The sequence below is a fragment of the Chiloscyllium plagiosum genome, unplaced genomic scaffold (assembly GCF_037043375.1).
Source record: "Chiloscyllium plagiosum isolate Xiang-an unplaced genomic scaffold, Cpla_swu_hap1 HiC_scaffold_15, whole genome shotgun sequence".
In the NCBI taxonomy this organism is placed as follows: domain Eukaryota; kingdom Metazoa; phylum Chordata; class Chondrichthyes; order Orectolobiformes; family Hemiscylliidae; genus Chiloscyllium; species Chiloscyllium plagiosum.
In genome coordinates this window covers 31,843,835-31,915,923 of record NW_028270153.1, presented here as the reverse complement: position 1 = coordinate 31,915,923, position 72,089 = coordinate 31,843,835, and the positions used below count along the sequence as shown (strand labels likewise).

The window sequence follows — 72,089 nt, the reverse complement described above, 5'->3', positions numbered from 1 at the left end:
GATGAGTTGGACTGAAGGGTCTGCTTCCGTGCTGTACATCTCTCTGACTCTGTGACTCTATGACATGCTATTCACATTGTTTTAGCCTATGCATCTGGGGTTTTGAGGTCCTGAGAACCCACTAACACTGGTGCTGGGGCAGGCACAGACATCATGAAATGGGCCATTGGGCACTGGGTGATAGATAGCTGATGGCAAAGTGAGAAAGTGGATAGTATGTAAATGGACCTCTCTTTGACCAGTGCCATGTCACTACCACTATTTGCGACAAGCCAGTTTTGTGTAGATCAATAACATAACATATGACAAAGAATATGTAAACCTGTTTAAGGCAGCAGACAACATGTGTAACTGTGGTCATTGGTTGTATGGAAATATTTGAGAGACTTGCTGGAAAATCCATGAAGGTGGTTGCCACTCTTTCTATATCAGACTCTTAGTTCCTTGCATCATCAAGTCACTAGAAAGTGAATTGAACTTGTCCATCCTCTATGTAATTGCAGAGAGTTGTTTTAATCCATTCATTGGATGTGAGTGTCATTAACAAAGCCAGCATTTCTTGCCCATTCCTAATTGCAAATAAGAAATTGATGCTGAGCTGCCTTCTTGAACGACAGGAGTACTTGTGGTGTAGGAACATCCACAATACTGTTAAGGAGCAAGTTTCAGGAGCTTGACCCAATGACAGTGAAGTCAAAGTGGATACTTCCACAGACCCTGATGAGATGTATCCCAGGCTGTTGCAGGAGGCAAGGGAGGATACTCAATACCGTACAGTAATTTTCAATTCATTTCTAGCCTGACGACTAGAGATTTGTTAACATTGTCCTTCTATGTATTAGAGAGTGGGTTTAGAAGATGCTGTCAAAGGAGACTTGCTGAGTTATTGTAATGTATCTTGTAGATGGATTGCCACTGTGTGTTAGTGAAGGAAGTGAATATTGAAGGTGGTGAATGGGGTGTCAGTCATGTGGAATACTTAATCCTGAATAGTGTTAACCTTTCAAATTAGAGTGGCACTTGCCCAGCCATGTGGAGAGTATTCCATCACTTGTAAATGGACAGGCTTTGGGGAGACAGGGGATGAGTTACTCACTGCAGGATTCCTAATCTTTGAGCTGCTTTTATAGCCACAGCATTTCTGTAACTGATCCTCAGTCAATCCTCAGGAAGATGATAATGGAGAATTCAGTACAATAATGCTGTTGAATTTAACGGGTAAGTGATTCGATTCTGTTTTGTTGGAGATGGTCATTGCCAGTCACTTGTGTGGCACAAATGTTAGTTGCCACTTGAACATTATGCAAGTATTAGCAAAGATCTCCACTTTTGACATTATGATAGAGGGAAGTCATTAATGAAGCAGCTGAAGGTGATTGAGTGTAAAACACTACCCTCATGAATCCCTGCAGTGATATCTTAGGACGCAGATAGCAACCTCCAATAAACTCAACCGTCTTCCTTTTTGATACAACTGACTCCATTCAGTGGTGTGTTTTCACCCAAATTCCCATTGACTCTAATTTTTAAAGGACTCCTTGATGTTACATTCAGTCAAATGCTACCCTGACATCAAGGGGAGTTACATTCAGTTTACTTCTGGATTTCAGTCTTTACTCCATGCGTGGATCAACACTGTAATAAATGTCAAGATTAGAATGGTGCTGGAAAAGCACAGCAGGTCAGGCAGCAACCAAGGAGCAGGAATGTCGATTTTCCTGCTCCTCGGATGCTGCCTGACTGTTGTGCTTTTCTGGCACCACTCTAATTCTTTTTTTATATAGATACTTTGATTGAAAATTTAACATGTTTTTACATGTTTACAAAAGAAAACTAAAAAAAACCCCAAGTATAAACATTGATATACAGTTAAATCTTAAATAAATAATAACCAAAATCTATCAAACAAGAAAAAAAAGAAATACCAAGAGAAAAAAAAACAAAACTCAACTCACTACTCATCTAACCTACAACTAACCAGAGTGTATGATTAAAACTCTTACATTATTCAAGAGAGAAAAAAAACCCAACAGATAACACAGAAATTGAGCAGTGATATACATGCTCGGAATGTGTTAACATCAGATCACAACAAAACCCGTATGCATGCGGGATTCCTCTCCTAAGGGGCCCTGGACGACCCAGGTTCACCCTCTCAATTAAATAAAGGCCCTTGTTAGGATGACCGAGATATCTGTATTTGTGTAATTCAAGAAGGGCTGCCATATTTTACGGAGTAATTCGGTTTTTCTCCTGGTGCACCATATTTGTGAGGAAGTCCGGGGGAGTATATGCCATAATTATTCTGTGCCAACTCGAAAGTCCATGAGGGCCCTTAGCCACCCAGTTTACCAAAATGTTTTTCCTTGCACAGAAAGAGAGAATGGAAAATAATCTCTTCCCTGTCGTAATTTCAGGTGTTCTTTATCCAATAAATGTGTCTTCTATAGGAGAGCTATATCGATCCTTTCCTTCTTGAGGTTTGATAATATTCTCCTCCTTTTGATTGGTAAATTACTCCCTGCGACATTCCAGGTGCACCATTTAATTGACCCCCCCAGGCAAGTCCGAGACCCCCCGGGAGAAGAAACCCTATCCAAAACATCCCGAGCATAGAGCATATAAAATTCACAAAAATAAAGGCTCTTTAATACATTCAGATCAATATAATAAAAAACTATTTCTAAATAAAAAAATATAAAATGTATTTAAAGGGAGATCTTCCCCCTTATTCCCAGGGGGCATCACTTCTTTTCCAAAAACCCATCATAACCTCTCCCAACCAGTGCCCCACCCTTGACCCAGGCACTCCACGATAGGATAAAGAAAATTCAAGTATACTACTGAGCTAGAACTAACAGTGAGTACACTACCCCCACCCACACCAACACTTGGATATATTTGGTAATGTTAATACCTTTTATGAACATATATGACTATAAAATTACTGTTTCAGCAAATAATAATCAAATATAGTAATACAAAATAACAGGGGAAAACAACCCCGCCCCTAAGGACAAAGATAAAATAAGACAAGGTAACCACCTTCCCCCCATCTACATTAACTAGACCCCCTGGCCTATATAGATATATATATATAAAAATAAACAAAAGGGGAAAGAAAATCGCTAAGTAAAGAATGAATAAATAAACCTCTCTTCCCACCCCCTGGAGATAATATTAAACAGTAAGGTAATGAAAGGAAAATAAAGGGGGTAAGCCAGGGTGGGGGGAGGGCAAAACAACATCAATTAACTCTTATAATTTATCTAAGAGAGTCTAAAAGTTCCTTGGCCTTCTCCGGTGATCCGAAGTACTACACGGACCCTTTATGACTGAAGCGTAGTGTAGCTGGGTAGCGCAAGGAGTACTGAATGTTTAAGTCCCTTAAACGCTTCTTCGCTTCATCAAATGCCTTCCTCTTTCGGACCAGAGCTGGGGAAAAGTCCTGAAATAACATAATCTTGGATCCTTTATAAATCATGGCTTGGGGATCTTTCCCAAGATTTCTGGAAGCTTCCAAGAGCATCTGCCTCTCCTTATAGCTCTGCAGCTGGAACAGGACCGGGCGGGGGCGCTGGTTCGAGCCGGGCCCGTGCACTGCAACCCGGCGGGCCCATTCTACCTTTACCTGGCCTGATCCAGCCTCCAGATTCAATAACTGCAGAAGCTACTGTTCAAGGAATCTTATAAGCTGGCCTTCTTCTTCCCGTTTGGGAAGACCCAGCAAACAAATATTCTTCGAGGTCGTCAATGTGATTCTCTAAGGTCCAGACTCACTGTTCGAGAGTCTGGACCCGATCCACGGCCGATTCTGCTATGATCTCGGAGGTCGCGGCCTTTAGCTCCGCCCCTCCGACTCGGCGCTCGATTTCTTCGATGTCTCAGCCGTGCTTTTGTAGTGCGGCCGAGAGTGAATTCCATCGGCTTCGGGACTCTTCAATGAAAGCATTGATCTTCACATCGAGTTTAGAGATTATTTCCGCGAGGCTCGCCACCGTAGGTAAGTCCCCCGCGGCAGCTGCGAACGCCTCTGCTGCAGCTGGGGAGGGTGGAGGAGGGGCTCCTGCCTGCTGAGAACTGTGGGGTCCTTTCCCCCTAGTCATTTTTACAGGAGACTAGACTGTTTAAATTTAATACTGAGCCACTAATTACATTAAGTTAAAAACTATTTTAAATGATTTGGTGAGTGTGGTGGAGGCGGGTGGCCCACTTTGCCCAGGTCTTGGGAGGAGCACTGTAGACTCAGACTTGCTGAGTCGCCGCCATCTTGGATCCCCTCCACTCTAATCTTGACTCTAATCTCCAGCATCTGCGGTATCCACTTCTGCCACTGTAATAAATGTGCCTGGCAGATTTGTCAGTATTAAACTAAGTTGCTCATGGACCTCCAGCATTTCTTTTCTCGACATCTCTTCTCAATAGAGTGGAATATGGAGAGGACTGCACACTGCTGTAACCCTCTCCTCCACTTGATGTGGACACTCCACAGTTGTCTAGCCACCACTATCTGCTCACACTCGGGTGAGTTGTAAATTGCTAAGTGAAAACATAGCTAACCGTCTAAGTGGATCTGCTGAGGTATGTGAACTGCAAATGGCACGTTTTTTATTCATCTGTTTTCTCATTCTTCACAGGATGAGGGTGTCGCTGGCTTGGCAGCATTTATTGCCCACCCCTAATTGCTCAGAGGGTAGTTAAGAGTCAACCATGTAGGCCAGGCCAGGGAAGGATGGCAACCTCCTTCCCTGAAGGACATTAGTGATCCAGATAGGTTTTTCCAACAATCAACAATAGATTCATGGTCATCATTAAACTCTTAATTCCAGATTTTTACTGAATTCAAATTCCACTGTTTGCCATGGTGGGATTCAAACCCAGGTCCCCAGAACATTATCTGGATCTCTGATTAACAGTCCAGTAATAATACCACTAGGCCATCACCTCCTCCTTTGCAGGACATGCCGTACTTGTGAAAATTAAAAGCTGGGAACCACTTTTGGAGATGGGTGGAGAGTATGCAGTAGTTACTTTTTCTGGGGTCAATTGTAGGATGAAAGATTTTCTTAATATGTTAATGACACACATAGAGGCACTCAGGGAACAACTTCAAAATTTGTTGATTATACCAGACTTAGAAGGATCTTGAACTATGAGGAGAATTATAATATACTTCGAAAATATGTCGCAAGCCTAGTGAAACAGGTAGACATATGGCAGATTAAATTTAATGTTGAGAACAATGAAATGATGTATTTTGATAAGAAGAATGTGAAGGGATAACATAAATGAAGCTCACAATCCAAACGAGGTCCAGGAGCTGAGGAATCTGGGGACAATCATATGTAAATTGACAAAAGTCGCAGGGCAGGTTGAGAAAGTGGTTAAAAAGCAAACAGTATCTTGGGCTTTACAAATAGAGGTAAAGAATTTAAAAAGCAAGGAAGTTATGGCAAACCTTTATGAAATGCTACTTCATCCCCAACGTGATTAATCTGTTCAATTCTGGGCACCACACTTTAGAAATCAATAGTGTGATGCTGGAAAAGCACAGTGGGTTAGGCAGCATCCGAGGAGCAGGAAAATCAACGTTTCGGGCATAAGTTCTTCATCAGGAACCCTGAGAAGGGATTATGCCCAGAAACGTTGATTCTCCTGCTCTTCGGATGCTGCCTGACCTGCTGTGCTTTTCCAGCATCACACTCTTGAATCTGATCTCCAGCATCTGCAGTTCTCACTTTCTCCTTTTTTTTAACCACTCTTTAGAAAGTTTGCAAAAACATTGGAATAAGTATAGGAAACAATTATGAGAATAATTCTGAGGATAAAAGACTTTTTATGCAGATAGATTAAAGAAACTAGCACTACTCTCCATGGAGGAGAACATTTTGACAGCTGATTTGACCAAAATTTTCAAAAACATGAGGGGTCTAGACAAAATAAAAGAGGGAAAGAATTCCCATTGACAGAAAGGTAAAAAGATAGAGGACACCATTTTAAGATGAATGGCAAAGAATCAAAAGTGACATGACAAACCTGTTGGTATTTGGAATTCACTGCCTGAGGCTTTGGTAAAGGTAGATTCATTTATGACTTTCAAAAAGCAACTGGATCAGTATTTAACAATAAAATATTTGTAGTTCTACAAGGATAAGAAGAGAAGTGGAAATAGCTGAGTTTCTATTTCAGAATTACAATTTATATGAAGGGCTAAATGCCACTCTTGTGTATTGCAGTATAAAAGTTATTTACTGATAATCTCCCCTTAGTAGTGCTACCCCAAAGTTTAATAACCATCCAAAGAAATATAAGTTTTTAAGGGTACTTGGCATGATACTCTTTAGATGTTTTTTGAATTGGTTGAAGTTAAACAAAGGGTAGTTAGTAAAGGCCAATTAGATACTCTCTTTCAACCTTCTCTGCTGCAAAGAAAAAAACCCAAGCTTATTTAGTCTCACTTTCATAGCTAAGATACTCCATCCCAGGCAACATCCTGGTGAACCTCCTCTGCATCCCCTCCAATGCAAGCACATTCTTCCTGTAGTATGGTGAGCAGAACTGCACATAGCACTTCAGCTGTGGCCTAACCAAAGTTCTGTACGCTCCAACATGACTCCCTGCTCTTATAATCTATGTCACAAGTAATAAAGGTAGGTGACCCTTATACCTTCTTTAACTAAATTATCCTGCCACCATCAGGGATCTGAGGACACGCATCCTGAGATCCTTTTGTTCCTATGAGCTTCCTACAGTCTTGCCATTCACTGAGTAGTCCCTTATCTACTTCCTTCTTCTAAAGTGCATCACCTCACATTTATCAGGGTTAAATTAAATCTGCCATGAGCTGTCCATCTGAACAATGTGTTTATAACCTCCTGTAACCTTATACTTTCCTGTTCACTGTCAACATCAAGCCAATCTTTGTGTCATCTGCAAACTCATCATGACCCTTTTCCCACTCACATTCTCAGCTGCATCATTTATAATACCACAAACAATAAGGGACCCAGTGCTGATCGCTGTGGTATGCCCGACACACCGAGCCCCAGACACACAAACAGTTTCATTCAAGACCATTACATATAAGCAACTACACTGGCCCAGAATTTTCTGGAATATTGACATTGTAAAATCTAATGTCTGAAAAGAAAGAAATTATGGCAAAAATACTTACGACATTTCTTCAGACATGCATGCCATTCTGTTGTTGTTCTTACTGAAATGATAAAATAGTGAAAATATTATAAATTTCCTAAATTATGCTGAATTATTTCACTGATACCATGGTAAGTATCAAATAGTGCTGCTGGTGACTGATTGATGCTAGTGGAGGGCACTGATGCATAGAACCATCAGCTGTTCAATTTATCATTTTTCACACAAAATTGTAGGAAATTGCTATTGCTACCTGCTGGTAGCATGGTAAATTAGTCACCATTTTATTATTGGTTTATATCTTAATAAATGAGTTCAAAATTTGCCTTCTGGCTTTAATATTTAAAATCTGATCTCAATGTCAAGAAGAAAAGACTTGATTTTCCCTTTCAAGTTTAAATGGCTAAATGAGAATTATCAAGGCAAGTACCATATTTTCAGAGATCAGCAATCCCTCACCACAATAACTTGTATCCTTCTTAAAATGAGTGAAGAGGCTACTGACTCTGACAGGCCCTGCAGCTAAAATAGCAATCAGATGTGATAATTGAAATTTCATATTTGTTTACAGATATGAAAATATATTTACAATAATGTGCTCTCGGAGACTTTTTTACCCTCTGACTAGGTCTAGATGCAGTCCCATGTCCACAGCTAGAGTGGAGGAAGCCTATTTGTAGTGGACCTCGTTACCTGGCTGATTTGGGTGGATAATCAGAAGTATTGTGGATGATCAACATAGCTAGTGAGTCCAGACAAGTTGAGAGTGTTATTGTCCAAATATAGGCTCACTCTGCAACTCCTAAAAAGTTAGGGATCACACACAAAAAGTGCAGGTGGAGAGGCCTGGCAACTCTGAAGTGCCCTGAGTGGAAACTTGCAGGTGGCCTGTATGTGGTTGCTCCTCCGTGTGACTGCCTGCTGGCAAAGTTGTGTCCACTTGGAAGGAAAAGGCACCCAGGAGTGAATTTGAATTCCCTCATCCCTCTCTTGCTTTGCCACTGGTGCTAAGTTCCAACAGTTAGAATGATGGAGTGCAGGTCTGGGTGCATTTCACAGAATCCCTACAATGCGGAAGCAGGCCATTCAGCCCATCTAATCCACACTAACTGTCCAAAGAGCATCCCAACCAGACCCGTCCCCTACCCTGTATACCTGCATTTCCCATGGCTAGTCCATCTAGCCTACAGGACAATTTAGCCTGGCCAATCCACCTTAGCTGCACCTTTTTGGACTGTGGGAAAAAACCAGAGCCCCTAAGCCACTGAGTGTTTTGCTGGACCTGACTCTCCATGACAGGCACCAAACTGTCCATAGGGATAGCCAAACATTCACATGCTGGAGCAACACAGTACTGGTAATGTTGGTAAACTGTTTCAACTTTCGTCTAAATTAATGGAGTGTCTCTGACGTACCTGCCTGCTGCCCCTGTGATTTTCTGTACATTTGAGTAAAGTCATTATTGGCTGCCACAGTGGGGTTATCTTCTGTTTGGCACTGAGCAGGTGCTTTGTCTCCTGTCACCCTTTGTGTGCCAGTGATCTTGGGATTTTCGTCTTTGAACAGCTGCAGTGATGTGCTCACAAGCTTGTGATTCTGAGTCTAAGCTAGAAAGAGAACATACTGAGGTGAGGGTGCAGATGAAGGGGTCTCATCTGTGCATCTTCTGTGGTTTCTTCCACAGATGGTGTAGGAGAAGCTGATGGTCTGAAGACGCGTCCTCCTCGCGGCAGCTGCTATCTGGGTGCTATTGGTCCTGCAAAAGAGAAATAGGGGTAGAAACTTGAGCATCTTAAGATTAAGCTAACACCAGCGTTAATAGGACAGCAATGTAGCATAACACAATGAATCCTACCAGGGCATCTCAGGAGGTGTCAGCCTCATCACAAGCAATCTCTGTCCTCTCAGGAATTTTTGAGGATAATGGAGAGTGTGCCAAGGAGTTGAATATTGGACACATCACCACCCATCTTTCACCTGTTGGCTCACTGACATGTTTTCTCTTGCAAAGAGACAAAAGACAGGATTGAGTGAGATGAAAGTGAATGGAAGATCTGTTAGTGGGGCTACAGGATGAGCAGAGATAGTGAGGTGTTCTGAATGAGTTAGCAGGACAAGCAGGGTTAGTGGTTTATGAGGCTGGGATCAGTGAGAGTGGTGGAGTGGAGATACTGCATGAAATAGTGCGAGCTGTAACCATTCGCCTTGGTGATGTTACTGCATAGTGGCAGAGTTTGTGGATATGAGGAAGCAGAGAGAAAGTAGTGGCACGTACCTTAGTGGAGTGCAGAGGTTCATTAACTTTCTAGAGCATTGCTGTGTGTTTCTTATGGCCTGGGGAATGGCACTGACCCAGGTTGCTATCTGGGTCCAGGCTGACTGTGTCTAATGCCATGGCCTTGATGGTTAACAGGAGAGAGTATGGCCCTGTTCTCCACCAACCAATGTGCCAGCAAATCAGGTCCCTTACTTTGAGTAAAGTGCCAACTTCCCTTTCTGCAACATCTTGTTCACAAAAATCATGGAATAGTTAGCTAAGGACAATTCCTGGCTAGCAACATTTGAAGTGACGAATTGGAATTTAAATATGAGGCATTTAGTGTGAACATAAATGGCACAAGTCCTGGCAGCTGTGAGCACCTCTGCCTCTACTGTCACATGATTGAAAGAGCCTACAAACATAATTAATAGTGAGCAGCAGAAGCTTGCAAAAATTACCAGGGCCATGGTGGAAAATTTGGCCCAATGTTACTATACATTAGTTACTTTTGATTTTTTCACTAAGTAGAAGAGAAGGCTAATGGAAGTATTGCTGTAGATGTACATAAGGACTTTTTGAAAAATATTTGATAAAGTACTATATAACAGACTTACCTGAGGAGTAGAAGTATATGGTATATTAAAGTCATGTGGTAAATCATTGGCTGAGGGACAGAGGAGGGAATATGGTGAACAGATTTTTTTGGACTTCTTATTATATAAAACTGAATTGGACTTAGCTACAGAATCAGCATGAATGTTTGAGGGTGATTTAAAATCTGTAATAAATAGTGCGGAAGGTGGTAGCAGATTAAACAAGGTTAAAGAACTGGGTTTAAATTTATCCAGTTGTGCTGGAGGACTGGAGGTTGCCTAATGCTGTGCCTTCAATAAGAAAGGCTGTAAGGAGAAACCTGGAAACTATAGACCAGTGAGTCTGACATCAGTAGTGGGTAAGTTGGTGGCGGGATTCTGAGAGTTACGATTTACAGGCATTTGGAGAGGCAAGAACTAATTAGGGATAGTCAGCATGGCTTTGCGAGTGGGAAATCCTGTCTCACAAACATGACTTCAGTTTTTTGAGGACGTAACGAAAAAGATTGATGAGGGCAAAGCAGTAGACATTGTCTACATGGACCTTAGTAAAGTCTTTGACAAGATTCCACATATGAACCACTGTCTGAGTGAAAACGTTGCCCCGAGGTCTCTTTTAAATCTTTTTCCTCTCACCTTGAAAATTAATAAAGTTTAATAAAGTTCAATCACATTGGATTCAGGGAGAGCCTGCCAATCGAATACAAAATTGGCTTGATTGGAAGAGACAGAGGGTGGAGGTGGAGGGATGTTTTTCAGACTGGAGGCCTGTGACCAATGGTGTTCTGTACAGATCCACTGTAGTTTGCAATTTATATAAATGATTTGGATGAGAATTTAGAGGCATGGTTAGTAAGTTTTAGGATGACACAAAACTGGTGGTATAGTCAACAGTGAAGAAAATTATCTAAGATTACAAAGGGATTTGAATAATTGGATCAATGGGCTGAGGAGTGGCAGATGGAGGTTAATTTGGATAAATACAAGGTTATTGCATCTTGGTAAAACAAAGAAGGCAGGACTTATATTGTTATTGGTACGGCCCTGGGTAGTATTTTTGAACAGAGAGACCAAGGGGTTCAGGTACATTGTTCTTTGCAAATTGCATCACAGGTAGACAGAATAGGTAAGAATGCATTTAAATGCTTACCTTCATTACTCAGACTATTGAGGATAGGAGTTGGGATGTCATATTGAAATTGTACAAGATGGTGATGAGGCCATCTATGGAGTATTGTGTACAGTGCTGGTCACCCTGCTATAGGGAGGATTTTATTAAATTGGAGAGGGTTCAAATATGATTTACCAGGACGTTGCTGGGACTGCATGGGTTATAAGTAGAGGCTCGATAGGCTGGGACAGTTTTCACTACAGCATGGGAGGTTGAGGATGACCTTATAGAGGTTTGTAAAAACCTAAGGGGCATATATAATTTGAGCAGCTAAAGCCTTTCCCTTGTGTGTGGGGGAGGATTTCAAAATAGGGGGCATATTTTCAAGGTGAGAGGAAAAAGATTTAAAAGAGGCCTTGGGGCAACGTTTTCACTCAGACAGTGGTTCATATGTGGAATGAACTGCCAGAGGAAATGGTAGATAAAAGTACAGTTACAACATTTAAAAGACATTTGGACAGGTACATGGATTGGAAAGAGTTAAAAGGATATGGGCCAAAATGGAGCTAGCTTAGTTTGGGAAACTTGGTTGGCATGGATGGGTTCGACTGAAGGATCTGCTTCCATGCTGTACGACACTTTTACTCTAAATGACAGGAAAGAATAGTCATGGATGGGTTTCAGCAGTTTCAATGGATTTCTTAGTGAGAATAAATTAATAGGTAAATGTTTTAAATTGTTACAATCATGCTCATGATTGCAATAGGCTTGGCTAATTTAAGACATAAAAATTGCATTGTTTAGTGGGTATACAACTCTGAAGGTCATTCTGTGATAATGCACACTTCATTAATGCGAATTTGGTATAACATGATTGAAGAACTGGGGACATTGTTTCTAAACAGCAAACTTTTAAAGCGTGTATTGATTATAATGCAATTCTGGCCCCATTATTTTAAATGGTGCTGCTATTACACAATTTTCTAATAACACAAATTGTATGTGAGAATGGAGCTATTGTGTTATAGTAGAACTGACTATTGAGAAATGAATCCTTATACCAAAACTCTTTATCATTCATTACAATTATTATTTAGCCTAAGCATTATTAGGTGTACATTTTTTCAATGTTTTGCCTTATAATAGATATAAGAATTTGTTGAGTCATATAGTTTTGTCATTATTCTGATTTCTTTCATACATCTTAATCATACATAAATATATCAATTCAGGCGCATGTTCCCCAAGTTGATTCATCTAATTTGCTAGTTTCAGATGCTAAATGCACCATGAACATTCTTGGAATTCGCTGTTCTTCAGTGAAAATAGTGAGAAAATCACCATCAGCTATTTCCTATAATCTAACTTTACTTCTTTGGCTAATAGCCTGATACATTGATAGTTTGTTATGCATATTAAATGATCATGGAAAAGAAACAAGATATTATAAAGTCCATAGGTTAGCTTTTGCTTCATAATCAATTGGTATATTATCAGCAGGTGAATCCAGTCTATTTCAGATAACTTTGGTAACACTTCCAATATCCAGGCCTCGATGCATTATACTATGATGTGGTAAACTCATTGCTTCAAGTGACCATTTGCTTTGGTTTTACATGGCCGACTGCTACATTCTTCAATTGATAACTCGTGGCAATGCAAAATAGCACAACTTTTGGTTAAAATGTAAATAAATTGTAAATAAAGATGTAGAGTGACAAATTCCAGGAAAGGTTATTTTCATATCAGTCTGCCTGCCTGCCCATGAGCCCACCTTACCCTGTTAGATTGCCTCATGGATGTCTGCAAGGAGTGAAGTTGTGCTACAATTTCCTGTATCTCAGTTCTTAGTGCAGCTTGGTAAATTTTATAGCACCCTGCAACTGTATTTGTAGAGAGGGGATGCATAAAGTTAAATAGATATCTTCCTGCCATTTCCAACCTGTCGCCTATAGTAGAGGGGGAGGATGGGTAAAGTATCAAACAGTCTACCTGTTCTTAGGCCTATTGAGCCCTTAACTGTCCAATTCATGGCAACTCAAGAATCACATTTTGCTTCTGCCACAATAATATCAGGCTGAGGAAAATGGAAAAATGGCAGGCAAGCTGATAGGTTTCATTGCAGGTAAAGGTAGACAGTTGTGTTTTTACCTCCAATTTTATCTGTTTACAAACAAGTTAAGTAAGTTGGAAGCCGATGAGGTCTCAGACTCCAAATTAGAGTTGGGTACATTATCAGAGAGCTCTAGATGCTAGGTAACTGCCCATTAGGAGTTAAAACTGTTCATGCAGTTATTGCATAAGTATTACAACAGGATTTGGAATCACTTCTGGCGTAGAAGTGACCTGTAAAAGAAGGATGGATTGCACCTGAATTCGAAGGGGACTAATATACTGGCAGGGAGATTTGCTGGAGCTGCTTGGGAGGATTTAAACTAGCAAGGTGTGGGGGTGGGACCCAGGGAGTCCGTGAGGAAAGAGATCAATCTGAGACTGGTACAGTTGGAAAAAGGAGTGAGTCAAACAGTCAGGGCAGGCAGGAGCAAAGCATAGAATAAGGCAGGACTTATAAATTAAAATACATTTACTTCAATGCAAGAGGCCCAACAGGGAAGACCGATTAACTCAGCGCATGGTTAGAAACATGGGTCTGGGATATCATATCTCAGGGATAGACAGGACTAGCAGGATAAAATTGCTACAGGAAGGATAGAAAGGAGGTCAAGAGAGGAGGGGGAGTGATGCTGTACTTAGGGAGGATATTCTCAGAAATACATCCAGGGAAGCTATTTGGGTGGAACTGAGAAATAAGAAAGGGATGATCACCTTATTGGGATTGTATTATATACCCCCTAATAATCAGCAGGAAATTGAAAAACAAATTTGTAAGGAGATCTCAGCTATTTGTAAGAATAACAGGGTGGTTATGGTAGGGGATTTTAACTTTCTAAACATAGACTGGGACTGCCATAGTGTTAAGGGTTTAAGGGAGAGGAATTTGTTAAGTGTGTACAAGAAAATTTTCTGATTCAGTATGTGGATGTACCTACTAGGGAAGGTGCAAAACTTGACCTATTCTTGGGAAATAAGGCAAGGCAGGCGACTGAGGTGTCAGGGCGGAAGCACTTTGGGACCAGCGACCATAATTCTATTAGTTTTAAAATAGTGATGGAAAAGAATGGACCAGAACTAAAAGCTGAACTTCTAAATTGGAGGAAGGCTAATGTTGACAGTATTAGCCAAGAACTTTCAAAAGCTGATTGGAACCAGATGTTCTCAGGTAAAGGGAGAGCTGGAAAATGGGAAGCCTTCAGAAATGAGATAATGAGAGTCCAGAGACTAACTATTCCTGTTAGAATGAAAGGCAAAGCTGGTAGGTGTAGGGAATGCTGGATGAAGAGAGAAATTGAGGAATTGGTTCAGAAAAAGGAAGCATGTGTCAGGTATAGACAGGAGAGATTGATGAATCCTTAGAACAGTATACAGGCAGTAGGAGTATACTTAAAAGGGAAATCAGGAGGGCATAAAGGTGACATGAGAGAGCTTTGGCAAATAGGGTTAAGGAGAATCCAAAAGGTTCTTACAAATACATTAAGGACAAAAGGGTAACTAGGGACAGAATAGAGCCCCTCAAAGCGACCTTTGTGTGAAGCCGCAGGAGATGGGGAGATACTAAATGAGTATTTTGCATCAGTGTTTACTGTGGGGAAGGACATGGAAGATATAGAATATGGGGAAATAGATGGTGACATCTTGAAAAATGTCCATATTACAGAGGATGAAGTGCTGGATGTCTTGAAATACATAAAAGTGGATAAATCACCAGGACCTGATCAGGTATACCCTCGAAATCTGTGGGAAGCTAAGAAAGTGATTGCTGGGCCCCTTGCTGAGTTATTTGTATCATCAATAGTCACAGGTGAGGTGCCGGAAGACTGGAAGTTGGCTAATGTGGAACCACTATTTAAGAAAGGTGGTAAGGACAAGCCAGAGAACTATAGACTGGTGAGCCTGACATTGGTGGTGGGCAAGTTGTTGGAGGGATTCCTGAGGGACAGGATGTACATGTATTTGGAAAGAATCCCTTCCCTAGCCATTCCTGAAGAAGGGCTTATGCCCGAAACGTCGATTCTCCTGTTCCCTGGATGCTGCCTGACCTGCTGCGCTTTTCCAGCAACACATTTCCAGCATGTATTTGGAAAGGCAAGGATTGATTAGGGATAGTCAACATGGCTTTGTGGGAAATCATGTCTCAGAAACTTGATGGAGTTTTTTGAAGAAGTAACAAAGAGGATTGATGAGGGCAGAGCGGTGGACTTGATCTATATGGACTTCAGTACGGCGTTCAACAAGGTTCCCCAAGGGGAGACTGTTTAGCAAGGTTAGATCTCATGGAATACAGGGAGAACTAGCCGTTTGGATACAGAACTGGCTTGAAGGTAGGAGACAGAGTGGGTGGTGATGAAGGGTGGTTTTTCAGATTGGAGGCCTGTGACCAGTGGAGTGCCACAAGGATCGGTGCTGGGTCCACTACTTTTTGTCATTAATATAAATGATTTGGATGTGAACATTGGAGGTATAGGTAGTAAGTTTGCAGATGACACCAAAATTGGAGATGTAGTGGACAGTGAAGAAGGTTACCTCGGATTACAATGGGATCTTGATCAGATGGGCCAATCGGTTGAGGAGTGGCAGATCGAGTTTAATTCAGATAAATGCGAGGTGCTGCATTTTGGGAAAGCAAATCTTAGCAGGACTTATACACTTATTGGTGAGGTCCTAGGGAGTGTTGCTGAACAAAGAGACCTTGGAGTGCAGGTTACTAGCTCCTTGAAAGTGGAGTCGCAGGTAGATAGGATAGTGAAGAAGGCATTTGGTATGCTTTCCTTTATTGGTCAGAGTATTGAGTATAGGAGTTGGGAGGTCGTGTTGTGGCTGTACAGGACATTGGTTAGGCCACTTTTGGAATATTGCATGCAATTCTGGTCTCCTTCCTGTCAGAAGGATTTGGAGGGATATAGGCCAAGTCCTGGCAGATTAGGTTGGGATATCTGGTCGGCATGGACGAAGTGGACCGAAGGTTCTGTTTCCATGCTGTACATCTCTATGACATCTGTTATGTCCCAACATCCCTTTTTGTTAAGGTATGTCAGACTTCAACTATCTGAAGATCAGAAATTCCGAGCTAGTAAGTTTTTATTCTTATATAAAAATTTCAGCTGTAGTTGAGTTTTTCAGTCTTTTGCCAGTTTTAATGTTTAAATTAAAAATGCTATGAAAGCAATGTTGCATTATGTGGTATAATTAACGGCTGATTATTCTGAATGTAATTTCTGAAGAACTTTGCAGATCAGCAATGGCACCTAGGTTTTTTAATAAAGTCTTTTGAGGTGCATTAATCTTGGTTATGTTTAGGAAATAAATGAATAGACCATTCTGTCCTTTTAATCCTCTCCACTATTAAATGAAATAGAGGCTGTACTTACAACCATATTCTGTTGATCACTGACTTAAGAACTTGAAACATAGTATACAACTTTACGAAGAAAATGTTTTACATTACAATATTTGAATTGCTTGTGTGTGACATTTGTTTTAGTATCATAAATAGGCTATTCAGTGAATGTTTTCCAAAAATTGCATTCCAAGTCGACAATGTGCCAGTCAAACATATCACTTGCCAATTGTTAAGTAGGCACTGGCAAACCTCCCAGAAACAGGTTGCTATCCAATTTTCCTCATAGCTAGTGGTTATGTAAAAGAACAGTAAAGTGTAAAAGAATAGTTCTAAAATAATAAGTAGGTGCAAAATATTATTTAAAAATGTGTAGAAAATATATGAATTCATTTAGTAAATTAATACAATTTAATGCAAACATCATCTTTTTGACACCATGGCTCCATGACTGATTAGTCCTTTTTAAATGAACTGCAGAATAGGGTTCCCAAAGTCTAACTGGGCATATTCTGGCTAATGCCTTCACATGACCTCCCACTTCAACTGCCCTTTCCTGATACTGCTATTTCTTTGGCGAATATGTCAATCATCACATAGAAGGACAAATGAATAAAACTTGTGACTGACACTGATCTCGTTTGTCTTAAATACTTCAAAATGGAGCTTCAACATGACCACAGCATTCTTTTCCGAGCCTTTTTTGAGTTATGAACAAGTACTAACTTACTTGAAACGTCAGCTCTCTTTTTCTCTGCCAGGCTTCTCAGGTTTTTTTTTTAATTTTAAATTTCCAACATTTGAATTATCCATTTGAATTATTTAGCCTGCCATCCCAAGTTTTAACTTGTGAAAGTGTTTGGTCACCCTAGATCACACTGAACTATTTTACAGTCACGCTAAAACCATTTCCTACCCTGCTTGTCTGGGAAGATTGCAAGTTTTGATCGCAATCTTGTGTCCAGTAAGCTGACTCTATCTGCTTTTAGGAGCTCAGCACCCCCTCACAGTGTTGTCAGAGATGAAAAGATTCTCGTCCACGCAATTAGCCTCACGTCGCCTGGCCTTTGATTAAAGATTATTTCTGCCTTAACTGAACAAAACGTGTTTTGTTTTTGTCCCAATTCGCCCACGGGACATGAACTGCTGGAGCTGCACCTTTACCCTCTCTGAGTGAGGTGGGCCACCACCTTGTGACACCACTGTACCCTCCCGGGGGGGTGACCCGGAAGAAAACCCGCCGGCAGTTACCATAGCGACGTTTGTTTGGGTTTCCTGAAAAACATGCTCCAAGCGTGAGCCGAGGTGCTGCCTCCTGCAAGTTCAGCTGCGAGGGTGAGTGTGACTTGCTAACGCTGAGGAATGATGAGGGTTTTGCGGCAGAGGGGAATGCAGCGTGTCGCTGGGAAGGGGGGAGACCAGGAGAGGAGTGGGAATTCAGCCTGGCAGCTCCTTTGCAAAGGGTGATCAGGACACAGCCCCACAGGCCGAGCCCTCCAGCAGGGTTGGACTCCAGCAGGGTTGGACTTGGCCGCATCATTATACAGCCCGATAGTACATTCAAACGGGGAAAAACGTCAGGAAAGAACACAAAAAATCAGTGATCACAACTGAGCACTTACATTTCTTTTCGATCCTATTCTGATTACCATTTTCTGAGTCATACTACCTTTCAATACTGCTCTCTACATTCCCCAACAATGTCTTAGTATCAGGCGTTGTCTCAAACTAAATTACAATTCTGTTCCTATGACTGTCTCTTGCTGGTTCCCTGTTTAGTTTTTATTATGTCCTGTTGTCTTCCCTTCCATTATTTTCGTTTCTTTACTTGTCATATTTTCTCGTTGTAATATCTGAATCACGCTGACCCCCTCTTGAGTTTTCCATAACATGCGTTGCTGGGGGAAAACTCAGCAGGTCAGGCAGCACTTGTGGAGAGAAAGTGAAGTTAAGCAAAGTAGGGTCCCCATCGCTCCTCTGAGGTTCTTATTGTATTCATCCAGATCTAGACCCAGATTCGTGATTGTACTGGGAAAGTGCTATCATGGCGTAATAGCTCAGAGTAGGGGGCACAGGATAAAGATTCTGAAGAGCCTGATGGAAACTTTACAAACAACAGTTACAAATGGTGAGCAGAACTGAGGTAGGTGGAGTTGCGGGGAAAAGGACCCTTCAGTTGTATGGGGTTGGGAAGCCTGGTGAGGCAGTCTTAACCTGCGGGTAAGGACACAGTTGAGATTGTAGGTTGGAGTTGTCTGAAAATCCTTCTAGTTGCTAACGTTGAATTTCACATCGAGTTACATTCTTCAGTTCAGTTGATTGCGTTTTCCTTTTGTTTTATATTAATTTATTTGCGAGAAGCCACTTGATCTGAGTTTATTGCATTTACTTATGAGAAGCAGTTGAACACATTTAATGTATTCACTTGCTTAGACCTCGGTTAATTGGTTAGTACCTGTACCTTAAAACAATGTGTATTGTAGAAGGATCCTATTTTAACAATCCTCTATCACATTTCGTTTGTTTACAATGGGAACGCGACAGAAGAAATTCAGATGTTCAAAAAATTAGTTAAACGTGAATGTTTCAAGCTGCCACCTGTAGCACGGTAACGAGTAATAAAGATGAGAATGTAATATAAAATCAGTCTTTTCTACAGCTAACTGATTACATTTCAGGGTCGAACTACTGACAGGTTTTGATTCTGATATTTTTAATTTATCTTTACAATTACTCTCCCCTTTTCAAACTGCAAAAGTTCAATATTGAATTGAGTAATGTACCAAAATAGTCACCTGTAAACTTATACGACGAACGAATGTTGGAGTTATAGTCATAGATGTACAGCATTGAAACAGACCCTTCGGTCCAACCAGTCCATGCCGACCAGATATCCCAACCCAATCTAGTTCCACCTGCCAGCACCCGGCCCATATCTCTCCAAACCCTACCTATTTATATACCCATCCACATGCCTCTTAAATGTTGCAATTGTACCAGCCTCCACCACATCCTCTGGCAGCTCATTCCATACACGTACCACCCTCTGCGTGAAAAAGTTGCCCCTTAGGTCCCTTTTATATCTTTCCCTTCTCACCCTAAACCTATGCCCTCTAGTTCCCCTGACCCCAGGGAAAAGACTTTGTCTATTTATCCTATCCATGCCCCTCATAACTTTGTAAACCTCTTTAAGGTCACCCCTCAGCCTCCGACGCTCCAGGGAGAACAGCCCCAGCCTGTTCAGCCTCTTCCTATAGCTCAAATCTTCCAACCCTGGCAACATCCTTGGAAATCTTTTCTGAACCCTTTCAAGTTTCATAACATCTTTCTGATAGGAAGAAGACCAGAATTGCACGCAATATTCCAACAGTGGCCTAACCAATGTCCTGTACAGCTGCAACATGACCTCCCAACTCCTGTACTCAATACTCTGACCAATAAAGGAAAGCATACCAAACGCCTTCTTCACAATCCTATCTACCTGCGACTCCACTTTCATGGAGCTATGAATCTGCACTCCAAGGCCTCTTTGTTCAGCAACACTCCCTAGGACCTTATCATTAAGTGTATAAGTCCTGCTAAGATTTGCTTTCCCAAAATGCAGCACCTCGCATTTATCTGAATTAAACTCCATCTGCCACTTCTCAGCGCATTGGCCCAATCTGGTCAAGATCCTGTTGTAATCTGAGATAACCCTGTTCGCTGTCCACTACACCTCCAATTTTGGTGTCATCTGCAAACTTACTAACTGTACCTCTTACGCTCGTATCCAAATCATTTATGGAAATGACAAAAAGTAGAGGACCCAGCACTGATCCTTGTGGCATTCCACTGGTCACAGGCCTCCAGTCTGAAAAACAACCCTCCACCACCACCCTCTATCTTCTACTTTTGAGCCAGTTCTGTATCCAAATGGCTAGTTCTCCCTGTATTCCATGAGATCTAACCTTGCATATCAGTCTCCCAAGAGGAACCTTGTCGAACGCCTTACTGAAGTCCATATAGATCACATCTACTGCTTTGCCCTCATCAATCTTCTTTGTTACTTCTTCAAAAAACTCAATCAAGTTTGTGAGACATGATTTCCCATGCACAAAGCCATGTTGACTATCCCTAATCACTCCTTGCCTTTCCAAATGCATGTACATCCTGTCCCTCAGGATTCCCTCCAACAACATGCCCACCACTGAGGTCAGGCTCACGGTCTATAGTTCCCTGGCTTGTTTTTACCGCCCTTCTTAAACAGTGGTACCATGCTTGCCAACCTTCCAGTCTTCCGGCACCTCACCTGTGACTATCAATGATACAAATATCTCAGCAAGAGGCCCAGCAATCACTTCTCCAGCTTCCACAGAGTTCTCGGGTACACCAGATCAGGTCCTGGGGATTTATCCACCTTTAACCGTTTCAAGACATCCAGCACTTCCTCCTCTGTAATCTGGAATTTTGCAAGATGTTACCATCTATTTCCCTACAGTCTATATCTTCCATACCCTTTTCCACAGTAAATACTGATGCAAAATACTCATTTAGTATCTCCCCAATTTTCTGTGGCTCCATACAAAGGCCGCCTTGCTGATCTTTGAGGGCCCCTATTCTCTCCCTAGTTACCTTTTTGTCCTTAATATATTTGTAAAAACCCTTTGGATTCTCCTTAATTCTATTTGCCAAAGCTATCTCATGTCCGCCTTTTGCCCTCCTGATTTCCCTCTTAAGTATACTCCTACTTCATTTATACTCTTCTAAGGATTTACTCGATCTATCCTGTCTCTACCTGACATATGCTTCCTTCTTTTTCTTAACCAAACCCTCAATTTCTTTAGTCATCCAGCATTCTCTATACCTACCAGCCTTCCCTTTCACCCTGACAGGAGTTCTGATACAAAAACAGAAACTGCTGCAGAAATTGCAAAAACAAACTGCTGGAGAAACTCAGCAGGTTTCAGTTCTGGAGAAAGGTCATTGGACCTGACTTTAACTCTGCTTTCTCTCTACAGATGTTGCTAGACCTGCTGAGTTTCTCCAAGAGTTTTTTTTTGTAACTGCTTAGCAGAATTGGGTTTAAAGACATCTTATTTTTAAAAAATATTAAGATCACACTTTGTAACTGATATTTTTGACATGAAGTTACTGTTGCAAAATTGAAAATATGGGAGCCAGTTTGTGTCCAACAAGCTCCCAACAGCAGGTCATCTATTTTTTGTGATGTTTGTAGAATTGTCTAATATACTGAGGATATCTCCATTTCTCTTCTTCAAAATAGTGCCACCTGAGAGGACAGACAGGTCCTTTATCTAATGTTTCATCTGGAAAATAAAATGTTGATAGCATCACACTGAGGGAATGTTGCACTAAAATTTTAGTTTTGACTTTTGTGTTTACATCTCGGAGTGTCTTGACCCATACACTTGTGACTCAGGTGAAAATGCTACTGATGTGGCCATGGCTGAAAGAATAAACTTTGGACAATTTTCACCTGCTCAGGTGAAAAGCAGTTGAAATTTTCTACTTCATTCCTGCCAAAGCACAGTTTTAACATTGTTTGTTGATGACAGATTAGATGAAATACAGACCGCAGCAGGATCATCATTTAAGAAGTGCATGCTGGTGTCAAATGATGTAAATCTGGTCTCAAACAAAATCTAACTGTCACTTGTCATAGGGCTGCACATAGGGAAACAATTACCTGCAACAAAGGAAGTAAAATACCAAAAGCAGCAAAAGTGCCATCCCAAACTCCTGGCAAGACCTCTCCCAATTGTACTTGCTCCCTCTGCCTGACCTCACTTGCATTGTCTTCGATGTGAGCAATTCTGTGCACTTTTCTCTTGAGGATTTCACCATGATAGCGTCCAGTTAATTCTGCTTATTCCACTTCTGTATGCCAGACAGAACAAAGATGAAGACTCAAGTGATAACCCAACAGTGACTGGAGTTATTTTAGATATATAAGAAAATGGTCTTAGTTGTGGGGGAGAATCTTTACAACTGTGTGGCAATGTTGCAGGATGATTTCAGGGCAATATCCTTGATGTGACCATTTTCAACTTAAATAACTTGAGTTCTGTCAGAAAGTTAGTGTGGAACTGTTTGCTGACAATCAACTTTCTTCACCACTTCTCCAAAATTATAATGGTCTATGTTACCTTACAGACCATGTCTGGGTAATATTCAAGGTGGGCTGACAAGTAACATAATATTTTCCCCATATAGGTTCCAGACAATGATCATTTCCAAAATAAGACCCAAATCTTTCTGCCTGACCTTCAGGGAGTGACATCATTATCACCAAATTTCGCCACTATCAACATTCATTGAATAGGAGCCATATTAACACTTAAGCAAGGAAAAAGCTTGCTACAGTTAGACTAGTGACACTCAACCAATGTAAAACACAAATCAGAATTGTGATGGAATACCTACGTTTGCCTCATTGAGTAAACACTAAACAAGTCAAGGAACAAAATGTCAGTACAATTAGTGTCCTTGCCATTGAATTCAGTTCCAATTCTACTGTGCCCATACTCTCCAGGATGTATTGCCATAAGATTACTTCAAACATACTCCCTAGCTCCACGATTTACTACTCAAAGGACACAGGAACAGCAATGTTGTGAATATTCCTTCAGAGAATCATACAGCATGGAAACAAATCCTTCGATCCAACTAGTGCATATAGACCATATTCCTAAATTAAATGAGTCCCACTTGCCTGCATTTGGTCCATATTCCTCCAAACCTTTCCTATTCGTGTATTTATCCAAATGTCTTTTAAATATTGTAACTGCATCCATCACTTACTCTGGCAGTTCATTTTCACATGTGAGACATTCTGTACTTTAAAAAAGAAGTAGCTCCTCGTGTCCCTTTTAAAACTATTTTCTCTCACCTTATGGCACTGTACCTTTCAAGATCGGAGACAGTTACAGAGAGTGGTGAACTCGGCCCGGACAAGCACAGAGGCCAACCTCCCATCTATAGAATCCATCTCCCAGGCCCGTGTCAAGGAAAGGTCGCCAGCATTCTCAAAGATCCATTCCACCCTGGCAAAAATTTTCTACAACCTCTACCATCGGGGAGAATGTACAGAAGCCTGAACACATGTATCAGCCGGTTTTGAAACAGTTTCTACCCTATGGACTCACAAACTCTTTAACATTTGCCTGGATCTGTGTTTTTGTTTTTAGAGTCATAGAGATGTACAGCATGAAAACTGACCCTTCGGTCCAACCCGTCCATGCCGACCAGATATCCCAACCAAATCTAGTCCCACCTGCCAGCACCTGGCCCATATCCCTCCAAACCCTTCCTATTCATGTACCCATCCAAATGCCTCTTAAATGTTGCAATTGTACCAGCCTCCACCACATCCTCTGGCAGCTCATTCCATACACGTACCACCCTCTGCGTGAAAAAGTTGCCCCTTAGGTCTCTTTTATATCTTTCCTCTCTCACCCTAAACCTATGCCCTCTAGTTCTGGACTCCCTGACCCCAGGGAAAATACTTTGTCTATTTATCCTCATAATTTTGTAAACCTCTATAAGGTCACCCCTCAGCGTCCAGCGCTCCAGGGAAAACAGCCCCAGCATGTTCAACCTCTCCCTGTAGCTCAGATCCTTCAACCCTGGCAACATCCTTGTAAATCTTTTCTGAACCTTTTCAAGTTTCACAACATCTTTCTGATAGGAAGGAGACCAGAATTGCACGCAATATTCCAACATGGCCTAACCAATGTCCTGTACGGCCATAACATGACCTCCCAACTCCTGTACTCAATACTCTGACAATAAAGGATAGCATATCAAACGCCTTCTTCACTATCCTATCTACCTGCGACTCCACTTTCAAGGAGCTATGAACATGCACTGCCGCTGTTTACCTATTATTTACTTATCTATGCTACTTAACTATGCGATCTGCCTCCACTGCTCTCAAGACAAGCTTTTCACTGTGCCTCAGTACACATGACAATAAATGCAATTCAATTCATTATGCCCCTAGTTGTGAACTCCTCCACCTTAGGGAAAAGACCCTTACTATTCACCTTATCTATGCCCATCATGATGTTGTAAACCTCTATGAGGTCAACCATTAACCTCCTATGCTCCAGTGGAAAAAGTCCCAGCCTATCCAGCCTGTGTTATAACTCAAACCTTGCATTTCTGGCAACATCCTGGTAAATCTTTCCAATTTAATAATAACCTTCCTATAGCAGTACTCCAGATGAGGCCTCACCAACGTCCTGTATAGCTTCAACATAGCGACCCAACTCCTGTACTCAAGGATCTGAGTAATGAAGGCAAGCATGCTAAATGCCTTCTTAACCACCCTATCAACCTGTCACGCAAATTTTAAAGAACTATGTACCTGAACCCTCAGGTCTCCTTGTTCTACAACACCACCTAGGTCCCTATCATTAATTGTATAAGTCCTGCCCTTGTTTGTTCTATCAAAATGCAAGAATTATAGAGATGTACAGCACAGAAACAGACCCTTCAGCCCAACTCTTCCATTCTGACTAGATATCCTAAATTAATTCAAGATGGAGGATAGGAAAAAATTATGGCTGTAAGAGCTGCTCCTCTTTTGAGGTATTTTAGGTTTTGGAGGTGATATCCTTGAATTCCAGGAGCAGCAATTACTGTTTTATATGCTGTTTCATTGTTTTGGAACTTTGGGGGAAAAGAGTCAAACAACAGCACTTTTAAAAGGGAGAAGGACAGAAAGTACAGCACATGGTCAGTGAAGGAGAGAGAGGGAGAAAGAAACTTTCACTGCTAACTGACACAGTAGCGAACCTGTGCAGTTACTGCCTTTGCTGTTTGAATTCATGTATCTCTGGACATTGGAGTGTGTCTAGGAAAACTTAACAAACAGCAAAATTCACAACTTTCTTGGAGGAACCTGTGTAGGGCAGCTCACAGCACAGGAACATTCTTTAACATGTAGCTTTGCTGTAAATCTACAGTAGTGAGTAGAGTGGGTTCTTTCTTGATTATATGTTTTATTGAAATCTGTCTTTTGCTTAAATTTTAAAAATATAAACTGTAAGTACTAAGTTAGGCTGGAGCACTTGTTTTTTTAGAGCAAAAAGACGGCATTATTTTCTGGGTCTGTAGATTGTGAAGGACCAAAGATGGCCTTTACTAGAGTGATATGCTCTTCCCGTCAGATTTGGGAGTTCAGGGAGAGTTTACATGTTACTGAGGATTATGTCTGCAGGATGTGTCTTTGATTGCAAATCCTAAAAGATCGAATGGATTGGTTGAAACGACAGTTAGAGGCAAAGAGGAATTTACAAGAACCAGGAAGTGTGATGGATGGCTGTTATAGAAAGGGAGAAAAGCCGCAGATAGATGGGTTCACTCCAGGAAAGGTAGGAGAGGTTGGCAGGTAGTGCAGGACTTTCCTGTGGCTATCCCCATTTCAAACAAATATGCTGTTTTGGAAATTGTAGGGGGTGATGGATTCTCAGGGGAATATAGCACAAACAGCCAAGTTTCTGGTATCGAGACAGGCTCTAATGTAATGGAGGGTATGTCGGGTTCCAAGCAATCAATTGTGATAGGGGACTGTCTAGTCAGAGGCACAGACAGACGTTTCTGCAGCCAGCAGAAAAATCAGAATGGTGTATTGCCTCCCTGATGCCAGGATCAACGATATCTGAGGGAGTGCAGAATGTTCTCAAAGGGGAGTGGGACAAACAGGAGGTCATTGGAACCAACGAATAGGAAGAGAAAAGGATAAGACTCTGAAGTGAGAATGTAGAAAGTTAGACAGGAATTTAAAAAGAAATTTTTGAGGGTAGTAATATCTGGATTTCTCCCAGTGCTACAAGCTAGTGAGGGGAGGAATAGGAGGATACAGCAGATGAATGTGTGGCTGAGGAGCTGGTGCATGGGAGAAAGGTTCACATTTTTGGATCATTGGAATCTCTTCGGAGTAGAAGTGACCTGTACAAGAAGGATGGATTGCACGTGAATTGGAAGGGGACTAATATACTGGCAGGGAGATTTGCTAGAGCTGCTAGGGAGGATTTAAACTAGTAAGGTGGGGTGGGAGGGGGATTGGTGATGGGACCCAGGGAGCTTGTGAGGAAAGAGATCAATCTGAGACTGGATCAGTTGGAAAGAGGGGTGAGTTAAACAGTCAGGGCAGGCAGGAGCAAAGCAGAGAACAAGGTAGGACTGATAAATTAAACTGCATTTACTTCAATGCAAGAGGCCTAACAGGGAAGACTGGATGAACTCAGGGCATGGTTAGGAACATGGGTCTGGGATATCATAGCAATTCCAGAATCATGGCTCAAGGATGGACAGGACTGGCAGTTTAATGTTCCAGGATACAAATGCTATAGGAAGGATAGAAAAGGGTGCAAAAGAGGTGGGGGAGCTGTGTTTTTTTAGTAAGGGATAGCGTTACTGCTATATTTAAAGAGGATATTCTCAGAAATACATCCAGGGAAGTTATTTGGGTGGAAATGAGAAATAAGAGAGGGATGATCACCTTATTGGGATTGTATTATATACCCCCGATTAGTCAGAGGGAAATTGAGAAACAATCTTGTCAGGAGATTTCAGTTATTTGTAAGAATAATAGAGTGGTTATGGTAGGGGATTTTAACTTTCCAAACGTAGACTGGGACTACCATAGTGTTAAGGGGTTAGATGGAGAAGAATTTGTTAAGTGTGTACAAGACAATTTTCTGATTCAGTACGTAGATGTTCCTACTAGAGAAGATGCAAAATATGACCTACTCTTGGGAAATAAGGCAGGGCAGGTGACTGAGGTGTCAGTGGGGGAGCACTTTAGGGCCAGCGACCATAATTCTATTAGCTTTAAAATAATGATGGAAAACGATAGACCAGATCTAAAAGTTGAAGTTCTAAATTGGAGGAAGGCTAATTTTGACAGTATTAGGCAAGAACTTTCAAAAGCTGATTGGGGGCAGATGTTCACAGGTAAAGGGATGGCTGGAAAATGGGAAGCCTTCAGAAATGAGATAATGAGAGTCCAGAGACAGTATATTCCTGTTAGGGTGAAAGGAAAGGCTGGTAGGTGTAGGGAATGCTGAATGACTAAAGAAATTGAGGGATTGGTTAAGAAAAAGAAGGAAGCATGTGTCAGGTGCAGACAGGATAGATCGAGTGAATCCTTAGAGTATAAAGGCAGTAGGAGTATACTTAAGAGGCAAATAAGGAGGGCAAAAAGGGGACATGAGGTAGCTTTGGCAAATGGAGTAAAGGAGAATCCAAAGAGTTTTTATAAATACATTAAGGACAAAAGGGTAACTAGGGAGAGAATAGGGCACCTTAAAAATCAGCAAGGTGGCCTGTATGCAGGAGATAGGAGAGATACTAAATGAATATTTTGCATCAGTGTTTACTGTGGAGAAGAACATGGAAGATGTAGAATATGGAGAAATAGATGGTGAAATCTTGAAAAATGTCCATAATGTAGAGGAGGAGGTGTTGGATGTCTTGAAACACATAAAAGTGGATAAATCACCAGAGCTTGATCAGGTGTACCCTAGAACTCTGTGGGAAACTAGGGAAGTGATGGCTTGGCCCCTTGATGAGATATTTGTAACATCAATAGTCAAAGGTGAGCTTCCGGAAGACTGGAAGTTGGCTAATGTGGCACCACTTTTAAAGAAGGATGTTAAGGACAAGCCAGGGAACTATAGACTGATGAGTCTGATATCGATAGTGAACAAGTTGGAGGGAGCTCTGAGGGACAGGATTTACATTTATGTGGAAAGGCAGGGACTGATTAGGGATAGTCAACAGGGCTTTGTGCATGGGAAATCATGTCTCACAAACTTGGTTGAGATCTTGAAGAAGTAACAAAGAGGATTAATGAGGGCAGAGCGATGGATGTGATCTTTATGGACTTCAGTAATGCATTTGACAAGATTCCCTATGGGAGACTGGTTAGCTAGGTTAGATGTCATTGAATACAGGGAAACATTTAGATGATAACTGGCTCGAAGGGTAGAAGACAGAGGGTGGTGTTGGAGGGTTGTTTTTCAGCTTGGAGGCCTGTGACCAGTGGAGTGCACAAGGTTCGGTGCTGGGTCCACTCCTTTTTGTCATTTATATATAAATGCATGTGAACATAGGAAGTAAGTTTGCAGATGACACCAAAATTGGAGGTGTAGTGGACAGTGAAGAAGATTACCTCAGAGTACAATGGGATCTTGATTGGTTGGGCCAATGGGCTGAGTGGCAGATGGAGTCTAATTTAGATACATGTGAGGTGCTGCATTTTGGAAAAGCAAATTAGAACAGGACTTGCCACAGGAAGTGGTGGAGGCTGGTTTAATTGCAGCATTTAAAAGGCATCTGGATGCATATATGAATAGGAAGAGTTTATAGGGACATGGGCCAACTGCTGGCAAATGGAACTAGATTAGGTTAGGATATCTGATCGGCATGGGATGAGTTGGACCGAAGGGTCTGTTTCCGTGCTGTACATCTCAATGACTCGAGTCCCATTTGCCAGCACTTGGCTCATATCTCTCTAAACCCTTCCAACGAATATACCCATCCAGATGTCTTTTAAATTTCATAATTATACCATTTTTCAACATTTTCTCTGGCAAGTCATTCCATATATGGACCACACTATGTATGAAAATGTTGCCCCTTAGGTCCTTTTTAAATGTTTCCCTTCTCACTGTAAACATATGCACTCTCGTTTTGGACTCCCCCACCTTGTCTATTTACCATATTTACGCCCCTCATGATGTTATAAACCTCTACGAGGTCACTCCATAGCCTCTGATGCTCCAGGGAAAACAGCCCCAGCCTATTCGGCCTCTGCCTATAGCTCAAACCCAACTCTGGCAACAGCCTTGTAAATCTTTTCTGAACCCTTTCAAGTTTCACAACATCCTTCCGATAGGAGGGAGACCAGATTTGTGTGCAATATTTCCAAAAGTGGGCTAACCAATGTCAAGTACAGCCGCAACATGATCTCCCAAGTCCTATACTCCATGCTCTGACCAATAAAAGACAGCGTATTTACCTGCGATTCCACTTCCAAAGAACTATGAACTTGTACCCTTAGATCTCTTTGTTCAGCCACACTTCCCAAGGCCTTACCATTCAGTGTATAATTCCTGCCCTGATTTGCCTTTCCAAAATGCAGCACCTCACATTTATCTAAATTAAACTTCATCTGCCACTCCTTAGCCCATTGGCCCATCTGATCAAGATCCCATTGTAATCCGAGGTAACCTTCGCTGTCCACTACACCCCCAATTTTGGTATCATTTGCGAACTTATTAACTATACGTCCTTTGTTCATATCCACATCATTTATATAAATGATGACAAGCAGTGGACCCAGCACCGATCCTTGTGGCACACCGGTGATCACAGGCCTCCAGTCTGAAAAGCAATCCTTCACCACCATCCTCTATCACCTACCCTCAAGCCAGTTTTATATCCAAATAGCTAGTTCTCCCTGTATTCCATGTGATCAAACCTAGCTAACCAGTCTGCAATGATGAACCTTGTTGAATGCCTTACTGAAGTCCATGTAGATCACGTCCACCACTCTGCCCTCATCAATCCTCTGAGTTATGACTTCAAAACATTCCATCAAGTAAATGATACATGTTTTCCCAAACACAAAGCCATGTTAACTATCCCTAATTGGTCCTTGCCTTTCCGAATACATGTAAATCCTGTCTACCTCACATTTATCCAAACTGAACTCCATATGTCACTCCCTAGCCAATTCATCCAATTGATCAGGATCTCTTTGAAATCTTAAATAACCTTCTTCACTTCTTACGAGTTCACTTCTGAGTCATAAGTCACTTCAATTTACAATGAAAGCACATTCCTTCATTGTCACTGGTTTGAAAGTCTGTAATTTCCTCCTAACATATTGCGGGTCCTTCAATAGGATAAACACTGTAATTGTTCAAGGACAGGACCCATGACGACTATTTAAAGAAACTATTGCCATTAAGAGATATCAGAGTATGAATCTAACACTAGTATTTCCGTTTTATTAATCTCAGCCTGTTATTACTTCTGTTATAATTATACTAAATTATCAATGTTATGAGAAGAAAATTCAATTTCAAGATACACTTACAAGTATTTTCATCATGATCTGCCATTTCTTCTTAGCAATATTGTAATAACAAATATTTCATTCATTTATCATCAATTGAATCATACAATCATGTCTGATTGTATTCTCTAGAGATTGGTTAGACCAAAAGACCGTATGAGCAGGATTAGGTCATCCGGACTACTCTGCCGTTCAATCATGGCTGAAATGTTTCTCAACCCATTCTCCTGCCTTCTCCCCATAACCTTTCATTCCCTGAGAATAATCTATGGAGAATTTATTAAAGTGCAAATAATTTTTAGGCTGATTCTCAAATAATAAATAAGAGGCACTTATCTATATAACTATCTATATAACTAAATAAAAGCCCTTTTCTGCAATACAATATCAACAATCACAGCAAGTCCTATATAATATTTATGCCCAATATCATTATTTCTATTTTAACTAAGGAACCATTAGTAACAGAAGTTTAAAAAACATTGAGCCAATTGCTTGGGCAAAAGTCCTCCCAGTCATAGTTCCTGAAAAAGCTGTTTCAGTTATGTTACAACATGAATAAAAAATTTAAGGCTAGTTTTCTCAAGTACTATAATCATTACTGTCAAGGATATGTAAGGGTTCAATTTTTGCTCATGCAAACAACACAGCCTAGGGAACTCAGGGAATTTTAAATATGAATCGGTTATGCCCCAAAGTATTTGTATTTGTATCAGTGAATGTTGAACCAGTGGGAAAGATTACATCACACAGATCAGGCCCCACTCACACTGGCTGTGAATACAGGTTTTTTAAAAATACTAAGAAACCAATACTACAATCAATGAAACTATATTAAATTGTTGAATATAGTATTAATGTCACTTTTATGTTTGTGACTTTTACAAGAAATTTGAACTGTAATCGTACCAGCATTGTTTTGGATGCAAATTCACACTTGCGCACAAACTGAACTTTTTTTTGATAAATTGTATAAATTCTATTCCAAATAATACTGCCCATTTTCAGCTACCCCAATTTGTTGGGGTGGTGTGGTTAGTCAATACTCAGGAGAGCGTAGTTGTTGCTAGCAGCCAATAAACTTCCAGAATGTGCAAATGATTGTATATTAGTACATGTTGGTGGGAGGAAGAGGTCAGTCACTTATTGGTTAAAAGGTGAAAGTCTAGATGGGGTAGACATGATTTGGAGATGCCGGTGTTGGACTGAGGTGTACAAAGTAAAAAATCACACAACACCAGGTTATAGTCCAACAGGTTTCATTGAAAGCACACTAGCTTTCAGAGTGACGCTCCTTCATCAGGTGATTGTGGAGGGCTCGAACCAACTGGAGGGCCTCAACCGGGATCTTGGGTTCATGTCACATTACAGGTGATCACCATTGCACTACACACACACACACACAGATATTCCTACACACACACACACTCTCACATACACACGGACACAGGTACACAGACGTGCACACAATCACTCACACACACCCTTATAGACACACACACTCCCACACATGCACCCCCTCACAGACTTAAGACACTCTGCACTCACTACACACACACATACACACACTTTCCCACACTCACAACCCCCACCCCAGACATACACACACACACAGACAGACAAAGACCCACATGCACACACATATTTTGTGTGGTGAATTTTTTTGTACTTGCAGAGTTACATTGCACTTTGCTCAAAAACTGCATACATTCATGTAGAACTCTGAACTCAAAAACTGCATGAATTTATATAAAACTCTGTTATCTTACTTTTTAGATTAGAATCAATCTAAACATCAGGTCATAGACAGAGAACACAGGGGGCTAACACCTTCAACATATTGTCTAGCTATCACCATTGTTAACAGCTAACCCGAGAATGCAATTTTAAAAAAAAGGGTTTTGTGATTTACACATGAAAGAAGTGAGACTATCACTGTATTCTAACAGATGAAAGGCTTAACAGACAATCAATTCTTCAATGTACAATTTCAGTTGCATCACACTGCAAATTTTTGCTACAAATTCTGTGTTACGATCGAGCCCTCCACAATCACCTCATGAAGGAGCGTCGCTCCGAAAGCTAGTGTGCTTCCAATTAAACCTGTTGGACTATAACCTGGTGTTGTGTGATTTTTTACTTAGATGGGGTAGAGGAATATAGGGATTTTAGAGTATAAGTGCCAATGCCTAAAGGTTGCATAACTCATTTAGCGAGGCCACGGCAAAAGCAAACCAAGCACTAGACTTTATTCCTGGAAGGTTATGATTGATTGATATGGAAGTTATGCTCAACCTATACAGAACCTTGGTTGGACCACAATTAAGAGTACGGTACCTGGTTCTGGTCACCGCATTATCTTCAAGATAGAGGCACAGAAGAGGCTGCAAATAAGATTTTCTGAATGATACCAGAAATTATGTGGGTGCAGGAATGGATTAACACTGTGGATCTCTTTCTTTTGATAAAAGAACTCTGGAATGACCAAATAAGCTTCACTGGAGGCTCACTGATCATGTTTCCAAGTAGGGTGATGAAACATCTAAAAACAAACCTTCCAGCTCAGTGAGCAAACCTACATCCAGAACCTCAACCTGAACTACAGATCTTATCAAAAGATGTTTCCTCTCTTGTGGGAGGAACATATATTCAAGAAAATTGATATAAGTTAGTCACCAAGAAATCCAATCATGATTTCAGAAGAAACTTCTTTACCCAGAGTTGGAAGGATGAGGATCTTATTAAATACAATGAGTGGTTCAAGCAAATATTATAGCTGTATTTAAGAGGAAACTAGCTAAACATTTGGAGAAGGGAATAGATGGTTGCAATGGCAGGTTTAGGTGAGGGAAAAAATGGGAAGTACCTTGAGAAGAGCATAAAAATGGCAAGAACTGGTTGGAGTGAGTAGTCTATTTCTGTACCCTATGAAATCCTATGTAAAGTGTGTTTAAAAAAAGAGACAATTTTAAAATAAATTTTAATACCCTCAGGAAAAAAAAGACCTCCTGGCTATGAATGAATACAAAAGGGAGAAGTGAAATTGAGGAAGTAACATAATGGCAGAATTTCACATTCTCTGGTTTAGCCAGTTTATAGATTTCAGTATTTGAAATGCTGGAAGTAAACATATTATAATGTTGACATTTAGAAGTCTAGTCAGTTTGGAACGTAAAAATAGCTAACGTGTTGAAAACAGTGCAAGAATATGATTGAATGACACAGAAAAAATGATTTTGGAATAGTTAAGGGAATTGTTTGTTAACCTTCACATACGTTTATGCTTCAAAATTTGTATTGACATGAGGCAGTAAATGCAGATGTAATCTCAAGCCAGGCTCTGGCTTTTCATTTTGCATTTGAATCACTTTGCTTCAGTATTTAATTTGTTTCTGATTCCAACTCGGCTGCATATGTACAGCAACTGTTCCTTTGTTACAAAGCACTCTGCTTTTCATAGATGCGACAATATTTTAAACACAACCTGGGAATTATGCAACTTGACCTCTAGCAACATTGGCATGGTAGTGCAGTGACTGTGCACATCTATTCAAAGAAGATCCATCTGCTACTTGTAATGCATGTAATCCAGGTGCTCATGCCCTACCATTACTCATATATTTAAACTGACTTTATGGAAGTAAATTTAAAATAAATTTATACTGTACCATCAGTTCAAAAGGTAGTGATTTAGATATCAGCCCATGGCACAATCATTGACCATAATGGCCTAAAGTAGCAGAGGGGATGCAGGTACACCTTTCCAGTTGGAATTGTGCTACCCAAGTTGGGTAATTGCAAATACCTGTAGAAGGAATACTTTACCCAAAACTGAACACAACTGATACTGTCAGACCCCGATTTACGAACATCTGATTTACGAATGCTCGTACTTATGAATGAGATCCCATATAGAGATGTGCTTTACATTAATTTTAAAGATCTAACAGGTGAATGTTTCCTCGTACTGATGAACAGCTATTTTACGTTATCCTGTTTTGAGTTCTGACTTGCATATAAATCAACTTGCACACATACTCAAGAATGGAACCCATTTACAACCTGAGGACCACCTGTAGACCTTAGCTCCATCATCAAGTATATCTAAGATTGAGACATACAGATTTTTTGGCCTTTACAGGTCATCAAAACACATTGGTAATTGGCAGGAAAATAGAGTGAAAGCAAATGATCAGCCATAATTGTGTTGAAAGGCTCATGAGGTTTGTATGGTCTAATCCAACTCCTATTTATTCCCCCTTAATAAGAACATCACTAGCATGGAAGAAGAACTGTGGGTTTATAGGATCTGAAAGCTGAAGAAGTAGTTTGGGCAGGTGGAAGTATGGGAGATAAGTTGTGTTTTCTTACATTAAATTTAGCTCTGTTTGGCTTGATATTGTTTGCACTAATCTTTCCCTTAGTATTTATCCCTCCACCTCCCCAATTTCTCTGTCCATTCAAGTAAAACTCAAAGGAAATAAACTCAGATATCACTTATTCATTATTATCTCTTTCTCCCTCTCATTTTTTTAACTAGCCTTTCCTAAAGTTCTCTCCATTCATTTCTCTTCAGGTTTCTGTAAATATTTCATTTTTCATCTCTTCACAAATTTCTTCCTCTTAATTCTCTCCAATAAATTGTTTACATTATCTGTGACATCATGTCCCCCTACCTAATATTGCTGTCTAGAAATTACAACCTTTGTTTTTCTCTTGCGAAGTATCTCTTTCAACCTGTCACTTCTCTTGCCTTCTGTATAACTCTCATCAGCAGAACCTCACAATATTTTGGTTAAGTGAGTTTGATGGAGTGATTCCCATTGTATGGCCAAGCATGTTTTCTCACTGTGCCTTACCACTCTCACTACTTTAATTGCTGTTTGAGCCGTGGCGAAAATCACACCATATTTCCATTCTATCTTACTGGGCACCGTTCACTGAGCATTCACTGGAGATCCTGCAATTGACTGGCTACCCTGTCACTGGCACCGTATTTAAAAGGTCGTTGTGCACCCACACCAGCACAATCAGTCTGGAGCTGCCCTGCACTGTTCTCGACATTCGCCTCAGACTTGGCAATCAAGGGGAAGCCCTTACCCCATTTTGCAGGCAGTGTCCTGAGGGTCCCTCTGGATGGGATGGTGCACGAGCAGGACTTCCACTCCCTCCTACTATGAACAGTGGAGGCCATGAATCAGACCATGCCAACCTTGTCTAAGATTGCCACCTGTGCAGAGGCTGTGTCAGCTGTCTGTAGGAATGCCCAGCACTGTAAGAAGAAGGTCAATGTCCTTCTCCACTCGACTAGAATTAGTGCCACCATTTCTCCCTGATACCTCACGCTATCTCTATCTCTGACAGTACACCCACCTCCCACCAAGGCTCATGCTCTATCACTCTCATTAAAGCATGCAATTTCTTCCCCACTCACCTTGCCCCACCTCAAACTGACAGTGCCAACTCACTCACTCAGGAAACTTCACCACTTGCACCAGCTGTGCTGACCACTTTCATCTTCTGTGATAACTGTCTTTCATTTCAAGAACAAAAATCTCATAGTAGGACAGAAACAGTGAGAATGAGTGATGTATTGCTTGTCATTTAGCTCCAGTTCCCTTATGCGGAGAGGATGCTGTCTCTTACTGCCCTGAGTGAGGCCTGGACTGGTATTGGGTACTGTACATGTACTGAACAAGTATCCCATGAGTGATGGCCCTCCCTCTTGACTGGACTAAGGCTGTGCTGACAACTGTAGCAAGCTTCCTGGCTTTGTGTTTGTGCTAAATGGAAGGACAAGACAGTAATAAAATGAGCCAGGTATCTCTGGCTGAGGGAGCAAAATGCAGAAAAGCAAGATAGTGATGATGCACATGTCTAGATAGGCTTTGAGTAAATTAGCACAATGACATTGAGCGAAGAGCCCAGCGGAGCAGCCTGGTCCCTGAGTGCTATGTTGCAGCATTTCAATGATCATTGTGGTTACAGCAAGAAGTGAAGCACTGATGAGGAAAAGCATTCGATAAGTGGATTGAACCATTTATTCCCCGGTTCCTCTTCCACCTCTCTCAAAAGTATTAAAAAACACACTTCCTAACTCCTCTCAGTTCTGTGAAAGAGTCATCTGATTCAAAGCATTACTCTGTTGTGGTCCTGTTTGCCGAGCTTGGAATTTGTGTTGCAGACATTTCGTCACCTGTCTAGGTGACATCCTCAGTGCTTGGGAGCCTCCTGTGAAGCGCTTCTGTGATCTTTCCTCCAGCATTTGTAGTGGTTGGTCTCTGCCGCTTCCAGTTGTCAGTTCCGCGGCAGTGGCCGGTATATTGGGTCCAGGTCGATGTGTTTGTTGATAGAATCTGTGAATGAGTGCCATGCCTCTAGGAATTCCCTGGCTGTTCTCTGTTTGGCTTGTCCTATAATAGTAGTGTTATCCCAGTCAAATTCATGTTGCTTGTCATCTGCGTGTGTGGCTACTAAGGATAGCTGGTCGTATCATTTTGTGGCTAGTTGGCGTTCATGAATACGGATCGTTAGTTGTCTTCCTGTTTGTCCTATGTGGTGTTTTGTGCAGTCTTTGCATGGGATTTTGTACACTACGTTGGTTTTGCTCATGCTGGGTGTTGGGTCATTTGTCCTGGTGAGTTGTTGTCTGAGAGTGGCTGTTGGTTTGTGTGCTGTTATGAGTCCTAGTGGTCGTAAGTAGTCTGGCTGTCAGTTCAGAAATGTTCTTGATGTATGGTAACGAGGCTAGTCCTTTGGGTTGTGGCATGTCCTCATTCCATTGTCTTTCCCTTAGGCATCTGTTGATGAAATTGCGGGGATATCCGTTTTTGGCGAATACATTGTAGAGATGTTCTTCTTCCTCTTTTTGCAGTTGTGGTGTGCTGCAGTGTGTTGTGGCCCTTTTGAACAGTGTCTTGATGCAACTTCTTTTGTGTGTGTTGGGGTGGTTGTTTTCGTAGTTCAAAACTTGGTCTGTGTGTGTGGCTTTCCTGTATACCTTTGTGGTGAATTCTCCGTTCGGTGTTCTCTGTACCATCACGTCTAGGAATGGGAGTTGGTTGTCCTTTTCTTCCTCTCTAGTGAACTTGATTCCTGTGAGTGTGGCGTTGATGATCTGGTGTGTGTTTTCTATTTCTGTGTTTTTAATTATTACAAAGGTGTCATCAAAATATCTGACCCAGAGTTTGGGTTGAATTTGCGGTAAGACTGTTTGCTCTAACCTTTGCATTACCGCTTCTGCTGTGAGTCCAGAGATGGGTGAGCCCATGGGGGTGCCGTTGATTTGTTCATATATTTGGTTGTTGAATGTGAAGTATGTTGTGAGGCACAGGTCCAGTAGTTTGAGTATGCAGTCTTTGTTGATAGGTTCCCCGTCTTGTTGTCTGTTCTGTATGTCCAGCAGGTTGGCAATTGTTTCTCTGGCTAGGGTTTTGTCGATCGAGGTGAACAGTGCCGTTACATCAAATGAGACCATAGTTTCTTCCTTGTCTATATGTATATTTCTGATGATGTCCACCAATTCCTGTGTTGACTGTATAGAGTGTCTGGATCCGCTGATCAGGTGTTTCAGTTTCTGTTGTAGTTCTTTAGCCAGTTTGTGATGGTGTCCCTGGTAGCGATACGATGGGTCTGAATGGGATGTCTGGTTTGTGCACTTTAGCGAGTCCATAGAATCTGGGGGTGGTGTTGCTTTCAGGTTTCATTCTCTGTAGGTCAAACCTGGTTATCTGTCCTTTTTTTTGCAGGTTCCTCAGTGTGTTGTTTATCCTATTGGTGAGCTGTGGGGTGGGGTCAAACTCTCTCTTTTGGTAGGTGTTGGTATCTGCAAGTAGTTGTTGCGCTTTCTGGATGTACTCTGCTTTGTCCAGGATGACCGTCATTCTGCCTTTGTCTGCTGGTAGTATGATTATGTTCTTATAGTTTCTTAGTGATTTTAGTGCTTCCCTCTCCTTGGTGTTGAGGTTGTGCGTTTGTCTTTTCCTTGTTATCAGGGGTACGATACTTTGTCTCACTGTTTGCTGTGTCTCTTCTGTCAGTCCATTGTTTCTACTATTATAGGACAAGCCAAACAGAGAACAGCCAGGGAATTCCTAGAGGCATGGCTCTCATCCACAGATTCTATCAACAAACATATCGACCTGGACCCAATATACCAGCCACTGCAGCGGACAGCTGGAACTGACAACCGGAAGCGGCACAGACAAACCACTATAAATGCCGGAGGAAACATCACAGAAGTGCTTCACAGGAGGCTCCCAAGCACTGAGGATGTCACATAGACAGGAGACAAAACGTCTGCAACACAAATTCCCAGCTCGGCGAACAGAACCACAACAACGAGCACCCGAGCTACAAATCTTCTCACAGACTTTGAGCATTACTCTGTTTTTAAACTCAATAGATGCGGGCAGACCGGCTGGGGTTTTTCCAGCATTTCCTGTGTTTATTTAAGTGGATTAGAGATGTGCTCATGAAGGTTCATAGAAGTTGCCACATGACAGATTGTAATAATCTGCAGTGTATGCGGTTAATGTCCATGGAGCATGCCCGAGATGTTGGTGCCTGCTGGAGGTCGTTTGGAGTAAATGCAGGTTGAATCTGCCCTGTTTACCCACGTCTAGTTTGTATGGCAAGTTTGTTAAGATCACAACCCATGGTGAGTCGGGCTGTTAATAAACCATACAACAAGCAATAAAGAGCTTGGATTGGGAAGTTGTTGCTCACTAGCCAGAATCTCACCATGCTGCTGAAGCAAAGTGGGAAAGTTGCAGCGAGATGATTTTAAGACAAAGCATCTGACCCAATTTTAGTACTCATCCTGTCGTAGTCCATGCTCTTCAAAGCCTGGTAAGATTCTACCCTGTGTCTCTCATACCCTCCATTATCCTGCCCATTACATCTCCAGCTCCCTTTGTTTCTCCCTGAAGTTGCTGAGATGAGCAAAATGGAATGTATACCATGGAATTTAAGTGGCCAAAGCAAAATCTGGACAGCCAAAGAGTATAAGCAAGTGCTAGATTGTTTCAGGTGGAAGCAAACACCACAGTTAACCAGGTCAGGCAATAGGAAGGCATGAGGTACCTGATGACCTTGCTATCGAAGACAGGAAACCATGCAGTATTGAGAAGGTGGGCAAGCAATGCTGGGAGGAATAGAAAAAAATTGCTCAAAAGTACTTACATTTGTGGATCTGGAGTGAAAACTTTAAAGGTGATGTAAGGAAGAGCAGCTTGATACGGTTGCTATTGAGACTGAACAGCAAGGCTCTTGTGGTGCAGTAGTAGTGTCCCTACCTTAGAGCAAGGAGACCTAGATTCAAGACCCATTTGCTCCAGAGATATGTAATAAAATCTCTGAACAAGTTGATGAGAAAATATCAAAGCAAAGTGCATGTTGAAGCCAACATTTGCTGTCTGGTCAACATCAGGTATCTGATCAACTATAAAATGAAGAGCAGAGATACAACAGCACCACCTACTGTTGGGAGCCCAGCATTATAGTTGACTAATGATTTAAGAAGGGAGAAAAATAATTTGTTTTACATAGCATCTCGTCAGATCACAGGAGTACTGGTAACTGATTAATTTTGATATACAATCATTGTTATTATGTTGCAACAACCAACTCGCACACAACAATGACTCTCAATCGTTGGAATAAATGACAAGTTTTTTTTAGATTTTCTTCTTTGACCATTTCTTTGAAATAAATGTTTATGTCCATTTGACGTAGCAGAAGGGACTTTAACATTTCTGAAGGACAAAAAATGCAGCTTTCCCTCAGTTTTGCTTGAAAAGTCTTCCTTAATTTTGTAATGAAATCTGTAATGGAACTTCAAGCCAGAAACCCCTGACTTAACAGTGTTACTAATTGAACCAACACATAGCTAAATATTCAAAGATCAATATTATCTGAAAAGGTTATACACGAACATTATGACACAAGTCATGACATCCAGTTAGAGTCACTGATGGTGTAGTAGTATTGTCACTGGCCTAGTAATCCAGAGACCCAAACTAATGCTTTAATAAATCTAGAATTATAAAACTAGTCTCTGTGATGATGACAATGAAGCGTCTGTTTATGGTCTTGAAAACCGATCTGGTCCACTCATGTCCTTTAGAGAAGAAAATCTGTTGTCCTTACCCAAAGCAATGTGTGAGTCTTAATGACCTTTAAAATAGTCCAGCAAGCCACTCGGTTCAAAGATCATTACAGATAGACAATTAGTCAAGACAAACATCTTGCTGATTTTACTACTGATCCTGTCATAGCCCATGCCCTTCCAAGCCTGGTAAGATTCTGCCCTATGTCTCTCATACCCTCCATTATCTTGTCCATCCTGCTTATATCCCATGAATAAATACTTCTTTAGAAATTTGAACAGACAAAATCTTGACACACTAAATAACTAAAAATAGGAAGTGCACATAGTCACAAAACTTTGACCATACCACAAGCAAATCTCCTGTGGCGTTGTTCATAATAGGCTAGATTTTGCAGTCAGGGGCAAATGAATGACAGTGACCATGTGTTAAACTTCCACTTAGTCAGAAGCCTTCTATGGACTTTTGCAAGAGAACTTATGAAGATTAGAAAGCCATTTTGTGCAACTGGGGGCCCAGAGGGCTTCTAGCTGCTGTTGTGAGCAGGACAAGCAGCAGTATATCTCGTTCTTTAAGTTTATACAACTGCAGCATCCTCATGGCACACTGCATCCAAATCAGGAAGTAGGAGATAAAAGTGTGAATTGAATGCTAACTTGTGTGTGGAAAAGGCGAAAAGAAGATGGCATTAAGAGATCAAAAAATGTTTTAAAACATTTCCAACAATAATTAAAATCTGAATGACATTCCACATTTGTAAAACTTAATTTTAAGTGTCAAAGTTGCTTGTTAGTAATTGAGCCTAATCAGGTCATTGACAATTTACTTACACTGGAATGGAGAATCTCCTAACATTCTTTGTTTGTAGTGGGTATTAATTGTACAATTTTAGTAATTTCACTCTTTGCATAAAGTTCAGTGCTGAGTCTCTCCATTCTATATTATGTGTCAAGGATTTGGGCAGCCCAGAACAACATGGACAGTACCTTTCTGATTTCTATGTTTAACTCCACATATGCGGAGTACCTTTTAATAATAGTGATAGTCTGATAACCTAAACCTGGACCAATAAGTCAGTTTGTGCTAGTTTTGTTTGCATTATCATACATTGATGTGAGAACGAAGTTGAAAGGCTTAAAGTCACGTTTTAGTACTTGAGTGAAATAATACAAGTTGTTAGTTTGGCAATTAATTAATATTAAATGTTAATTAACATAGTAGATTCTTTATTCTGAACACCCATAGTGTTGCCCCCTGTCTCCTGCTGTAACTTCACTGTGACACGGGTTCAATCCAGGTGAAGACAGCAGGAGATGAGTTGCACAGGTCATTGCTATTTTTTAGATTTTACTTTTTTTAAATTCAATCATGGATGACATCATTACTGGCTAGGCCAGTACTCATTGCCTATCCTTAATTGCCCAGAGGGCAGGTCAGAGTCAACAACATTGCTGTGGGTCTGGAAACTCATGTAGACCAGACCAAGTGAGGATGGCAGTTTCCTTCCCTAAATGACATTACTGAACCGGATAGGTTTTCCCAACAATTGACAATGGATTCATAAACAACAACAGAAATTGCTGGAAAAACTCAGTAGTTCTGACAGTATTTGTGGAGAAAAAGCAGAGTTACATGTTTCAGATCCAGTGGCCCTTCTTGAAAACTGATTTTTGCTTGGAAATGATAGGTATATATGCTAAAGACGGGATAGGGGAGAGGGAAGGAGTAAACAATAGGTGAAGATGGACCCCAAAGAAAGAAAATCAGTTGGGCAACGAAAGGGATGAATAAAAGTCAGCCTGGTAGAATGAGTAGCTGCAAATGGGGATTATTAATGACCGACAATGATGGTAGCAGCCCAATAAGATTGGGATCAGGACATGGGAGAAAGTTCTAAGGCCTTAAAATTACTGAACTCAGTATTGAGTCTTGAAGGCTGCAGGGTTTCCAAGCGGAAAATCAGACGCTGTTCTTCTTAGCTTTTGCTAAACACTGGTATCAAACCTGAGACAGATATTGTCCAAAGAATACAATGTGTTGAAGTGGCTCAGGAAGCTCAGGGTTGTTTTTGCAGATAAAACGTAAGTGTTCCCACAAACTGGTTACCCAGTCTGCACTTTGTTTCCCCAATACAGTGCAGACCATATTGTGAGCAGCGAATACAGTAGACTAGATTTCAACCATTCGCAACTCCTCAGACACTGAAGCAGTCCATGTTCAAATGCAACAAGGTGTGAACAATATCCAGGCTTGGGCTGACATGTGGCAAGTAATGTTCACGACACACAAATGCCAGACAATGAAGATCATCGATACGAAACAATCTAACCACTGTCCCATGGCATTCAATGGTGTTATCATCACTGAAACCCCCACTATCAACATCCTGGTGGTTATCATTGACCAGAAACTCAGCTAGATTGACCACATAAACACAGTGGCTACAAGTGCAGGTCAGAGGCTAGGAAAACTGCAGTGAGTAATTTACCACCAAATTCCCAAAAGCCTGCCTACTATCTACAAGGCACAAGTCAAAAGTGTAGTGGAATACTCCCTACTTGCCTGGATAGGTGCAGCCCCTACAACACTTGAAACCACCCAGGACAAAACTACCCACTTGATTAGCTTTACATCCACAAGCATCCAGTTCCTCCACTAATGACGCTCAGTAGCAACAATGTGTACTATCTACATGATGCACCACAGGAATCCACCAAAGATCCTCAGAAAGCACCTTCCAATCCCACAGCTGCCTCCATCTAGAAGGATAAAGGCAGCAGATACATGGGAATACCACTACCCTCAAGTTCCCATTCAAGCCACTCACCATCCTGACTTGGAAAAAATTGCCGTTCCTTCACTGTTGCTGCGTCAAGATCCTGGACTTCCATCCCTAAGGGCATTGTGTCAACCCACAGCAGGTGGACTGCAGTGCTTCAAGAAGGTAGCTCACCACTACCTTTTCAAGGGCAATTATGGACATGCATAAAATTTTGGCCAGCCAGCGACTCCCATATCCCACAAATGAATGGAGGAACAAAAGACTGAGTGAATGAAATGCAGGTAAAGCACTGCTTTACCCAGAAAGTGTGTTTGGGGCCTTGGATACTGAGGAGGTAGGAAGTAAATGGGCAGGTGTTGAAGGGAAGATGACATGAGGTTTGGGGAGATGTTGGGAGTGAAGGAGGAGTGGACTAGAGTGTCCTGGAGGGAATGGTCCCTGTGGAAGGCTGCTGCATGGTGGCATCCTGCTGCAGGTGGAGAAAGTGGCGGCTAATGCTCCTCTCGATGTGGATACTGCTGGGATGGTGGTGAGGATGAGGGGGACCCTATCGCTATTGTAGGAGGGTAGAGAGGGTTGAAGGCCAAATGTGGCAGATGGGTCAGACACAGCTGAGGGCCTTGTCAACCACAGTGGTGAGGAATCTTCAGTTTAAAAAGAAGTTGGACATTTTAGAGGCCTCCTTCTAGAAGCTGGTATTGAACACATGAGATGGAGAAACCTGGAGAATGGAATAGATTCTTTAGAGGAAGCAGGTGTGAGGATGATTTTCCATCGATTTTTGTTTTTGTTTCTGATTTCCATCATCCGCAATTCTTTTGTTTTTGTTTGACAATGGATTGATGGTCATAGTTTAATTTGAGATTTTTATTGAATTTAAATTCCACCATCTGCCATAACGGGATTTAAACTGAGATCCACCAGAACATTACCTGGGTCTCTGGGTTTTATCTCTCTACCCCAAGGCTCCCAGCCTCATTCCTGATGAAGGGCTTTTGTCCAAAACATCGATTTTCCTGCTCCTCAGATGTTATCTGAACTGCTGTGCTTGTCCAGCACCATACTCTTGACTCTCTGGATTAATAGTCCAGCGATAATACCACTAGGCCATCGCCTCCCTATGCCTTGGCACCAGACTCTTTCATCCTCCACACATATCATTGGGATTAAAGCCAATGTTCAACAACTCCCAGAACTGAATTGTAGCCTGCACGTGAGTTCCATGCATGGGAATTGAGGATCGGAAACCTGTTGTCCTTGGTCCTGCAGAATTTAATTGCATGGTTTCTCAATGTGTGATTTTCACCAATATCTTGTCTGATTGATAGGCTGGAGATGCTTTGAGCAGGAAATCTGCTTCATGATGCCAAAGCCTAGAACAACAGATAGATTAATTGATTTTAGGGAGGGGAGAGCATTCTCCACCTGGATATAAGTGGGGTCGGTGTGGAAGATAGCCTCTTATAATCATCTGCATGCCGCATGGTGGTCCAGTGGTCCTGACTGTGGACGGGTGTTTTGGAGAGGAATAAGGATGCAGATGACTCACACGAAGGGGTCCAGGGTAGTTTACTAGGTTATCTTGTTGAGAATTGAAAAGAACTCCTGGTCTTTCTGTCCCATAAGAAGTGTTGCAAAGCCACTTATCTGATGCATACAATCCCTCTTGGCTCCTTTTAAGCTGTCAGGTTTTCCCATGGCCTGGAAATGGAATCACTGTTACAATGTAGCTGTGCAGCCTTACTGCAATATTTAAATAACCACTTCCTCCAATCGGGTTGGTCCCCTACTCTTTTTCCCTCTTTCAAAAGTCAGAAACGAGCAGGTTTAAGGTAACTTTGGTTCAAATTCCATTTGTTGCATTTTTGTTCTCTAACCGAACCCCAACCTATCATTTTTTTTCGGTGTTATGATTCAGCACCTCTGTCTGGAGTTCCTGATTCTCTTTTTGATTGAGGAGCTAGCATAACTTTCAACAGAGGATGGAACCCGGATTCTTGAAGAAAAATTATTTTTGAAATAAGTATCTTGGTTAACGCTCTTAACAGGGAAACAATGGTGATATTAGCAGATAGGGGTGGGGTGAGGGAATGTGACGATGATGAAACTATCCCACCATGCCATTGGCGGATAGTCGGCAAATTTCCCAGCTGTATCAGCCAGATGGATGTCGTATAATGATCTGCATGAGACTTTCAAGATTGTCTTTAAGCACTATCCACCATGATGATGTCTTGTCAACCTGGTGAGATAACCACTTCAAATCTGGAGGGAGTAGACCTACCATCTAGGTTCTTCTCATCACCTTTGTAACAATGTCGATCAGATTAGTATAACTTGCACTTCATTGCTGACATGCAATTAAACTACATCTTCTTTCCTTAAAGAACCTCTTATTAGACTCTCAAGTGGTTTTCCTTTGGCATATGAGATCAAGTGAGCCCTGTAGACCCCTTACCAAAAAGAGAATGGCGGTATCAAATTTACCCAGCATTAATGCAGACAGCCTCCTTCAAACATAATGGTCCGCAGAGAGGATCACTCATACAACATTTTGAGCAGCAGTAAGGATTCCATTTTGTTGCCTCATACCATTTACTAGTCTGAAGATTTCCTCTTACACAGCATTAATGTTCATGCAGTCAACAGCAGAAGAGCTGAATATTCAAAAACCCTTCAAGGCAAAATCTACAGTCAATGGTAAAAGTATACCAGACTCCTTAAAAGACATGCAGCAGTTAGAGATTGCATCAGATGCTGGTAATCTGTTGGAACAGTCCTGAGTTGTCAGGTTTCAGCTGGAGAATGAACAGACATTGGAGTGTCTATAGGTAAAGTTAGAATCCCTGGTGAGTAATCAAAATTGTTAAGAAGACAGCTGAGAATTCTATGCTGGGCAAGCTAGAAATAAAAGTACTTGCAACTCACTGCAAATGTTGCTGCCATAGCTAACAGACACTGAGTCACAGCAACAGTAAGGAAAATCAAGGGCAAGAGGAGCAATTCAAACAGTGGTCAAAGTTTCAGAGACATCTCAAACCAGAATTAAAGCAATAAATGGATATTTTCCAAGCTTGAGCAGATAATGTGTAACAGAAAGCTAGAAGACCATACTAAAGACACAGAAAACGTGGGAGAATTGTTATTACTAATATGAATAAAGGCAGGAATGGTTTATTCTGCAGACAATGGGTATCATTCAGAAAGAACAGTGAACACAGTGGGAGCCATTATTAGAGCTGCAAACAATAGGAGTCAGCTAGGAAACAAATTGCTTTTAAAGAGGCATCATTAGTAAAGCCATAGGTAGTGGGATTCAGTCAGTGAAGACAGTAATGAAATGAGTATTATTTATTTAGATTGCAAATAGTTGGCTTCATCCAGAGAAGCTTCAAATCAGGCAGCAATCTCCATTTTACCCACAGGTAGGAATCCTCCGTTTTGACTGCAAAGAAATGGCAAACTCTCCAGTAGCAGCACAGAGCAGGGGCACTGCTCTGACTGCAAACATAAAAGGCTTTAAAAGAAAGAAAAAATATTGCATTAGGAAGATATGGCACCAGCAATAATATATTGCCAGATAAAATGGCTTCAGAAATGGGCAGATAAAGTTTTTAAGGCATTTGATCAGACACCACATCTAAGATAATTGTTGAAAATAAGAGGTCATTGTATTCGATAGCATTAACAGCATGGGTTGATGATTGTCTACTCTCTGTTTCTTGTTTGGTGGCCATAAGTGTGTCATTTTATGCTTGGCAGGTTAAGTAGTGTACCACAGGTGTCAGTGCTGGAATCCCAAATTCTTACAATTTATGTACGTTACTGAGATGAAGGAATGGAATGTGCTTTGCTATATTTGCTGAATGCACAAAGGTAGGTAGGAAAGTAAGTTGTGAAGAGGATGAAAGGGGGTCACAAAGGGATATAGTTAGGATAAGTAAATAGGCAAAGATTCAGGAAATGGAGCAGAATGTGGGGAATTGTTAATCTTGGCAGGAAGAATATGAAATAAGTATATTATGTAATGGTGAGAAATTGCAAAGCTCTGAAGTACAGCGGGATCTGAGTGTCCAAGAAAATGAATGGCAAAAAGCTAATTAACAGGCACAGCAAGTAATCAGGAAAGCTATTAGAATAGGAGAAAGTGAGGACTGCCGATGCTGGAGATCAGAGCTGAAAAATGTGTTGCTGGAAAAGCGCAGCAGGTCAGGCAGCATCCAAGGTGCAGGATTCTGCCTTGGATGCTGCCTGACTTGCTGCGCTTTTTCAGCAACACATTTTGCAAGCTATTAGAATATTATCACTTATTACAAGGGGGACCGAATGCAAAAATAAGGTGAAATAACTCCACAGAGGCTGGTATCTGGTCACCAATTCACCCTTTATACATGAAAAATCCTTGACTCAGAGCTGACTCTGAAGACGCAGTATTAGAGTGCCTGAACCTCTGACATTCCTCCTTTTTATTTGTCAGCCAGGGCTCGTTGACAGCGGCTGTTAATCTGGTCCAATTAGGGAATTCATATTCTATGAGGTCCAGCAGGCTGACCTCAAAACAATCACTTCACATGGAGGATATGTTTCACCTACATGGCATTAGTGAGATCACAACTGGAATAACGTTTACAGTCTTGATCATCATATTTTGGGAAGGATATGGATTTGTTGGAAATAGTTGGAATTTACTTGAACAATAGTTGAATTGTTCGAAAAGTATAAAATCCAGAGAGATTTTAATTGGGTACTTATGGAAAGGATGTTTTCTCTTCTGGGAGATTTTGCAACAAGGATTTACTGCCTCAAAATAATAGGTCACCTATTTGAGATGGAGATGAAGAGAAAGAAGATGAAGTGGTCATGAGTCATTTAAATACGCTTCCTCAAAAAACAGTGAAAGCAGATTCTTTGGTAGATATATCTTTGCAAAGCAATATGGTGAAAATTTATTGTGGATAAGCACAAATGTTGAGTAATCAGATCAGCCATGATATTATTGAATGGCAAGTAGTTTTGAGGAGCTGAGTGGCCTATTCCAATCTTAATTCATACGTACATCAGCAAGATACAAAATGATTTCCATGTAAGACACAAAATCAGAAGCCAAACAAGTTCATACACTTCTATATACAATTGGGAGTATATTCATGAAGTTGTAGCTTGCCAAGATGTTAAAGAAGTTACAGAGCACTTTTGAAGAAGTGCTGAAATCCTTGGAAAATTACTTTAATCTCTGAACAAATAAAATTCTTGAAAGAGCAATATTTATTAGAAGAGAAAACCATACAGATGTTGAGTGAAGCTAAAGCACAGAAGCAGTGATGATTAAACCTAAGAGGTGAAGTTCAGTCCGGTCACAGGAGATCAGCAGAATCCATTCAATTCTTTGGGTACAAAACAACAAAAGATGCATATAAGAAACCAATACCACAAACAGTGCAGATACCAGAGAGTAAAGGTGTCTGGCCTGTGGAGCAGGGAAACCTCAGACATGGGTAGTTCTCAACTGTTGTAAAAGATTATTTTATCTGTACACTTTCAGGATAGTAACTTTCAGGAAGTGTGTCAAGCCAGGACACCATCATGAAAAAGTGAGAAGTCAAATAGTAACCTAGACAAAGAGGTTACTCAGGTGGAACAGATTACAAAAGAAGAAAAGCCGAAAGTGTTCTAGGGAAAATAAGTGGCCTAGCGTTTAGCATTCAAATATTTGGTTCAAGGGGGATTTCTTTAATTTCAGACTTGATGTCGAGATTTATGAGACATTAGTATCAGATAGTGAACCATGGTTAAACAATGCAACTACATAAGTCATGATGCATACCACTTAAGAATAAAGTTATGCTATTAAGCAACTCTCCAACACAAGAAGCATCAGATACTTAATATCTTCTGTATATCTCACAACAATGAACGTTCTCTCCTGAGTAGAACATATGGATTAAGATTGGAGTAGGCAATTCACTCCTCAGAACTACTTGCCATTCAATAATATCATGGTTGACCTAATTCCTCAAAAGGAGGAAAAGGTTAACAGCAGAAAAACTGAGCTTTTAAACAGGAGTGTCATAACTTCTGGATGTAGGTTTGCTCGCTGAGCTGCAAGGTTTGATTTTAAACGTTTCATCACCACTTTAGATAACATCTTCAGTGGGCATCCGAATGAAGTGGTGTAGTCCGCTTTCTGTTTATATGTTTGAGTTTCCTAGGGTTGGTGACATCATTTCCACTAGTGATGTCATTTCCTGTTCTTTTTCTCAGGGGGTGGTGAATGGGATCCAAGTCAATGTATGTGTTGATAGAGTTCTGGTTGGAATTCCATGCTTCTATGAATTCTCATGTGTGTCTCTGTTTGGTTTGTCCTAGGATGGATGTATTGTCCCAGTCAAAGTGGTGTCCTTCCTCATCTGTATTTAAGAATACTATTGAGAGTGCATCATGTCGTTTTGTGGCAAGTTGATATTATGTATCCTGGTGGCTATTTTCTGCCTGTTTATCCAATGTAGTGTTTGTTACAGTTCTTGCAAGATATTTTGTAAATGCATTAGTTTTACTTGTTGTCTGTATAGGGTCTTAAGAGTTCATTAGCTGCTGTTTTAGTGTGTTGGTGGTTTGAGAGCTACCATGATGCCAAAGGGTCTGAGTAGTCTGGCAGTCATTTCCGAGATGTCGTTGATGGAGGGGATAGTGGCTAGGATTTCTGGATGTGTTTTGTCTGCATGTTTGGGTTTGATGCTCAGAAATTAGCAGACTGTGTTAATTGGATACCCGTTCTGTTCGAATACACTGTATAGGTGATTTTCCTCTGCTCTACGTAGTTCCGCTGTGCTGCAATGTGTGGTGGCCTATTGAAATAATGTTCTAATGCAGCTTCGTTTGTGGATGTTGGGATGATTGCTTCTGTAGTTCAATATTTGGTCCATATGTGTTGTTTTCCTGTAGACGCTGGTTTGAAGTTCCCCATTGGATGTTCGCTCTACGGCGACATCTAGGAATGGCAGTTTGTTGTTGTTTTCCTCCTCTTTAGTGAATTTTATGCCAATAAGGGTATTATTGATGGTCTTGAAGGTTTCCTCTAATTTATTTTGTTTAGTGATGACAAAGGTGTCATTCACGTAGTGGACCCAAAGTTTGGGTTGGATGGTTGGCAGAGCTGTTTGTTCGAGTCTCTGCATTACTGCCTTGCTAAGAACCATGATATTAGATTAGATTGCTTACAGTGTGGAAACAGGCCCTTCGGCTCAACAAGTCCACACTGACTGCCGAAGCGCAACCCAGCCAGACCCTTACATTTACGCCTTCACCTAACACTACGGGCAATTTAGCATGGCCAATTCACCGGACCTGCACATTTTTGTGATGTGGGAGGAAACCGGAGCACCCGGAGGGGACACACACAGACACGGGGAGAATGTGCAAACTCCACACAGTCAGTCGCCTGAGGCAGGAATTGAACTGGGTCTCTGGCGCTGTGAGGCAGCAGTGCTAACCACTGTGCCACCCATGGGTCTTCCATTGGTTTCTCTGTAGCTTTGTTGTTGAAGGTGAAGTGGGTGGTAAGGCATAGGTCCACTAGCTTGATGATACTGTCATAGAGTCATAGAGATGTACAGCATGGAAACAGACCCTTCGGTCTAACCCATGCATTCCGACCAGATATCCCAACCCAATCTAGTCCCATCTGCCAGCACCATATCCCTCCAAACCCTTCCTATTCATATACCCGTCCACATGCCTCTTAAATGTTGCAATTGTACCAGCCTCCACCACATCTTCTGGCAGCTCATTCCATACACGTACCACCCTCTGTGTGAAAAAGTTGCCCCTTAGGTCTCTTTTATATCTTTCCCCTCTCACCCTAAACCTATGCCCTCTAATTCTGGACTCCCCAACCCCAGGGAAAAGACTTTGCCTATTTATCCTATCCATGCCCCTCATAATTTTGTAAACCTCTATAAGGTCACCCCTCAGCCTCTGACACTCCAGGGAAAACAGCTCCAGCCTGTTCAGCCTCTCCCTGTAGCTCAGATCCTCCAACCCTGGCAACATCTTTGTAAATCTTTTCTGAATCTTTTCAAGTTTCACAACATCTTTCCGATAAGAAGGAGATCAGAATTGCACGCAATATTCCAACATTGGCCTAACCAATGTACAGCCACAACATGACCTCCCAACTCCTGTACTCAATACTCTGATCAATAAAGGAAAGCATACCAAACGCCTTCTTCATTATCCTATCTACCTGCGACTCCACTTTCAAGGAGCTATGAACCTGCACTCCAAGGTCTCTTTGTTCAGCAACACTCCCTAGGACCTTACCATTAAGTATATAAGTCCTGCTAAGATTTGCTTTCCCAAAATGCAGCACCTTGCATTTATCTGAATTAAACTCCATCTGCCACTTCTCAGCCCATTGGCCCATCTAGTCCAGATCCTGTTGTAATCTGAGGTAACCCTGTTCGCTGTCCACTATACCTCCAATTTTGGTGTCATCTGCAAACTTATTAACTGTACCTCTTATGCTCGCATCCAACCTTGCTGATGAAGTTGGTGGTGTTTGGTGTATGTGTCTTTGTTTCTTCTAATAATGTAGTCAGTTTTTCCTTGGCCAGGTTGGTGTTGATGGATGTGAACAGGGCTGTTATGTCAAAGGAGACCATTATTTCATCCCCTTCTGTCTTGGTGCCTTTGATAGTCTTCAGGAATTCTTGGGTGGAGTGGATGGAGTAGCGTGAGTCTCCTACTCAGTGTTTTAGTCTTTGGTGTAGCTCCTTGGCCAATCTGTAAGTTGGTGTTCCAGGTAGTGAGACTATGGGTCTGGGGGGTGGGGCTTCTTGTTTGTGAATTTTGGGTAATCGTAGAAGCATGGTGTGTTGGATCTGTGTAGTTTCATTTTTTGAAAATCAGTCTTATTTATTTCTCCAGATTTCTGAAGTTTTTTGAGTAGGACTGTGATTCAGGTCTCTAGTTGTGGGGTTGGATCTATCGCCATATGTTAGTAAGTGTTGGTATCTGCAGGTAGTACATTTGCTTTCTCAATGTAGTCTCTTTGATTTAAAATGACTGTCAAGCGTCTTTTGTCTGCAGGTAGGATCACAATTTTAAATTTTTTTTTAGTCTTTTTAGTGCTTTCCTTTCTTGTGTATGGAGTGTGTTTCCTTCCTTTTTCCTGCTTAAAGTTGGTGCAACTGCCTGTCTGATGGTTTGGTGGGATTCTTCTGTGAGTTGGTTGTCTTTCAGTGTTGTTTCTCCCCTCCATCAAAGACATCTCGGAAATGACTACCAGACTACTCAGACCACTTGGCATCATGGTAGCTCACAAACCCACTAACACACTAAAACATTAGCTAATGAACTCTTAAGATCCTATACAGACAACAAGTAAAACTAATGTCATTTACAAAATACCTTGCAAGAACTGTAACAAACACTACATTGGACAAACAGGCAGAAAACTAGCCACCAGTATACATGAACATCAACTAGCCACAAAGCAACATGACCCACTCTCACTAGTATCCTTACGTATGGATGAGGAAGGACACCACTTTGACTGGGACAACACATCCATCCTAGAACAAACCAAACAGAGACACATGCAAGAATTCTTGGAAGCATGGCATTCTAACCAGAACTCTACCAACAAACACATTGACTTGGATCCCATTTACCACTCCCTGAGAAAAAAAAAGAACAGGAAATGACATCACTAGTGGAAATGATGTCACCACAGGAAATGACGTTGCCAACCCTAGGAGACTCAAACATATAAATAGAAAGCAGGCTACACCACCAGTGCTTCATTCAGAGGCTCACTGAAGATGTTACCTAGTATGGTGACGAAATGTCTGAAAACAAACATTCCAGCTCAGCGAGCAAACCTACATCCAGAACCTCAACCTGAGCTACAAATCTTCTTAAAATCTGCTAGTGTCATAACTTATTCAGTGGGTTCTGGAAGTTCAATATTGAATACAGTATCACACTGAAGAAGGATACTAAGTCATAATGTTTATACACACAGAGTAAAATCCCGCATCCTTTAATGAAATGTGTTGAGAAGCAATTTGGAATGATGACCAGAATGTGTGTCACTTTCCCAGGTATGCAACCAATTTGAGTAGTGTTTGAGCTTGATTACTGTACCCAAGCCAATACAAATTGGTTCAACATCTTAACAAGGCAATTGCAAGAGAGATTCACTCTCTGTCTCCAATTGATGAGAGTTTAGCTAAGTTATCTAAAAGTAGAGTTTTCACAAAACTTTAAGCTTTTTTTAACCAAATGTTTTGTGTAATTTCCTGGTCTCTAATGGGGACTTTGTAGGTTGAAGGAGAAAAATAACCGGGAACCACATTTCAATAGAGTAAGTCCACTGAATTTTCCGAGATAATCTTTTATTTGCTAGGACTTTGGTTTTTCAATCTACATTCTCCATATTCTTTTCATTTACTTGCAGAGGGCATGTGGCAATTGATACACTATGAAGCCTTTTAGTTACTAATTAAGTGCAGCAGCTTACAACAACTGGTCAGAGAAAAAAACTGGCCTTTTTCAGGTATTTTTACTGCAAAGGAAGAGAGAAATACACCTTGTGCCCTTCCAGCTGTCCAAAAGCCTCTCCCGGTATCATTCATATCCAAGTTGTTCAGGTGCCCAGGAACTAATGAGAGAGTTGTCATCAGGCTGATGACCTTTAGTATCCATGATTAACCACAATTGCTCAAACCAATGAGCTACCTGCTGCTGGCTAAATTCCATCTCTTTGTCTCTCTGTCTCTTTCTCTCAACCTCCACCTCCCCCTCCATGAACCTCATTCTGTGCTGTTTACAAACTGCTTCCCCAACTTTTGGAACAATGTAGCAATATATACCCTACATACCATGAGTTTCAGAAACTTGTTTTTAGAAGTTTAGAACTCCTTTTCACAGTCCTTATATTTTAAAGCAGTTATTTTTCTCTTTGTCATTTTTGTTCAAACCAAAAACAAAATAAGATGTTTCAGCCTTTACAGTATTCCAGTCGCCACAGATTCATTCAGCTGAACTGTTGAAAAGTGATGCACATCCAAAGTAAGTTGAGTGGTTTGGTTAAACATTACATAGATTCTTTAAATAACAAGCACTAACGTAAGATTAAGAAATTTGAGCACTTCTTTAAGGTTGAGGGACAACAACATATTAAAGTCATGGAACGAATGGTGATTCCATCTAACATAAATGAGATAAATATCTTCTCAAATATGGTATCAAGTGAAGTGCCCTCACCCTTGAGCCAGATTTAATCAGTGGAGAATAATGTAAAGGGAAAAAAAGTGATTGTGGATAGGGGTAACAAAGGAATACATATGAATTAGACTAGAGATACATATTAAGTTCCCAATTGATAACTGGGCAAGTTTGTCAATGATGAATTTAAAGATGTTTGAAAATATGAACATAGTTGCAATAAACACAGGAGTATTTATTTACTGATAGAGTTTGTGAAAGAAATCATGCAGTAATGGATAAGACATTTCTTTTCAAACAGACTAACCAAGTTGTAAACTAACAATCCATATAAAGAATTTGCTGCAAATAGTTGACGTCTATCATTGATTACAATTTGTATTTGAGAGAAATTTTAAAACAATATCTTTAGTCATATGTATTTGTTGATGACTTGAGAATTATCTCCATTTTTACTGAGCATTTGAATGCCCTATATGCAGGATGATGGCATTTATTAAAGGTGAAGTTTCAAAAGAAAATTCAGCACACCCTACACCATCATATAAGGCCAACAGAATTGAATTTAAATCCAAGATACATGGTACTTTAGAAAAGAGAAGATCAGCAGGAATCAAAAGGTCTGGGTAAGATTAAAAGTAGTGATGGAAAAACCATGCTTTCATAACACTGCACTCAACTGTAAGTGTGTATTCCTCCTGCTTAATTGGCGGATAGAATTGGCAGATAGAATTTGAACAAATAGTAGGAGGTGATGAGTCATCATGTACTTTGTATACACATACGTTAGACAATGTAGAAGAAAGAAATTATGGCAGAAATAGGGTTGACTGAATATAGACTCAGATACTAAAGAATACGATAAGGCTATTTATCCTAGATGACAACTACTGAAAGTTAGCACTTAAGTAACACATATGCCAGAAAGAGCCAGTGAAAGTAGGGGTGCCACCATTACTGGGAGAACAGAGAAAGCCATTGACAAATGCAACAATTGGTTAAATTTGGAAGATGAGAGACAGAAGGAAATACTTTTGGATTGGTAAAATGAAGTAAAGATCTTACCAGAAAATGCAATACAGCTCCCAGGAGAAAATAATGGATTGGTAAGAGGAAGTTGGATCACAGGGAAAGCCTTGTGGTAGGCAGAGGTCATCGTAGAGATAGGAGATGAGCAGTTTAACAAGAAACAGGACCATAGAACAGTCTGGGAATCCTACGAGAAATAGAATCCCTTATGGTATAGATGTTTTAGTGGCCAACAACAAATTTAGCCAATAATATGACAAAAATACCAAACAAAAAGAATTAGAAAGCAGGAAGGAATTTGATGCGTACAGAAGCCCCGATGGGCCGAATGGTCTAATTCTCCTAAATCTAAGATGCTAGAAATGGACAGGCAATCTTATCACACAGATAGATATGTATAAAAAATAAAGTGCTAAAGCCATACTGGTGGTGAATGGTTTCAAAGGGAGACTTGGTAATCTAAACACTAATGTTAATTTTCCCTACAACAGGAAAAGTCAGCCTGAAGATTTTCATAACTCTTTTAGCGACATATTCATAGGAATGTAAATTGATTAATAGAAATGTTCTTTTTTTCCCAAGGATAAATCTTTTTGAAGTCATCCAGAAGAGCTGGAAATATAAAAAAGAAATTGTGGAAATTAAATAAGTGTTTTAAGTGTGTTCTATTTCTCAGGTCCATTCCATTAAAATTAAACTATATTTAGTTAAAAGTAGACCTTGCAATGTTTTATCAATATCACAAGGAGAGACCAGCAGGCATCCTCTTGTTGCATATTGATACATTTCTGTGGGGAGGTTCTGCAGAATTCGATATATGACAAGTATAAGAAAAGAAATATAAGATTTGTAGTTGGACATTGCGGTCCTCATTTATAAGATTAGTTGTCAAATAAAATGAATTGGGAGTAATCTTGGATCAACAATCTTACTTAGAACATTTAAATCATATATCAATACAATAGAAACAGATTAGATTAGAAATGTAATTGTTCAGTAGACAGATCTTTTCACTCCGACTAGACCTATTATGAGTTATGAATTACTGGAACTGAAGACCATGTTATAACATGCTTTGAGGAGGTTCTGAGAGCAAATAAAACATTTGTGAAATTAAGTTTAAGCGATGTGCACCCAAGTTTCCAGCCTTGGGTGATCTGGAATGTTTAAAATTTTTGTTTAGGGTGCTTCAGGTGCCAGTGTGGCAAGGTTTAGCATATTTTTATTGGGAGACGCACAAAAATGTTTTGTGCGTTGGCTAAAAACACATCAGCTGCTGAAACACTAACACTAGTATAAGAAATGTAATATATATATGAGTATGCTAATCTAATATTCTGAAGAAATAACCGGAAGGGGTAATCTAGTATATATTTGCTCACTGAATGGAATGTGGCTATGGGACAGTTCATTTGGTAGTATGTGTTTCAGAGAAGGTTGGCTAATTGATCTTACTATTGTGAAGGAACAATTGGAAAGAAGAGAGATTTATAAAATAATATTACCAGTTGTCACTGTTTTATAAAGAAAAATACCTACACTAAGAAATTATTAGAGGGTCTCAAAGAGGGTCTTATGTTATGACAAGGACATGGAATATTGCATTTTAAGTTTATGGTAACAATTTTTTGTTTAATTGCTTTGTAAGCATTGAAACATGTAGAACTTTTAAGAAAGAACAATGTGGTATTTTGGTGGATGGCTGTATTATACTATTAAGCATAAATTTTAAACATTTATTTTGATTTATTTTGGAAAGATTGTTTTTACAAGTTTGATTTTAAGGGAATTTGCAATTGACTTGACAATCAGATGTGATAATAGATATTTTGATAATCAGCCTATTTTTATAAATAACAGCCTTCTAGACTTAATTATGCTGTTAAATCTTCCCCTGAGACCATGACTGGGGCAAGCTCTGTGACATACTATAGGAAAACCCCAGAAAATTTCGGTTGAATGCAAATAGGATAGACATGTTTTGTAACATGTAATTTTTATTCACTTCACTGAACCATGGTAATGCCAATTTCCTAAGAGCTGAAATGAGGAACATCAATCCTAGGGTTTATAATTGCAGGGAAGCAAAAGAATGAATTAAGATCACTGATTTGATACATAACACTACACAATAAATTAGTTCATAAAATTTAAAGCTATATCCTCCAGGGTTCATTGCTTACAAAGAATCCACCAAATTATAAGTTTTATGGGAAAACTGAATTGTCAAGATTTTCCTCAGGTTATTTTAGGGTTGTTTTTGCATATAAACTCTAATAGTTAATATTTTTGTTTCCATTTTGTTACAGAATCTCTGAAAAAACATTCGAAGTATGCAGTCTGAAGAGGAAAACAAAATGAATAACATGGTTTCAGAAATTGTGGTTGAGACCATTGCAAATGAAGGGGATCCAGCTCCTCAACAACTCACCTCTAAGACACCCCAGATAGATGCACCAAATTTACAGAATAACCCAAAGATTGGAGCTTTTGTTTTACCTACACCAAATGTAACTCTCGATTGCAAACAAGAATTAGAAATGAAAAGGCAGAAAAATCTTATTGGACAACTAAAGGCTGCTGAATCACACAATAAGATACACAGTATGCGTTTACGCTATCGAAAAATGAGAGCAAGTTAAATTTTCAATATTTCTTGTAATCATGAAATTGAGTAATTTTTAATATTATGTTCATAATATGAAGGTTAAAATTGCTGAAGAACAGCATTATTTTCAATTCATTGATGGAATTTTACAGCTAATTTCAGCAGAATGAAAACTGACAACTTTTAATTAATGAGAAATTTTCCCAGTAATACAAAACCACTGTCTGTTTTTGTATGTCTAGCCAGCTGTCTTTCATAGTGTAATTTCTCACTCCATTTCTTTTCATTATTCCTTATCGTTTCTAAAGTGGTCCAAGCTTCTCACCTACCATTATTTTTCTTTATATTTCATACTATCCTTCCTTACTTAGCCAAGGATGGTGCATTCTGACTTAAAGCTTTTCTTATATAATGGAATATATTTTTGTTAAAAGTTATGAAATATCTCCTTCACCACTGCTTCTCTACTATTTTAACCTATTTTCACAGTTCATTTTAGCCAATTTTGTCTTCAGAGTCTTGTAATTGCTTCAACTCCACACCTCTTGCCCTCAAACTCACAATGAATGACAAATTTCTATTAGCTTTTTGAAATACTCGCTATATCTGCATACTAGCTTTTTATAATTCATGCGCAGGTCTGGTTTTAAGAGTGAGGACCAGTTCAGTCAGTCGAAGGAGGGTGTCATGGAAGGGTACTGGTTAGGCCGGCGGGAGAGGAAGAAGCGGAGGGCTTGGAGGCCTTCGTGATGGGGGATGGAAGTGTCTAGGGACTGGATGTCCATTGTGAGGATAAGGCGTTGGGGGCCGGGGAAGCGAAAATCATGGAGGAGGTGGAGGGCATGGGTGGTGTCCTGAACGTAGGTAGGGAGTTCTTGGACTAAGGGGGACAGGACAGTGTTGAGGTATGCAGAGATGAGTTCGGTAGGGCAGGAGCAGGCTGAGACAATGGGTCAGCCAGACCACACGATGCCTGGAGGAAGAGTGCCTCATCTTCCGCCCAGGAACCCTCCAACCACACGGAATGAATGTAGATTTCTCTAGCTTCCTCATTTCCCCTCCCCCCACCTTATCTCAGTCCCAACCCTCAGATTCAACACCGCCCTCTTGACCTGAAATCTTCTTCCCGACCTCTCCGCCACCACCCCCTCTCCGGCCTCTCACCCTCACCTCCTTTCACCTATCATATTCCCAGCGCCCCTCCCCCAAAATCCCTCTCCCCTACCTTTTTTCTCAGCCCACTTGGCACACCAGCCTCATTCGTGAAGAAGGGTTTATGCCCGAAACATCCATTCTCCTGCTCCTCGCATGCTGCCTGGCCTGCTGTGTTTTTCCAGCACCACATTTTTCAACTTTTATAATTCATGCACGAGAATACCCAGATCCCTCTACATCCTAAAACTCTGCAATCTCTCACCATGTAGATAATATGCCTTTTTATTAATTCTTCTTGCTAAAATAGAAAATTTATACATTTCTACATTATACTCCATTGCCTACATATTTGCCCACTCACTTAACTTCTCTATATCTTTTTGTTGTCTCCTGGTGTTCTCTTTGCAACTGACTTTCCTACCTTTGTGCCATCAACAAATTTGGCAGTCAAACCTTTTGTCCTTTCATCCAAGTCATTTATATGAATTGTAAACAGTTGAGGTCTCAAAATAATCACTGAAGCATGCCCCTCGATACAAGTTGCCAACCTGAAAAGACCCATTTGTGCTGAATGCCTGTTTCCTGTTAGCCAGCCAATCTATCCCCTATAGCAGGAGTTTTGTTTTGCAATAATGTTTTATGTGGCATTTTATCAAATGCCTTCTGGAAGCCGAATATGGTAAACCATTAATTCCCTTTTATCTACAATACTTATTACAAGTTCAAAGAACTCCATAGATTAGTTATACATGATTTATCTCGACTCTTGAACATATTAAAGAAGTCACAGCAAGGTACTTAAATAATAGCTTGTGACATTTTACATACGATGATTATTATGCCTGCTGGCCTATAATTTCTAGCATGCTGCCACCCCTTTTTCTTAGCAAAGGCATTATATTTACTAAGACCTTCCCAAATCTAGGGCAGTTTGGAAAATTAACTAATGCATCAACTGTCTCACTAGCCATTTCTTTTAGGATCCTTGGATGAAGTCCATCAGGTACCTTATACATTATCAGCCCACAGCTCCAACAATTTACTAAATACAGATTTTCTGTTGATTGTAATTTACCTGAGATCCCCTTGTCTTCCATTTTATGATTTATAATTTTCTGGGATGTTACTTGTATCCTTTATAGTGAAGATTGTTGCAAAATATCTGTTCAATTCATATTACATCTCAATACTTTCCATTTTAAATTTGCAGACACACTTTCTGTATAACTTTTGCTCAACTTGCAAATTGTATTTTTTAAAATATTTATGGAAACAGTTCCTATTAGTTTTTATATTTTAGTTAGCTGTCTCTCATATTCTAACTTTCTTAGTGATTTATTTATTTTGTCCAAATTTCTGACCAGCTATCTGTCTGCAGAAATTTTTTTTCTTTCTTTAAGTTGATGTTGTCTTTAACCTTTCTGAATCTTTCTTATTTATTGAAATAGATCTGTTCTGTGTATTAAGAAAATCCCCTTTAATGTCTAACACTATCCATTAACCTAGTTTGCCAATTCACTTTAGCCATCTCTGCTTTCATGCCCTCATATATTGCCCATAATTTTTTTTTAAAAGTCTTGGACCAAATACTCTCTGCATCAATCTGTGTATAGAATTCAGTCATATGGTCACTCCTACCCAGGGCATCTTCTGTGTGAGAGCATTAATTGTATCTCTTTGCACAGTATAAGGTCTTATATAGACAATGTTTACTGGTAACCTCTAGACTATGCTGTTCTAAGAAACTGGCTAGCAAACATTTCATGAACTTTTAATCTAGGTTACAGTGGCCCACCTGGATTTTCCACTGTATATGTAGACTAAATTCCCAAGGTTATCAGCATACCTTTCTGACAAGCTCCCATTATAGCTTCCATGCTCCACTTTACGATTTTGTTTTCTGTTAGGAGGCTTTGTACACAACTCCCACAAGTGATTCTTTACTTTCATTATTCTTTGTCTCTACCCAAACCGTTTACACATCCTGGTTTTCCAAAATCTGGGTCATCCCTCTGCTAATGCTATCATTAATTAACTGAGCCATCTCTCCATCCTTTCCTATTTTTCTTGCCTTCCTGAATGTCCTCTAACCTTCGTTATTCAGGTATCAATTACATTATCCTGTAGCCGTTTCTCTATAATAACTAAGATTGCACTTCTTTGTTTCTATTTGTGTTCTCAATGCATTTGTTTTGTTTTGAATACTGTACATTCAGAGTCTTTAGTGGTTATCCTTTTATTCATTGTCTGTACTCCTTTTATATTCATTCATTTCTTTATTATCCATTTATAGGATGTAGGCTTTGCTGGCTAGGCCAGTATTTATTGCCCAATTGGCAATGACCATTTTCACCAATATTCTTAAGATAAGATATAGTTTAACAAAAGTGAATTGCAAATGCCTACGCAGAGGTAAATTCATGTCAGAGCACTGAGATGGTAAGGGTTCAGAACAAATGCATTCCCACAAATCTGAAAGGTGTGATCCCGATTCTTTACGTGTTTGGATCTTCAGAATAAGGAATACAAGGAGAGTCATCCAAGTCAATGAGTCCTCGTTATTGCAGAAGCCTGGAAAAATAAAATATATGTCAGGGTGGAATTGGAAAAGAAATTAGGAAAGCAAAGGAGAAGGTATGACAAAATATTCTCTTGGAGGAATGAGGAAAACCAAAAAGGTGTTTTCTAAATAGCTAAAGAACAAAATATAACTAAGGAAAAAGATGTGTTATTGGATACCCAAAGGACTTAATGAAAATTTCACATCTGTCCTCACAATTGAATGGGACACTGTAGGTATTGGAGAAGGACTATAAGGATAAATATTGTCAGAGAGTAAATACTTGGGGGGATTAATACCTTAGAAAACAGAGCAATTGCCAGGTTGTTAAGAGACACAAGTTGGGTAAAAGTAGAAAGCTGATCATCATTTTCTGAAACTCATTGGCTCCAGACATATAGTGCTGGAGGATTGCTGATGTTGTAATTTTGTTTAAGAACCAAAAAAAGGAGGTTGCGAGTAATTAGAAGCATGTCGGCTGAACTCTAGTAGTGGGTGAATTATTGCAAAAATGCTGAAAGACAGTATTAATTGTCATTTAGAAAGGCCAGTCACCATTGATTTGATATGGAAAAGTCATATCTGTCCAACCTGATTTGTGCTTCTTCAAACATTTTAACATGGTTGATACAGATAGCAGATTTGATGTACTCTACATGAATTTTAGCAAGACTTTTAACAAGGATCTGCATGGTAAACAAGTCAGAGCCTTTGGAATTCAAGAGTAAGTAGCAAGTTGGATCCAAAGCTGTCTCAGTGGGAGGAAGTACAGGGCAATGATCAAGAGTACTTTTGTAACAGGAAAGTTGTATGTAATGGGATTCTGCAGAACTCAGCACTGTGTCCATTGTTTCTCATGGTATGTATCAATAATTTAGACGGCATGATTAAAAATATTGTGGAATTTACAATGATTGGCTATGTGACATTAGTGAGGACAGCTGTAAACTGCAGAAAGAAACTAGCTATATGGTCAGGTAGGAATGGAATTCAATCTATAGAAGTCTGAGATAACCTGTTTAGAGAAAGCAAACAGGGAAAGGAAATCTGCAATAGATGTTTGGAATTTTGGAGGTGTAAACGTAGAAGCATACTCTGGAGTGTATTCCCTTGTATCCCTGAAGGTAGCAGGATAGGTAAAAAAGATGGCTCAGAAGGTGTATAGTATGCTTTCTTGTACTTGCCAAGGCATAGAATACAAGAATGAGGAGGTTATGGTCGAACTGTATTAAATAGTTGTTAGGCCACAGTTAGAATACTGCTCGCAACATTGCAGGAAGATTGTGATCGCACTATAACAGGTACCATGGAGATACATAAGACTGTCACCAGAAATTAAGAACTTTAGGTAAGAAGAAAGATTGGATAGGCTGGGATTGTATCGTTAAAACAGAGGAAGTTGAAGGGAAAAAAAATTATTAAATCACGAGAGATGGAGTTGATAAGAAGATCAATAATCAGGAGGTATCGATTTGAAGTAATCAGTAGACAAATCAGAGAGGAGTTGAGAGTTCTGACCTCATTGCTTGAGCAGGTGGTAGAGGCAAACATTGTTGTCTCATTTTTTAAAAAAAGTACTCATACATTCAAAGTGCTCTAATCTACAAAGTCAGAAAGTGAGATTAGGCTGCTAATTATTTTTCTTTACAAGCACTGTGGCTCTATGACTATCTCTGCTGTAAATTTCTATCATCTGATATTCCTAATGAAACACATCTCTCATAATTTTTATATCGAGATCTTCAGTTGTTAATAAGTTGTATGTCACTGTTTCATTAAATTACTTTTTATATTACAAAAATATCCAGTATCATGTAGTAATCATCAGAATACACGGAAATCTTTGTAGTACCTTGCAACAACTTGCATTTTATCTTTCAGTACTAAACTTACCAAATTAAGTTCCATTATGTTTGATATATCACATATATGAAATTAACATTTGCCATTTATTTTGCATAACGGCTTATAGAATAAGATAGATGTACCTTGATAAGATAATAACACTTGTGTTTTGTCTTGTTAGGCTGCAGAAATAAATCATTTGATAATATCTCAACCAACAGCCAGACAGGCTATCCGACTAGAGGCACTTCTTCCACCATGGCAAGAAAAAATTCACTTCAAAGATACCTTGGATAAATTGGAGGTATGTTGTGCACATGTCTTTGCAGCATGGAAAGTGATAATGCCTCAGGGTAAGGGAGACTGAGGGCATTTCCATTTTGAGGTGCACTGTTGCCAATATTTTAAACCTTTAAATTAAAAAAATGTCTTCACTAGCAGAGCACTATCATATACCAGGCCTCCTGCATCTCCGTACCCTCTAGTCTGCCACCAGGAGTGCACTCCAGGAGCTAACCAAGACTCCAGTACCTCCAGTTACCATCTGACTTTAGACCTTAAGTGGTATTGGGTAACTAACTCATTCTGGTTAGTGGCATAGATTTTCACATCTACCCACCTCTCTGTTCACCTTATTGGAGGTGCCAAAACCTAGTCATGATGTCATTCTTTATTATTTATAATCAAATGCCGCTGGAAATTCCAAAGTCTTTCATAAGAGACTGTTAGCTAATCTTGAAGACAGTGGAATTAAAGAGAGATGATTGACGTGGTTAGGAAATTAGTTGTGCAACAGGAGACAGAGGATAGGGCCTGTGAATGGGTATTCTAATTGACAGGATCTGACTCATGATATCGTGCAAGGATCTGTGATAAGTCCTCAATTGTCACTATATTTATTGATAACCTAGATAATGTCACAGAACACTACATATCCAAATTTGTTAATGTCATGACAGTATAAAATTAGAAAATATTTTGGTAGATTTAGTGAATGGGCAAGACAGGCAAAAAAAAAAAATCAGTGTAGGCAAACGTGATGTTATTCACTTTGAACCTAAGGCAGATAGAAAAAAATATTTTCTAAATGGTGAAAGGCTAGAATAAACCCTAAAGAGACTGGGCTGGGGGAAGAGTTAAGGATACATTAGATCACTAAAACATCATAAACAGATCCAGAAAATAATTTAAAACCTTAATAGAATACTCTCCATCATTTTAGTTCTTGTGTCGAGAGTGCGGTGCTGGAAAAGCACAGCCGGTCAGGCTGCATTCGAGGAGCAGGAGAATTGACGTTTCGGACATTAGCCCTTCATTTTGGTTCTGCTTGTATATAAGGGAATACGAGTTGTCCTTCAGTTATACAAAGCCCTAGATAGACCATCCTAATGTGCAATAAGCAGTTCTGAATACCTTAAGAGGGATATGTTAGCGTAGAGGGTCTACCATATAGATTAGATTACTTACAGTGTGGAAACAGGTCCTTCGGCCCAATAAGTCCACACCGACCCTCCGAAGAGCAACCCATCCAGACCCATTCCCCTACATTTACCCCTTCACCTAGAACGGGAAATTCACCTAACCTGCACATTTTTGGACTGTGGGTGGAAACCGGAGCAGCTGGAGGAAACCCACGCAGACAAGGGGAGAATGTGCAAACCCCACACAGACAGTTGCCTGAGGGGGGAATTGAACCCGGATCTCTGGCGCTGTGAGGCAGCAGTGCTAACCACTGTGCCAACATGCCGCTCCTTAGAATTACCATCTGGACTTCAAGGGTTAAACTATGAATAAAAATTACACAAGTTAGGATTGAATTCCCTGGAATTTGGAAATTGAAGGAATAAGTTGATCAAAGCTTTCAAGATACTAAGGGGAAAAGAAGTCATAGGTAGAAGGAAGCTATTTCTGTGATTGAAGATTCTAGTCAGAACTTATAGGTATAAAGTTAAGACTTCTCCACATCAGAGTGGTAAAAGTTCAGGTTTATCTACTAGAAAAAGCAATTGATGCTAGCACAATTGCAAGTTTTGAATCTGGAATGGATAGATTTTTGTTAACCAAGATATTGAGGAATAGGGATAGGTTAAAAAAAGTCTTAATAAATGGCAGGCTAATAGGACAGAATAGCTACTCCTGTTCCTGTGTCCCTAATATGGAACTAGGAGAGAGACTAGAGACATTTTGAGGAATTTCAGAGCCATTGTTTGAGCTCAGCAGTAATTCATTTCTATTGGACATAAGGAGAGCAATTACAATCTCTCTCTCTCTCCCCTGAGATTATTAAGCTTTGTCCAGATGTGGACTACCTTCTTGTAATCTATACAGTTTCTCAGAAAATGAGGTACATGGTAGTGCAGTGCTGTGAAGCCATTCACAGGGCAATCAAATCTTTCAATTTTCAAGATGTCTTCGCATTGTTCAGAAATGAGCTTTCCTTATTATTCCCCAGAACCTGTCATCTTGTGGCCTGATAATTATATATATTGCAGTTAAATAAGCCAGTTCTTTTTTTTTTGTGCTGTAAACAGCTAATCAATATAATAAATAAGTATTTGCTGATTTTCTAAACTGAACAAGCAGGTATACCTCAGCAACATATTAACCATATAACACTGAAAGGCATAAGTGACCTCTGCATTGCACCAATTCATTCATCTTTGGTTTCACCACATATGAGAGGATTTCATGTTGGTGAATGAAGATGGGTGCGAGAGCTATACAGAATCTTGCAAAGGATCCAGCAATAATATTGGTAGGTAGGGTATAAACAAACAAATCTCTCATCAGCCAATGTTTTGTGTACTTTTTGGCACTTGTCCCAAATAATGTTTTTTTTAAGTCTCAGGGAGTAGAACATGTTTGCATTTTTTAAATTATCAGCACTAAAATATTTGCAGACTAATAAATATATGTACTGGGTTTGCAGGCCTATTACATATATGAGAATTGCATAAAATGTGATTTTAATTTCATTATAAGAAATGTCCTCCTTATTGTCTTTTACCCTCGTTTGTACAGTAGATCACGTGTCACTCTAAAGCATTTTTTGTTGCCCAAAGCCTTAAGAACAGTTGTGTATTTTTACTAATTCAGAATTGTAGCAAACCTTGTGGCATGTCCCATGCCAATATGTCACCTCTAATATGTCTGTTGCTTGTACATATTTGGGCCTTTAAACTTTCAATGTTAGATGCCTCAGTTGGCCATGTGGACTTATTTCCATTGAAGTTAATCAAAAAGAACAATTATTAAAATTTCAACCACTGGAAATTGTAACAGTTCAACTGCTCTGAATATTGTTCTGTACATGTATCTCATTGCCACACATTAACCTATGGCTTTGTCTCACTTAGACATTCAAGTTAATCATTTGCATCAATGGTCATAAATTATGAACATGCACCACTTAATACAGTGAAACCATGCATCAGTTCCAACCACAACAACTGTTTTCCAATTACATGTATGAAAAAACACTGCCTTATGCTATACAATTTATCCCCACTGCACATGAAACTTCTAATTTATTACTATATTCTGAGCATTATGAGTGTCTAAATATGAGGAATAGATTAAGATAATCTCTTCCCATTTAAACTGAGATAAGTCCTTTATTTTATCTGGAAAGATCTCATTGACAAAAAGAGAGTGCATCCTTATCCTTAATTTTCCTATGTAATCTTTGTAGTTATTGCTTATCTATGAGTATACCCATGGCCAGCACAAGTATGTAATCCCTCCTCACAATGTTTTTGACTACTTTTTTCCATGCATGTTTTTGTTTTACAGCGAAAAAGAGTTGAAGAGATCATTAACGATGAAGCAGGACTGACAATAAATCGAACTGTGTGATAGGCATTTATAACCATTGATGGAGCATCAATTTTCCCTTTGTTACTCTTTATAAAACTCAGAACAACTTGATGCCACCTTAAGGACGCATATATAAACAAGAACCAGTACAGTGCACAAATCTATTCATAAAATATAATTAAGTATCAAAGTTCAAAATCGATAGGAACTCTGAAACTTTAATTGGATATAGTTCATCTTTTAAATATGTACCATTTGTTTGTTACCATTTGTCTGAAGCTACTAAAAATGAAAAGCCAGTGGAATCAACTTTGAGATGGTTGTTTTCATTCTACTTTGTTTCTTTTTGTTCACAATTTTCACTAACAATTGGATATACTCATCTTCGACTTGAAGAATACAGGAAGTTATGGAATGTTGCTGGGAAAAACATGTTGCTGCACTTTTATTTTATGATCATCAGGACAAGAGCAAGAATGTCAAATTTCAAATTATCACAACACTTTATACCACAGGAGTAAGGACTGCTGATTGGTTAGCAAGCTGACTCTGATTCGACAGGATATTGTCAAAGAGAACTGTTGGCTCCCCAATCTTCCGAGTATTTCAAAATGATTTGAGATGTGAACATATTCCTTTTGTTAGCCAAGAATGGATCCTTGCATAAAAATGTATTTTGTATTTAGTTTGCACACCAATCAGCCCCACTCCAACCAAACTCAAACATTTTGTTTCCTCAGTCCATACATTTATCGATAATGGATATATTTATTACCCACGTAGTAATAACTCATTGTAAGTTTACTGCTTTATTCAATTCAAAGATTTGGTCAGAGATTTAAAGTGAAAGATTGAATGAAAGAGTGAATGGTTTGTTGTCTGCCATTGTTCCTATCCTGATGTCACCTAAGTTTCTGCATTATGTAGCAAGGCCAGATTTGCAAAGACCTTTTAAGTGATATTTTTCTTTCACAGAACACTACATTGCACTTCTTTAAATTACCCCAAGTAGAGTTAATTCATTACTTAAATTACGTTACCATAATTCCATTATCTACCACCACTGACCCTAAATATTTGAAAACACTCACTTTCTGAAAGTCTTAATGCATAATCTTTGTCTTTGCGCTGATCCCACTTCCTGGGCTGAAAAAAACAGTCCATAAATTGGATCTTTCATCTATGAATCGTCATACCTACATCTTTGAGTACTTTTTCCTGATACTCAGTCATGTTCTCATCGTTCTTCATAGCTCAATATCATCTGCAAACTTCATTTACCATGTCATTTACTTCCTATCTCATTTGCTCAGTTAGAATGTCCATGATGATCAGGAGAAGAAAGGGGCTCAGTGCTGATCCTTGGTGCAATTTGAATTAGCACTGAATTCTCGCCCTACCCCACTCTGTTTCTTACTCTTGTCTGGCAATTCCTTGCACTACCCTGTAAAATTAGCATGGTGGCACAGTGGTTAGCACTGCTGCCTCAGCGCCAGAGACCCGGGTTCATTTCCCACCTCAGGTGACTCTGTGTGGAATTTGCACATTCTCCCCGTGTCTGCGTGGGTTTCCTCCGGGTGCTCAGGTTTCCTCCCACAATCCAAAAATGTGCAGGTTATGTGGATTGGCCACGCTAAATTGCCCATAGTGGTAGGTGAAGGGGTAAATGTAGGGGAATGGGTCTGGGTGGGTTGAGCTTTGGCGGGTCGGTGTGGACTTGTTGGGCCGAAGGGGCTGTTTCCACACTGTAAGTAATCTAATCTAATCCCACAATCTTTGTACTTCAAGCATTCTAACAGATGTCTACACGAGTTCCCCTCCACCCAAAAAGCACAACAACTACTTGCAGATACCAACACCTACCAAAAGAGGGAGTTTGACCCCACCCCACAGCTCACCAATAGGATAAATAACACACTGAGGAATCTACAAAAAAAACGGACAGATAACCAGGTCGGACCTACAAAGAATGAAACCTGAAAGCAACAACCCCCCCCGATTCTATGGACTACCTAAAGTGCACAAACCAGGCATCCCACTCAGACCCATAGTATCACTACCAGGGACACCATCACACAAACTGGCTAAAGAATTACAGCAGAAACTGAAACACCTGATCAGCGGATCCAGACAATCTATACAATCAACACAGGAATTCTTGGACATCATCAGAAATATACACATAGACAAGGAAGAAACTATGGTCTCATTCGACGTAACGGCACTGTTCACCTCTATTGACAAAACCCTAGCCAGAGAAACAACAGCCAACCTGCTGGACATACAGAACAGACAACAGGACGTTGAACTTATCAACAAAGATGGCATACTTAAACTACTGGACTTGTGCCTCACAACACACTTCACATTCAACAACCAGATATACGAACAAATCAACGGAACACCCATGGGCTCACCGATCTCTGGACTCATAGCAGAAGCAGTAATGCAAAGATCAGAACAAACAGTCTTACCGCAAATTCAACCCAAACTCTGGGTCAGATATGTTGATGACACCTTTGTACTCATTAAAAACACAGAAATAGAGAAAACACACCGGATCATCAACACCACACTAACAGGAATCCGATTCACGAGAGAAGAAGAAAAGGATAACCAACTCCCATTCCTAGACGTGATGGTACAGAGAACACCGAACGGAGAATTCACCACAAAGGTATATAGGAAAGCCACACACACACAGACCAAGTCCTGAACTATGAAAGCAACCACCCCAACACACACAAACGAAGTTGCATCAAGACACTATTCAAAAGGGCCACAACACACTGCAGCACACTAGAACTGCAAACAGAGGAAGAGGAACACCTGTACAAGGTATTCGCCAAAAACGGATACCTGCACAATTTCATCAACAGATGCCTAAGAGAAAGACAACGGAACGAGGTCATGCCGCAACCCAAAGGACTAGCCACACTACCATAAATCAGGAGCATTTCAGAACTGACAGCCAGACTACTGCGACCACTAAGACTTATAATAGCACAAAAAACCTACAGCCACCCTCAGACAACAACTCACCAGAACGAAGGACCCGATACCCAGCATGAGCAAAACGAATGTAGTGTACAAAATCCCATGCAAGGACTGCACAAAACACTATATAGGACAAACAGGAAGACAGCTAACGATCCGCATCAATGAACATCAACTAGCCACGAAACGCCACGACCAGCTATCCTTAGTAGCCACACACAGAGACGACAAGCAACATGAATTCGACTGGGACAACACTACCATTATAGGGCAAGCCAAACAAAGAGCAGCCAGGGAATTCCTAGAAGCATGGCACTCATCCACAAACTCCATCAACAAACACATCGACCTGGACCCAATATACCGGCCACTACAGCGGACAGCTGAAACTGACAACTGACAGGGACAGGCCACTATAAATGCCGGAGGAAACACCACAGAAGCGCTTCACAGGAGGCTCCCAAGCACTGAGGATGTCACCTAGACAGGGGACGAAACGTTTGCAACAAAAATTTCGAGCTCAGCGAACAGAACCACAACAAAGTACTGTATGTGGACCTCATGCATTGACTAAAACTGCAAACACTCTTTACCACATCATGCAACATTACAAATCATTCCTCCTGTGACGTAAGAAGTAGTTTGCAGCCTGGATAGATTCTCCTAGTTGCCAAAGTAGCAACCACCTTTCAAGGTCGCATAGCCTGCACATGGTGCAGGAAAGACTCAGTTTGAAATTTAGTACTACACAGTGTTGTATCGACTAAGGATGTCGAGTCTCTGTACCTTCAGTCTTTAATTACAGCAAAAGTGATATTCACTCAACATGATGGTGAAAAGTGAACACATATTTACAATGAATTTACATTTACAATTAACAATGAAGTGACACCCATGCAGCTCTGTTCCCTCAGGTCATCACTTCCTTTGCTTCACACTATATTTTGTGCAGTCCCTGACTCTGCAGCTAGTGTGGAGAGAGCCTGCCCTCCAGTGGAGCCTGTTAGTCTTGGAATGTTTGGTGCTGTGACTCTAAAGTGTTTGTGGCTAAAGGGCCCAGACATGCTGGCTTTGTCCTGCCCAGAAATATGTTGACCATCCTTGGGTTGAACTACCACAGGGTTGAGGGTGGTAGGCAAGATGAAAGTGGAAAGCCCAGCCACCTCTGGAGTGTCCTAAGAGAAGACTACTAGAGTGTGTATATGTAGTTCCTTCACCATCTGGGTGCCAACTGGCATCACCCTATCTCCTTGTGAGGCACCAGGACTGAGATCAAGGTCCCTCATCCCTCTA

General features: G+C 40.4%; 1 protein-coding gene across 3 annotated transcripts; it reads left to right on the top strand.

Moving 5' to 3' along the window:
* Positions 1-17,821: 17,821 nt before the first annotated feature.
* LOC122560154 (protein LKAAEAR1-like) lies at positions 17,822-69,119 on the top strand. 3 transcript variants are annotated; one of them, XM_043710478.2, is made up of 4 exons: positions 17,822-17,909; positions 58,125-58,448; positions 64,165-64,287; positions 67,776-69,115. In XM_043710478.2, the coding sequence occupies exons 2-4, from the start codon at positions 58,149-58,151 to the stop codon at positions 67,836-67,838; spliced, it is 486 nt and encodes a 161-aa protein (XP_043566413.1). In that variant the 5' UTR covers positions 17,822-17,909; positions 58,125-58,148; the 3' UTR covers positions 67,839-69,115. The 3 variants fall into 3 exon arrangements, with proteins under 3 accessions (XP_043566413.1, XP_043566415.1, XP_043566414.1); XM_043710480.2 differs by lacking the exon at positions 17,822-17,909 and adding an exon at positions 18,613-18,717 and having other exon boundaries at positions 67,776-69,119; XM_043710479.2 differs by lacking the exon at positions 17,822-17,909 and adding an exon at positions 55,269-55,412 and having other exon boundaries at positions 67,776-69,117.
* Positions 69,120-72,089: the final 2,970 nt, after the last annotated feature.

Bases quoted from the DNA above. Each gene is read 5' to 3' on its own strand.
- LOC122560154 (XM_043710480.2), top strand. From the start codon at position 58,149: ATGCAGTCTGAAGAGGAAAACAAAATGAATAACATGGTTTCAGAAATT. The intron at 58,449-64,164 runs GCAAGTTAAATT...TTGTCTTGTTAG, and splicing joins TACGCTATCGAAAAATGAGA to GCTGCAGAAATAAATCATTT. The intron at 64,288-67,775 runs GTATGTTGTGCA...TTTGTTTTACAG, and splicing joins ATACCTTGGATAAATTGGAG to CGAAAAAGAGTTGAAGAGAT.